This window comes from Mustela putorius, unplaced genomic scaffold (assembly GCF_011764305.1).
Source record: "Mustela putorius furo isolate JIRA1106 unplaced genomic scaffold, ASM1176430v1.1 tig00003923_pilon_pilon_pilon, whole genome shotgun sequence".
Lineage (NCBI taxonomy): Eukaryota > Metazoa > Chordata > Mammalia > Carnivora > Mustelidae > Mustela > Mustela putorius.
Window position 1 is genome coordinate 1,562,002 of NW_025422068.1, and position 72,089 is coordinate 1,634,090.

The window sequence follows — 72,089 nt, forward strand, 5'->3', positions numbered from 1 at the left end:
GCATCTGTTTTTCTTTCAAAATATGTTGCCTGTCCACAATTTTTTGAAGAGACAAGGAAGAAATGAAGACAGAAGAGGAAGAAAAGTGAAGGAAGAGAATGAATGAAAACAAATTCATTCATTCAGCAGGCTTTATAAAGTGCCTGCCTTGGACCTAGCACTGTTCTAGGTGTTAGGACCCAGGACCCAGGAGGCAAGTGATTAAAAATATTAACTATTAAAAATAGACTGTTAGATTTTGATAGTATATTAGAAAATGTAGTTCTATTATCTACTAAGTTCAGTAATAGGAAGTTTCACATACATTTTCTTATTAAAATATACCAAAATGAGATTTATATATAGTTACGTTAAAACAAAAACAAAGCAAAAGAACTTTCAGGACCTCAAAGAAATATACAAATAGCATTCATTTCATGGTTTAGGTAAAAATAGATTTTTTAAAAGGGTGTATGTTGACTTTTTGACTGTCCCATCTCAAGAAAACTCAGATTCTACCTCACTTCCACTTTCTTCCCCATTCTGTAGCAAACACCAGACCTAAGGTAGGAAGTCTGTTTTCTCCCACCTCTCTGAAGTTCATGGGCTTTATCCAGGCTCAGGAGGGGCCCCATTCTTCCCAATCACCTTACATCCACACATGGGAATCCAAAAGGCGGCCCACCACACTGTGGGGAGGTTTGTACTTGAATGGAAAATGCTAGCAATATAATACTTATCCACTCTCCAAAGAAAATTCTTTGGTACAATCACCACTGCTGTGTATTAGTAGGAGGAAATTTCCTCTTCTCATTATAGAACCTACAGAAGCCATATACCCCTTCTGTCCAACCTCCTCCTAGCAGGAGAATGCAGGGACTGATAAATGTTAGAAAGGAGAATGTTCCTTCTGCGGATCTGTGCCTCTCTAAAGAAGAACAGATACACAAAAAGTTTAACATTTTTCAAGAATTCAACAGCAGTGAACTCTATTGTTCTAAGCACTTTCTTGACCAGACTGATCTTGAGACATGACCATGCTTCTTTCAATCTAAACTCTCTTGCCTCTTGTCCTTCTCTCTGACCTGGTTCTCCTCTAATTTTTTGTGAGAAATAACTCACTTCAAGTAATTTATATTTCTTCTTAGGTTGGTTCTTACATAAACCATCCCAACTAAACCATTCTTTCTTATCCAGAGAGGGATGCTGGACAGAGAACCAGGACAGGTGGCTGAAGCAAGAGAGCCAAGTGGTCATGACCACTTTTTAGCAATACACTAAACTATAAATAAAACCTGTTTGAGAAAACAGTTAATACAAAAGTGGAACAAGTAAATAATCTTCAGCTCCATAAGTACTGAATCATACAGTACAAAGTATATATAATTGTACAGAGAAAGACAGCAATTATCATGAAAAGCCTGTCTTTTTTTCATTTCAAGATTCAACACTGTAATAAAAATACCTCTCTCTCTCCCTCTTTCTCTCTTTCTCTGGGCACATATATAATTTTGAAGAGGCATATAAATTAAAGCATAAACCGTAAAGAATAAGCAGCATTCAGTCCTTCGCCCTCACATAAAAGCAGAAGTTAATTTATTGGGTGGACCTTTAAATTGGATTTATGTTAGATAATGAAAGTAATTTATATCCCGATATTACATCCACAACGTTGATTTTTCTCCTCACTCCACCCAGAAACGACACTGTGGTCTCACAAGAATCCTATTCTGGGCACCACATTTTCCCATGAAAATAAGTTTGACATGTGGTTGGAAAGACAGTGTCTGCAGCAAGTCTTTGCCAAGTAAACACTATCCCAGAAACTGTTCTGCAATTCTGTCAGTTGTGCTTCCTAAGGACTCCCAGATGTGGGGGAATGTTCAAACGAGCTCCCCAGGGCAAACAGTGGGATCCAGAGGTCAGAAGCTCAGACTTACCACCCAAGTTAGTTACTCGCCTTCTTAACACTGCCCAGAAGGAAACATCCAAGATTGAAATAGACAACAGACACTGAGTTCCTCAGAACTTGTAACTTAACACAGGAAAGTGTCCATAAATAATAGAAGATTGAATCTGGTGCATTTTAATCAGATGTGGGTACTATGAGCTATAAACAAACTTAATTATGTTACCTGCCCTTTTTGAAGGTTATACTTCAATCCTTTAAGAACACATGAAGAACCACATATTTTTTTCAGCATGGTTGTCTGATATATAAATAAATTAAGGGCCCAGCCTCTAGGGATCCACACACGTATTTTGAGTCATTCTTTGCAGCAAAGCTTAAAGGAACTAATTAATTTATTTACACAACTTCTGAGAAAGATAAAGAAGGATAAAGGAAGTCTTAATTCACACTAATCTAATCCCAGAAGGATGGCATTTTAAATAAGGCAGTGCTTCCTTTTTTCTTTTTAATTTTTTTTATTTTTTATAAGCATATAATGTATTTTTATCCCCAGGGGTACAGGTCTGTGAATTGCCAGGTTTACACACTTCATAGCACTCACCAAAGCACATACCCTCCCCAATGTCCATAATCCCACCCCCTTCTCCCAAACCCTCCTCCCCCCAGCAACCCTCAGTTTGTTTTGTGAGATTAAGAGTCACTTATGGTTTGTCTCCCTCCCAATTCCATCTTGTTTCATTTATTCTTCTCCTACCCCCTTAACCCACCATGTTGCATCACCACTTCCTCATATCAGGGAGATTATATGAGAGCTGTCTTTCTCCGCTTGACTTATTTCGCTAAGTATGATACTCTCTAGTTCCATCCACGTCGTCGCAAATGGCAAGATTTCATTTCTTTTGATGGCTGCATAGTATTCCATTGTGTATATATACCACCTCTTCTTTATCCATTCATCTGTTGATGGACATCTAAGTTCTTTCCATAGTTTGGCTATTGTGGACATTGCTGCTATAAACATTTGGGTGCACGTGCCACTTCGGATCACTACGTTTGTATTTTTAGGGTAAATACCCAGTAGTGCAATTGCTGGGTCATAGGGTAGTTCTATTTTCAACATTTTGAGGAACCTCCATGTTGTTTTCCAGAGTGGCTGCACCAGCTTGCATTCCCACCAACAGTGTAGGAGGGTTCCCCTTTCTCCACATCCTCGCCAGCATCTGTCATTTCCTGACTAGTTAATTTTAGCCATTCTGACTGGTGTGAAGTGGTATCTCATTGTGGTTTTGATTTGTATTTCCCTGATGCCGAGTGATATGGAACACTTTTTCATGTGTCTGTTGGCCATCTGGATGTCTTCTTTGCAGAAATGTCTGTTCATGTCCTCTGCCCATTTCTTGATTGGATTATTTGTTGTTTGGGTGTCAAGTTTGCTAAGTTCTTTATAGATTTTGGACACTAGCCCTTTATCTGATATGTCGATTGCAAATATCTTCTCCCATTCTGTCAGTTGTCTTTTGATTTTGTTAACTGTTTCCTTTGCTGTGCAAAAGCTTTTGATCGTGATAAAATCCCAATAGTTCATTTATGCCCTTGCTTCCCTTGCCTTTGGCGATGTTCCTAGGAAGATGTTGCTGCAGCTAAGGTCAAAGAGGTTGCTGCCTGTGTTCTCCTCAAGGATTTTGATGGATTCCTTTCTCACATTGAGGTCCTTCATCCATTTTGAGTCTATTTTCATATGTAGTGTAAGGAAATTGTCCAATTTCATTTTTCTGCATGTGGCTGTCCAATTTTCCCAACACCATTTATTGAAGAGGCTGTCTTTTTTCCATTGGACATTCTTTCCTGCTTTGTCAAAGATTAGTTGACCATAGAGTTGAGGGTCTATTTCTGGGCTTTCTACTCTGTTCCATTCATCTATGTGTATGTTTTTGTGTCAGTACCATGCTGTCTTGATGATGACAGCTTTGTAATAGAGCTTGAAGTCCGGAATTGTGATGCCACCAACTTTGGCTTTCTTTTTCAATATTCCTTTGGCTATTCGAGGTCTTATCTGGTTCCATATAAATGTTAGGATTATTTGTTCCATTTCTTTGAAAAACATGGATGGTACTTTGATAGGAATTGCATTAAATGTGTAGATTGCTTTAGGTAGCATAGGCATTTTCACAATATTTATTCTTCCAATCCAGGAGCATGGAACATTTTTCCATTTCTTTGTGTCTTCCTCAATTTCTTTCATGAGTACTTTATAGTTTGCTGAGTATAGATTCTGTGCCTCTTTGGTTAGATTTATTCCTAGGTATCTTATGGTTTTGGGTGCAATTGTAAATGGGATTGACTCCTTAATTTCTCTTTCTTCTGTCTTGCTGTTGGTGTAGAGAAATGTAACTGATTTCTGTGCATTGATTTTATATCCTGACAGTTTACTGAATTCCTGTACAAGTTCTAGCAGTTTTGGAGTGGAGTCTTTTGGGTTTTCCACATATAGATCATATCGTCTGCAAAGAGTGATAGTTTGACTTCTTCTTTGCCAATTTGGATGCCTTTAATTTCCTTTTGTTATCTGATTGCTGAGGCTGGGACTTCTAGTACTATGTTGAATAGCAGTGGTGATAATGAAGATCCCTGCCGTGTTCCTGACCTTAGCGGAAAAGCTTTCAGTTTTTCTCTATTGAGAATATTTGCGGTGGGTTTTTTATAGATGGCTTTGATGATATTGAGGTATGTGCCCTCTATCCCTACATTTTGAAGAGTTTTGATCAGGAAGGGATGCTGTACTTTGTCAAATGCTTTTTCAGCATCTATTGAGAGTATCATATGGTTCTTGTTCTTTCTTTTATTGATGTGTTGTATCACATTGATTGATTTGCGGATGTTGAACCAACCTTGCAGCCCTGGAATAAAACCCACTTGGTCGTGGTGAATAATCCTTTTAATGTAATGTTGAATCCGATTGGCTAATATTTTGGTGAGAATTTTCGCATCTGTGTTCATCAAGGATATTGGTCTATAACTCTCTTTTTTGGTGGGATCCTTTTCTGGTTTTGGGGTCAAGGTGATGTTGGCCTCATAAAATGAGTTTGGAAGTTTTCCTTCCCTTTCTATTTTTGGAACAGTTTCAGGAGAATAGGAATTAGTTCTTCTTTAAATGTTTGGTAGAATTCCCCCGGAAAGCCGTCTGGCCCTAGGCTTTTGTTTGTTTGGAGATTTTTGATTACTGTTTCAATCTCCTTACTGGTTATAGGTCTGTTCAGGCTTTCGATTTCTTCCTGGTTCAGTTGTGGTAGTTTATATGTTTCAAGGAATGCATCCATTTCTTCCAGATTGTCAAATTTGTTGGCGTAGAGTTGCTCATAGTATGTTCTTATAATAGTTTGTATTTCTTTGGTGTTAGTTGTGATCTCTCCTCTTTCACTCATGGTTTTATTTATTTGGGTCCTTTCTCTTTTCTTTTTGATAAGTCTGGTGATGGGTTTATCAATTTTATTAATTCTTTCAAAGAACCAGCTCCTAGTTTTGTTGATTTGTTCTATTGTTTTTTTGGTTTCTATTTCATGATTTCAAGCAGTGCTTCTAATTAGTAGTTATTTCAGAGGAAAAAATCATTTCTATCTCACAAAATACTGTATCTACAACAACTCAAGTATATGGGAAAAACCATGGAAAAAAATATTTTGAAGATTAGCTAAATATTTCTTGGAACTTAATAGCATTAATCATGAAAGATAAAAAATGGTTAAGTGGAAAAATTATAAAAACAATAAATGATAAATTGAGTTTCATTAAAATTAAAAACACATGCTTTTTGAAAGAATATATTAACAAAAAGAAAAAAACAAGCCACGGACTGGGAGAAAATATTTCCAAGACCCATGTGACAAAACAATTTAGATCCAGAAAATATGAAAGATGTTGATAATTCAATCATTATAATGTAAATCATGCATTAAAAATCATGAATGGATTTAAAGAGAGATTTTACAAAAAGAATTATGTGAAACATAAACATGTGAAAAAGAGCTCGATGTATTAGTTTATGAAAAATGCAGAGTAAAGTACAATGAGTACTACCACACACTCCCTGGGAATATTACATGACAAAAGTTTGACAATATTAAGTGTTGACAACAACGTGGGGCAGCTAAACTGCCATGAATTATTAATGAGAGAATAACATTTATAGCTATTTTCAAAAAGAACCTGTCAGTTTCTTAAAATGTTTAACATAGGTTTCCTGGGTGGCTCAGTTGGTTAAGCATCTGTCTTCAGCTCAGGTCATGATCCTGCCGCACCCTGGGACTGAGTTCCACGTCGGGTTCCCTGTTCAGAGAGGAGCCTGCTTCCCTCTCTCCCTCTGCCTGCTGCTTCCCCTGCTTGTAGTCTCCTCTATTCTGTCAAATAAATGAAAAAATCTTTAAAAAAAGATTTTATTTATTTATTTGACAGAGAAAGAGATCACAAGTAGGTAGAGAGACAGGCACAGAGAGAGGGGGAAGCAGGCTCTCTGCTGAGCAGAGAACCTGATGAGGGACTTGATCCCAGGACCCTGAGATCATGACCTGAGCCGAAAGCAGAGGCTTAATCCACTGAGCAACCCAGGCACTCCAATAAATAGAATGTTAAACAAACAAACAAAAAAGTTTAACATAAATTTATTATATAACCCAACCACTTAACTCCTATTAATTTATCCAGGAATAACAAAAACATATGACCACAGAAATTCATAAAACATATTTATAGCAGCTTTAGTCATATTGGTCCCAAACTGGTCATAATTCAAAAGTCTGTAAAAAGGTGTGAACAAATGATATACAAAAAAAATGCTTATACTGAGTAAGAAGTTGGATACAAAAATGTTCATATAGATCTAGTTCATCTATGTAAAACTCTAGAATAGGCAAACGAATCCATACTGACTGAAAGCTTATCAGCATCTCCCCCAAAATGGGGGTAGCTGGGAGATGCTGGCTTGTGAATTTAATACCGGGGGTACCAGGGAGGTTCTGGGATGGAACTCTTCTGTTATCTGGATTGACATGATGGTTACACGGATGATCAAAATGCCTGCATTTTACTTTATGTAATCTATACTTCAATAAATTTGATTATTAAAAGTTAATTATTAAAAGTTAAAATAAAAAAATAAAAGCTAAAGGGATCAAGAGCACACTTACTGTGATGTGCACTGAAAAACATATATGATGGTTGAATCTTATTGTTCCCCTGAAACCAATGTAATAATCTATGTTAGTCATACTTCAATAAAATCAAAAAGAAAAAGTTAAAATAAGAGATAGTGATAGTATATTACCCAAGAAATTTTAATATACTGTAATGCAGCTAGGACTGAATATAGTTTGTAAAAAGCAGCATACTCAAGAAAGTCACCCAAGATCAAACACCAAATCGTGAATAAGGAGTAATGGTTCTTCTCCTCAAAAATATTGAATGCAACTTGTTTTTTTAGAATAATAATTTCCACTATTTAATTAAAACTTGCTTCACATTCACTTTTCAAAAAACTGACACTGTAAATATTAAAAGGACACCCTCCTTTGTTGGCCTGAGCTTACACTAATTATATTTAAAATCTGGTAGTAAAGAAAGTCATTGGGTCTTTCTTTTTTAATGTTGGTGGTTTTATTTTGAAATTATTTCAGATTTACAGAAGAGTGGCAAAACTACTACAGAGAGTACTTGGAGAGCATCTTTCATGTCTATACTACACAGATCGACACTAACACTGATTCAGTAGCATTATTAAATTAGATACAGTATTTCAATTCCATGTTTTTCCACTAATGTCCTCCTTCTGGCTCCAGAATCCAATCCAGGATATCATACTGCATTTCATTTTCATGCTCTCAGCTTCCCATAATAAGTGAAGATTCTTGATCTTCCCTTGGGTTTTTTGTTTGTTTGTTTGTTTTGTTTTGTTTTGTTTTACCTTAGACATTTCCTGAAGAGTGCTAGTTAGGCTATCCATCCATCTGTAGAATATCCATCAACTTGGGCTTGTCCGTTTTCTTTTAATCAGATTGAAGTTATAAATTTTTGGAAAGAACACCACAGAAGTAGTGTGCCCTTTTCATTGCACCATGTCTTAGGGTATGTGTTATAAACATGACTTATTATTAGTCATGTAACCTTGATTACTTGGTTGCATTGATATTGGCTGAATTTTTCCTCTGCAAAATTACTACTCAGTTACTATTTTTTTTTCCTTTCCCTACTGTGTTAGGAGTGATTAGCTATGTCCTATCATTTTAAGGAACAGGGAACTAAAATCCCTTGAGAAGGAAGGAGTACCTAAGAAATTGTGGATGTAATTAATATTAATATTAATTAATAAATATCATATTAATAAATACCTCGAGGGAGTTTTTTCTTTTTTTTTTAAACCAAAAATATTGTCTTTCTCCTTAAAGTTTCATGCAATGATTTTCAGCAACAAATTTTGGCAATGTTTACTGTGGTTTTCTAGTAATTTCAGTTTGCCTAACTCCTTTTTTATGGTTTATTTGGAATCTGTTCCCCATTCATTTATTCAAGCATTTGTTTATATTAGTATGGATTCATAAATATTTGTTTTACTCTTTAATTATAACCTATTTTTTCCCCAAATTGTTTGCTCTTTGGCCATGAGGAGCCCTTTCAGACTGCCCCCCTGTACCTTTTTGAAATACCTCATCTATTGTTCGATTCTGCACTTTTTTACTTTGTGGCCCGTAGTGCTCTAGGCTTTATTTCACACTTTCCCTTGCCCAGACTTTGAATCAGACATTTCTCCAAGGGCCCAATTTCCTTTAAAAACCAAGATCTAGATGACATCTTTGCTCCTGGGAGATTCTAGCCTCTGACACAGAAAATACGTGTATGTGTACTAATGTACATATATGTACATGGCTATGTTTATTTCTACCTCTATTTATAAGAACATTAAAACAAATATGAGTTCCTAATTGTATCTGTGACTATAATCCAACACTGTAGTTCCCATGATTCAGCAATTCTTTCTCTGACAAGAAAAACTGGCTTCCATTATCTATAATCTTTTTTAAAGATTTTATTTAATCTTGACGATTCAGCAATTCTTTCTCTGACAAGAAAAACTGGCTTCCATTATCTATAATCTTTTTTAAAGATTTTATTTATTTATTTGACAGACAGAGATCACAAGTAGGCAGAGAGGCAGGCAGAGGGAGAGGAAGGGAAGCAGGCTCCCATGTGGGGCTGGATCCCATGACCCTGGGATCATGACCTGAGCTGAAGGCAGAGGCTTTAACCCACTGAGCCAACCAGGCGCCCCCCATTATCTATAATTCATTTGTTGACTTGTTCATTCCTAGTATGCATGTAAGTTGTTTCCAGATCGTTAAACCACACCCCTGTGAAAAACAAATTTACCAACTGAAGCACAGTGTTTATGTAGAGTTCCTTTTACATTTAGCCTTCCAGTATCTAGACAAGATACTGCTTCCCAAGTTGTTCAGCTCTACTCACTTTTCTTATCCCCTGCTGTGAGAGTCAATCACACACTTGTAATATGGCTAGATTAATTTTCTACACTCTACACTGTATCCTGGATATCACCTAGGTCTTTGTAGATACGTCTTTAAGTGGGCAGACGTTAAAAGTTTATCTTCATGAGGTACCTCTCTATGGGTTTTGATAAATGCAGTCATGTAGCCACCACCAAAGTGTCATACAGAATAGTTTCATTATCTTAAATACTCCCTATACCACAACTTACATTATCATCAAATGCAAGGTCACATCAATTTCTGTCCTAGATGTTTTATAGTCTTGCATTTTACATTTAGGCATCAAGTGTACTTTGAGCTAATTTATGTCTAAGGTATAAAGTTTTTGTCAAGGTTAATGTATCAGCATATGGATGTCCAAGTATTCCAATACCTTGACTTGAAGAGGCTGTCATTTCTCCATAACGGCTTTGAATCATGATGCTGTGCATTTGCGTAGCTCCGTAGAAGTCAGTTAGGTAAAGCTGGCTGACAGGTCATCTACTTTCTTACTCATGCTTATCCTCTCAACGTGATTAAGCGCTGGCAGAAGCATGCTCAGTAACGCGGCTCTCGCTGTCAATTTTTCTATTCCTTCTTCTCTATATATATATTTTGCCTCACATAATTTTGACACTCTGTTAGGTGCATACACACTCGCTATTAATTTTTAAAATTGCTCCTCTATTTATACATCATTTTCCTCTTTATCCCCAATAATGTTACTTGTTCTGGGATCTGCTTTCCTGCAATGAAGGCAGTGACCCCAGCTTTCTTTGGTGATACTTTAGAGTGATAGTTGATACGATTAAATTAGTATTCTCCTTCTGGCTCTCTTTTAGTTTTTAAAAGATTTTATTTATTTATTTATTTATTTATTTATTTATTTATTTATTTGAGAGAAAGAGAGCTTGCGTGCCAGAAAGAGCAAGACCGGGGGTGGGGGGGGGGGAGTAAAGCGACAGGGAGAAGCAGACTCCCTGCTGAGCAGAGAGCCTCATATGGGGCTGGATCCCAGGACCCCAAGATCATGTCCTGAGCCAAAGGCAGATAGATGCTTAAGCAACTGAGCCACGCAGATGCCCCTCCTTTTAGCTCTTTTCTGATGGTTACACTTGATGTGTATTTCTTTATTTTTTTTCTACTCTTTATATCTTCTATGGGCTTAAATTTTTGTGTGTTTTATATCCCATTTCATGTATTATGAACTACTCTATATATCTCTTGAAGAAAAATCCTTTTAGGAGTTTCCAGTATTTACAAGAAACACTTAAACAATTTACTATGCCATCAAATAAAATGACACAACTTCATGTTTTGTAAGAATCTTACAAAAAAATCCCAAGTGTCTCTGACTTATGCTTTGTGCTAACATTATATACATTTACATACACTTTCATTCATGTTTTAAGTACACAATACATGGCAACTACTTTGGTTTAAAAGGTCATTTTTTTAGAGTAATTACAAATGAGAGGAATATGATTTATCTTTTTCAAATTCTATTTCCAGTGTTCTTCTTTTCTTTGAGTAGACCCATTTCTGACTTGTGAGACATTCTTTCTACCAGGATAATTTCCTTTAATGTTTTTGCAAAGCTGGTGTCCTGGCAATACATTTACTCAATCTTCATTTAAGGGAGAAAACATTTCATTCTTAATTTTTATTTGAAACAATTTTTGATTTATAGAAGAGCTGATAAGATAGTAAAGTTGATTTCAATATACTTATTCTCCTTAATATTTGAAGGTTATTTTCACTGGGTGTAGATTCTGGATTGGGAGACCTTTTCCCTTTTTTTCTTGAGCAGTGGTGTCATTCTGTCATTAAAACTTGCGTAATTCCTAACGAGACATCTGTAATCATTCATATGCTGCTACTCTGGAGGGGATATGCTTTTTCCTCTCTGGCTGCTTTGATGCATTTCCAGTTTTCCACATTGGGAATAAAATATACCAACATTTTTTTTTTTAAGATTTCATTTTAGAGAGAGAGAGAGAGAGAGCATGTGCTTGGAAACATTCATGAGAGAAAAGGGGGCAGAAGAAGAGGGAGGGAGAGAAGCAGACCCAGACGGAGCACGGAGCTTGACACCCTGACACGGGGCTCCATCCAGAGACCCTGAGATCATGACCCGAGCCAAAGGCAGATGCTTAACCAAGACCCACCCCTGCGTCCCAAAATGCCTACATTTTCATTTGTTTTACCTTCAGAAATTAATTTTGTAGACACTACAGCTCTAGTATCTTCAAATATTGCTTCATCCTCTCCGTTCTCTTTCTCTTCTCTTTCTGGAATTCCTATTAAGCCTACATGAAACTATCCGATACTGTTCCACAATTTTTGAAGGTCCCATTTCTTTATTTGTCTGTTTGCTTTCTTGTTCATTCTTCGTACTTGGCATCTTTTGCATTTCTACTGGGCTAATTTCTACAGCCCCCTCTTCAAGTTCATTTTTTTTCTTTGTCTGCATCTGGTCTACTGTGGAGGCCATTAAAGGCATCCTTTATCTCTGTTACTATGATATTTACTTATGGCACGTTTGATTATTTCTTATACTTTCCATCTCTCCACTCAAATTACGTATCTGATTTTGTTAAGTTGTTCACCTTTTTCACCAGAACATTTAACACAGAAATCCCACGCAGGTTGAATTTCCTGTCTGATGGTTGCAACACCTGTGCCACACCTGAGTTTGGCTCTGATGATTGCTTCCCCTTCAGACTGTGTTTTCTCTTACCTTATCTGACTCTGGTAATTTATTGAAAGCTGGAAAAACTGTATAGGTTAGCGGATACTGAGGTAAATATTTTTTTATGATCATAAATGACCACCTTTCCTTGTACTGTAAGTGTTTGTGTTTTTCTAATCAGGCTCTGGCAGAGAATTGGAGTTTGCCATGAGGATTACACACAGTACGTGACCGAGATCACATTTCCTTAGTGATACCTTGTTTTTCCGACAGTTCCTCTTCGCATCCATTTCACCCTTTCACCTGTATCTTCTCCCTGCACTGTACACCAGAGAAAATACAACTCCTGTGGGTCTCTCGGGTATGCACTCCTGTTGTTCTTACAAAGTATGGTTGCGTCCTGGTGGGGGGTAGGATAAGGAAGGACATTCTCTGAGGCTCCCACACAATCCAGGCAGTGTGACTCTGGGTCTTAAGACTGGCTTTTACATACGTCTCCGCCTCTAAGCCAGCTACAATGACAGGTCTAGTAAGCTCTTCTCCTGAAGGAGAATTTTTTTTTTTTTCTTGTTCCTCTCCTCTGGCCACAACACTCATTTTCTAGTGTTTCCCCCAGAGAATAAGGCTTTCTTGTTTCCTTCAGGGAAAAAAGGAAGTTACTTTTGGAGGGAATTTTGACAGTGGCTGCTATTCCTCCTCCCAAACAGAATCTCTCTCTCTCTCACACACACACACACAGAGGCTTTCACAATTCCCCCAAACTTCCCTGTGTGTGTCTGGTAGGATCTGTGGAGAAAAAGTCTGCAAGACAGTTTAGACCCCTTTGTATCTGTGGCACCCCAGGCTTCACACTCTCTTGTTAGCCCACAGGCAGCCTTCAGCAGTGTGTTAAGGATTTTCCGCTGAACCTTCTCCACAGCCTCTAGCCATTCAGCAACTTCCGCACCAGTTCCACAAATGCTTGGGTCTTATTTTCTCCTGAAGGCTTTTTTTCTCTGCCCATATTTCCGCTGAATTGTTTCCCTCCACTCTCTCAGGGGTAACAGAAAAGTCATTTATTACCAGTTTTCCCAAGTTTTTACAACATATCTTCTTATAAGGGCAAAAATAACTTTTTCTAGGTCTCTTTCTCTGAGCTGACTCTGGCCATGGCTATTTTTGAAACTACTCAGGTGACGATCCTGCCCAGCCCGGGCTGAGACCAAAAACAGTGCAATATGCATCTCAGTCAGAAAAGGTAAAAATCCCAACTATGACGTGGAGGGTCCTACAGAATCTGGCCCCCAGCCATATTTCCTTCCCTTTATCTCCTACCATGTTTCTCCGTGCTTTGATTTTTCTCATCCCATGAGCACATCTCATTCTTCAAACACATTACTCACCTTCTAGCCTCAGAGCCTGTCCCCACTATTCACTCTGCCTGCAGTGCTGGTCCCCAGCAGTCCCTGGGCTTGCTCCCAGTTCCTCAGGTGACTGCCCACCATGGATTGAAGAAGATTGGATCCACTCCTCTGCGTGGAAGCCAATGCCCTACTGAATCATTCTTGACTCCCTTACAATTTTTTATTCTTTTAGTCAAAATTTAGTGAGAGACAAAGAACTCCAAGGTTTCTGGGTTTTGAGACAGAAGCATAAAAATAGCGTTTTACAAAATGGCTTTTAAAATATGGACATATTAAGTATATGAGTGATTAATTTTCCATGGCTGCTTCATTTGTATTTATTATTGCCCCTGGCCATCTTTTATTTTCATTTATGCAACTATTATCTCTACCTACTGGAAGGAAAACTCTATGAAACCAGTGTTTTTAGTTTATTGATTTGCCACTTTATCCTTCTTTCTTAGAACACCAAGTACATAGTTGGAAGCCAATATTCCATTAAAATATGAATGGTAGACTTCATTATTTTTGGATGTGCCCCCTGTGTGCCAGGTGAGCATTAGTGATTAAAATTCAAGGCACAGTCTGTAATATCAAGAGTTTAATGTCTAATTTATAACGTGAATAAAAGTACAGTTGAATGGACAATCCTAGGCTGGAAGAAATTTGGTTAGAAATTATGAGGGATTCTGTACCAGAGCTGAGCCTTAAGGCATTTGTGGCCATCTGACAGATACTCTTTCTGCAATTTTTGTCCACATGCAAATGAGGTTAAAATGACTATTTTAGCAAGATGATAAAAACTGACACGTAGGGTTTCAGCAGGGGGCAAAGGCCACATTCAAAGCACAGTGGAAATGGGAATTCCTTAATGATCTCCCCACCTTTGCCATTAATTCTTTAGAATAATTACCTTCCTCCCTGGGACCCACTGCCTCGAAACACCTGTGCCACGCGTAACATCCAAAGAGAGCTCCTTTTCCAATCTGACTACTTTGTGGGTGGAATTCTAAGGTCCAAGGTTGTTTTGTTTTCCTTTTCTCTCTTTAAAAATTTCCCCTTTTCCACACGCTCTCTCTCGTCACCTTCCCCCTCTTATTCTGTAGCCCTTAGTCCTCTATTCCTCATTCTGCCTCAAAATGAGTTCAGACAACAGTCTGAGAATCCTCACAGGAAGAAGAACAAAAGGAAAAGTTAATATAGGTTTTTAAATTATCTGATAAGACAGGGCTTAAGAACATGAATTCAATGCGACAAGCCATTAGGGGATCCTGCAGGTTTATGAGAAAGATAAATGCGGTGCAAGGAGCATTTTAAGAGGATTAGTCTGGCATCAGACGCTTGTCTGTATTAGAGAAGGTGAGGCTCTCCTCACAGAAAACCACTCCACAGTTACAGAGGTCCCAGGGCGGGCGAGGCGGGTACTGACGGAATTTAATCAGACGAGAAGAACGAGAAGGTTCCTATGTGGTAAGACCAGAAAGATGAAAATGGGTTTACAAAATCGCTTTTGGAATTAAAAAGGGCAGAAGTACAGGAGTGATATATTTTTCATGTTTCTTTTATTTGCATCTATGTAACCTGTGGTAGCAGGTCTCAGTAATGACTTAATAACCTTTTTACATTACCTCTAAAAAAGCACAATGATGATTATCATTTTAGTGAGTTAATGATAAATTTTTACAGCATGATTTTTTTATAATTTAAGCAATCTGTAAGCATAGAAGGCTTAAATAATTCAACGGTAGCCTTGAGAACAAATAGGAATTCTATTTAATATATTATTTTGCTTTACCCCTGAGATCTACAAGGCCTAATATGAATTTGTTAATCTAGAGAATAAAATCCAACTTGAGGATATTAAATATTAAGAGAAGTTTTATGAGATATCATGCAGTTTCTAGGTACTAGCAATATATTACATGTAATTAAAAGAACTCATAGTAGGTCAGATGGCCTCTAGATATGAATTCTGGGAGTTACAAAGTCATAATTGCCAGCAACATAAATATGTTTGTCGTTCCCTGCTCATCTCACCGAAAGATACTGAGACCTCAAAATAATTTTGAGTCTACTAGCATTATCTAAATAAAATTATAGGTGTCACATTTTAAAAATAAATTCCCAATAGGAACTATGATTTATGACTCCTACTGTTAAGTCAGAAATGTTTTCTAGGGGTGATTGGGTGGCTCAGTCAGTTAGGCAGCTGCCTTCAGCTCAGGTCATGATCCCAGGGTCCTGGACTGAGCCCCGCATCAGGCTCCCTGCTCAGTGGAGAGCCTGCTTCTCCCTCTCCCTCTGCCTGCTGTTCTGCCTACTTGTGTTCTCTATCTCTCTGTCAAATAATAAATAAAATATTTTTAAAAAAAGAAATGTTTTCTAAAAGTCTCTAATAAGGATGCTGGTGTGACTCAGTCAGTTGGGCATCTGCCTTCGGCTCAGGTCATGATCCCAGGGTTTTGGGATCAAGTCCCACATCGGGCTCCCTGCTTATCAGGCAATCTACTTCTCCCTCTCTGCCTGTTGCTCCCCCTGCTTTCTGCTCGCTCTCTCTCTGACAAATAAATAAAATCTTTAAAAATAAATAATCAAATCAAATCAAATAAAAAATAAAAATGTCTAATAGACTTTAGTGTTTAGAATAATGAAACCCTATGATAATTTGTTAATCATCCATATAGCTTAAGATAACAAAAGAAATTAGAATTCAAGGAAACCCATGAATAAATGACATGACCAATAGGCAGTACCATGTATTTTCTATTCATGTATTCTTATTTATGTAGAAATGCATTTTTCTCCACAGTACTCAAATTTAGAGGACAAATTTGATGAACTATAAATGTCGTTTTGTCGTAGGTAAGATAAAAGTAATGATATTATATTATATTTTAAAACCTGGAATTTCAACTTATGAAATAATGCTGTCTTTAAACCTACTGTTTAGTAATACTGTACATATGTATATTTTTAATGTATGAATAAAAATACATATTAACACATGAAAATGTGTCTATCACGAGAGAGAAGAGTACAGCTCCAAAAGAGAAAAATGGTACTGGGTATAAAGTCTGGTCTTAACCTGGAGTAGCAAAATAGTCTTTTCACTTTGTGTATAAGTATTAGAACTTGTTGTGCTCTCTTAACCAAGAGTTCACAATTGCCCATTACCTAACTTGCTTTGTCCTGACTACACACGAGTGAGGCTTCTCTCCCCATACACCCTTGACCTTCAGTTTGAACCCCCTCTTACTACATCCGAGCAATCACTAAACTGCATGGATACCTTCCTGAAACAGCTCACCCCAAGAATGAAGTGAACTCAGCAAAAAAAACACCTGCCTTCAGGAAGAACCCCCAATCACGCTGTCTTCTCATGGACCCTGCTTGCCCTATTTTCCCTTAAAAGTGCCTGCTAACTCTGCTTATCCATTCCTATAAAAGAAAACAGGTCTTTTGTTTTATTTGGAGGGGCTACACATCTTGAGATCAAAGTTTCCCCATATTGCAGTAGTCTTTCTGAAAAAGTATCTTGTATCCAATTCCAGATTTGTTTTTTACTGAACATAACTCAAGCATGTACTCTGATGCTTCAAAATCTGTTCATATTTGTACTCTCATTATGATTTTGGACAATTAATGACTATGAGTAATTACAAACATCTTCCTTATGCTACCATCAGCTCCAACCATTTAAAACATGGTTCCTTTGGCCAATACTGCAGTGAAGGCTTCAGCTATTTCTTATTTTCACGTTTTTTTCTCTTAATACAAGAAAGGAAGTAAGTGGCTGATTTTAAACGTTACCGTCTCCAAGATTAGGGTCCAAAGTAAGAAAAGAAGTGTTGAGGTTGGCAGGGTAAATATTGCACGCAGAGCGTGACCTCCCAGTTGTCAGCTTGGTGGCAGAAAAGTTCTGTCACCTGGATATGACACACAAGGACATTCAGACAATCCTTGGTGAAGTTTCTTCAGACTGGGTTGCTATTCATGTCTCCAATATAATAATGAGAGCTCCCCTAGTTTTCCAGTACTACAGGGAGTGGATAGCCATTCTTTCCCTTGTGACTTATTTGCATTAATTTTAGTCCAATGTCAAGGTAGGCCTATAATCATTTGAATATGGGTTCATAACGGCATATATCTCAGACTGGATTAAAATATACTTGAATTTAGGGGCACCTGGGTGGTTCAGTGAGTTAAGCCTCTGCCTTTGGCTCAGGTCATGATCTCGGTCCTGGAATCGAGTCCCACATTGGGCTGTCTGCTTGGCAGGGAGCCTGCTTCCTCTCTCTCTCTGCCTGTCTCTCTGCCTGCTTGTGATCTCTCTCTCTCTCTCTCTCTATCTATCTCTGTCAAATAAATAAAAATCTTAATATATATATATATATACTTGAATGTATGAATGGCAGTGGACAACAATTCCTAAAGATTATACCTAGTTTGTTAGGTTCATGCTTATTAACCACAAGAGGCTCAAATGCATTCTAGAGACATTGCAAAGTGAGTGTGTAAATCCTTATTAACAAGGGCGCACCATTCCTAACGTCATTGGACACTGGAGGTCAAAAATCTGTGTATTGTTCGAAATGTGCACTTGAGATCTAAAGCAAAAAGAGGCTGTGACTCATCCCTGATAGAATAGTAGCAGAATTTTTTATAAGACTTCTGCTTCTTGGGGCGCCTGGGTGGCTCAGTGGGTTAAGCCTCTGCCTTCGGCTCAGGTCATGATCTCAGAGTCCTGGGATCGAGCCCCAGGTTGGGCTTTCTACTCAGAGCAGACCCTGCTTCCCTTCCTCTTTCTCTGCCTGTGTCTCTGCCTACTTGTGATCTCTCTCTCCATCAAATAAATGAATAAAATCTTAAAAAAAAAAAATAAAGACTTCTGTTTCTTTTCCCAATAGTTATTCCATGGAGAACATCCAATCCACTAGCTAAGGTTGTGCTGAACTGTTACTCAGGATTCTTGATGCTGTGTGTCAGATCATCTAGGCACCACTGTGAAAAGCCTATATGGTCGACCCCATTGCACACTATCTCTTAAGAGTTGTGCTTCCTCAAGTAATATTTTAAAAATGAGCTATCATTTATTTCTTAGAAGTAGAAATTACATTAGACAAAACCATTTTGCAGATTTATACCAAAACAAATTTCGCATGACTGTATTTCAAATAGGCTCAAATTGAGCATCTCATTTAATCAAACTGAACACAAAATAATGTAAAAAAAATCAAAATTTAATCACAATAATTAGGAACATAGAGTTACCTTTATATGATAAAGGATTATATTTTCTGTTGACTTATTTTCTAGATGCCCATATGAGGCAGTAATTCCTGTGACATTGTATTCCTCAAATAGTTATCAGTACATTTTAATTTAGAGGAGCTACTTTTTCTACTTGTAATCCATTTTGACAGAATTAAACATATCCCTTAAGCCAGAGAATCAATCCCAAATGTAACCATCTATTCATGTGGAAAATTTATTAAAATACGTCACTGAGAATCATATTGTATTTTAGGAAAAAAAACCCTAAATCCTTAATTTCCTAAATATCAATGACTGAATAAAGCATTCACTGTCTTATTTTTAAAAGTTTATATTTAAATTCTAGTTAATTAACATACAGTGTAGTATTAGTGTCAGTTGTCCAATGTAGTGATTCAACCCTTGGGTACATCGCCCAGTACTCATTTCAAGTGCCATCCTTCATCTCCATCACTTACTTACCTATCCCCCTACCCATTTCTCCTCTGGTGACCACTGGTGTGTTCTCTAGAGTTAAGAGTCTGTTTCTTTGTTTGCTTCTTTCTTCTTTTACCCTTTGCTCCTCTGTCTCGTTCCTTACATTCCACACACAAGTGAAATTATCTGGTATTTGTTTGTCGTTGACAGAATTATTTCGCTTAGCATTACACTCTCTGGATCCAATCTTACTGCTTCAAATGGCAAGATTTCATCCTTTTTATGGTTGGGTAATATTCTATCATTCATATAAATATCATTCTATCACACTGTAGGCACATTATATACTTTGATGTTTAATTCCTAACTCATTTAGCTTGTTATATTGTCCCTTAATGTATCATGCCCGATTAGTATATAAAATCTATCAAAGTAATCATGTGCAGAACACATTACACATTCATTATAAAATAAAGCATGTCAATTTAAAGTACATCTTTTCAAAGTATCTCTGGTTTGATTACTAGTATATATAATTCTATTTTAAGTGTTTATCTAAAATTCTTATTGTTAAGAGTTCATCTAGAACCATACAAGAAATCACCTAGAATTTCTCTAAGTGCATTTAAAATATATGTTGATTATATTTTAATTAAAATTAAAATATTTTATAAAGATTTAAAAAAACCCTACCAAAATAGGAAAATAAACACTGAATTTGGTTTGGGTAACATGTTGCGCTTTTTTGGTCTTTATTCATGTTATATATTCTTTCCTTTGCTGAAAATTTTGAAAATAACTTGCGTGCCTTATGACACTAAACTTCGAAGATTTTAGCATTAATCTACAAAAAATAAGAACATTATCTTGCTTAACTTATTTAATTATCGCATACATTAACACAACTTTTCTAATCATCTAATGTACACATTCAAGTATCCAGAACTGTCCCCAAATTGTCTCTTAAACTTTCATTAGGTGAACCAGAATTCAAATAATACTCACAAACTGAGTTGGACTAGTGTGTCATCTTAGACCCTCCAGATACCAAGATAGCTAGATTTTTAGTCACTATAGTATAGGCAAGAGAAAAAACAGACTGATAGTCCAAAACAAAAAGTACAAAAAAAAAAAAAAAAGTTGATACAAACATTTATGACCAAAGTAGAAAATATGGAAATATTTTTTTCAGTAAGTGATTCTGGGTCAACTGCCTGGTCATATGTACAAAATGAATCTTGACCTCTAGCTCACACCACACACTAAAATCAATTCCAGATGAATTATAGATATAAATGGAACAGTGAATAGGAAAGTTTCTGGAACAAAGCACAGGAAAATTATTCACAGTGTTACAGTGTACAGGGTTTTATAAGTGAAATCCCTAACGATCATGCTATCACAAAGTCAAAGATTGATAAAACCAACCACATTAAAATTAAGAATTCCTACTTATCAAAAGATACCAAGAAGAAAGGGTAATGCAGACCACAGAGTAAAAATAAATATTTGCAATACCTATTTTTAAAAATATTTTATTTATTTATTTGACAGAGAGAGAGATCATAAGTAGGCAGAATGAGAGGGGGAAGCAGGCTCCCCGCTGAGCAGAGAGGCTGACACGGGGCTGGATCCCAAAACCTGGGATCCTGACCTAAGCTGAAGGGAGAGGCTTTAATCCACTGAGGCACCCAGGCGCCCCATGCAATACATATTTCTGAATGTACTAGATTCTACCATGTGCTGGCCACCAGCATTCATTTCACCAACTCCTGGAAAAGTTAGCATTGTTGACCTGTCTTCTCCCATGGCAACTGCCCTCAGTGAAGACTGCAAACTCGTCTTTGGTCAGACCTCTTCCTGGAGGTACCATACATCTAATGACTTGATACAGAGATGTCCAGTCTTTGCCCTCGTATTTCAATGTGTTAATATTCTGAAGAGTCTTTGCTGTGATTTCACCATAGCACACCTTCCTCTTCTCCCAGTGCTGCCTCCTTCCTTCCCCAAAGTGTTTTGATCCTGCGATTACCATAAACTTCCTGTGTGCCTGTCTCTATCTTCCTGTGTGTTCCTGTTTCCCAAGGGAATCGGACCAGTGGCCATGACAAAGGAGTTGTGAAATATACAAAGACTTCTGAATCAATAAAAAAAGACTACACTTTAGCAGAAAAAGCAGCAAGAGACTAGAAATAGTACTTCATAAAAGGAGATATCCAAATAGCTAAAGAAAACATCAGGATTTTCAGTCATCAGAGAAATGCAGACTCAACTTTGAGAAGATACCCCCTTCAAACACATCAACATGGTTCTCATGAGAAAAGGCGGGTGATACATGCAATGTTGGAGAGTCTGTGGAACAAGTGGGGATCTCATACACTGCCGGAGAGGGTGTGTATTGGTACAACTCTTTTTTCAAAAAATATTTTATTTATTTATTTGAGAGAAAGAGAGCATGATAAAAAGGGGGAGCGGCAGGCAGAGGGAGAAAGAAGCAGGCTTCCCTCTGAGCAAGGAGCCTGATGCAGGGCTCGATCCCAGGACCCTGAGATCATGACCTGAGCAAAAGACAGATGCTTAACCGGTGGAGCCACCCAGGTGCCCCCTCTAAGGGTACAACTCTTTTAAAAAAAACTTTGACGGTATTTACTACAGTTATAGCCCAGCAATGTTCTTCTGGAGTTAACAACAAAACTATGTATACTGAAAGAAATGCTCAGTGAAAGAATGTTCAACAGCAAATATCAGTAATACTTACTGAGAGAATGGATAAATAATATGGGGTGTCTCCATACAACACAATATTCTACAAGAAGGAGAAATAATGAAACATTGTCACATGTAACAAAATGAATGAATTCAGATACAAAATATTCCATGTTTCTGTTTACATAAGTTCAAGTGCAGACAGAATTAATCTATAATATCAGATGTCAACAGGCAAAAACCTGTTTGTATGCTCTCGGAAACCACTAATATAAGAGAAAAATCAGTAGCATTACTACCAGCGGAGAAAAAAATTCATTTCAAGTGGAAGGCAAAATCCATGGCTTCATGTTAATATAAACAGCAAACTCACTAGGGAAAAAAAGGGGGGGGGGGGGCATCCTGCATCTCTGCCATGGAGTCACTATCCGAAGTGAGGCAAGTAACGTGATCCACCAGTTTAAGGCCAAGTAACTCCCTCTCACCAGTGTTGCTGGGAAACTCTGCATGTGTCCAAGGAAGATCAGGGAGAGCTCAGCAGAAACTAAAAGCCAAGAAAGATTTAAGTATAGGCTGAACTCTGCTGAGTATACTGTCTAAACCACTCAGATCCAAAGGTAGAAGAGAGAAGCACTCTGGGCCCAAGGGCCTAAGACATAACTACTACCCACATAATTGGCTGAACCCAATAACATGCAGACACAGGGACAATTCTTGAGAAGCCAAGCAAAAAAAAAAAAAAAAAGAAAGAAAAAAGAAAAGAAAACTAAGAATTTAAGGAATAAAGCATCAGCAACCATCAAGAGGAAGAAAGATTATATCAATTAAGTACAGAAAATATACTAAAGACTCCAGAATCACCATAGTATATTATCTATCACATACAGTTTTTAACAAAATTAAAAGGCCTTCAGAAAAAATGGGATCCATACACAAGAAGTCTCAAGAGAAAAATAAAAACTCTCCAACATTAGCAATGAGAACAAGATGAATTATCTACATCATGCTTGCTTTAAGCCCATCCAAGAGCTGATGTTGCAAAGTAACCTAATAAACTAAAAACCAATAGGTCTCCATCACAAGCTGCTTTCTTTTCTGGCAGAGAGTGAAAGAAGGAAGGAACCACCACTGATGTGGGAAATATGACCAGATTCCCCATGAATCTGCAAAGGTTGGGTGTGAGTCCCCAAATCCTTGGGTGCCCCAGATACAAAGAGAATTTGGCAACTTCCAACCCTTTTTCATAGGCACTGTTGAAGGTCCAAGGAAAGAAAGAAAGAAATTGGTGAGAAGACAAAAATGAGAAAGACTCCTTTCAAGGCAAAGACACACCAGACATGATATGGTCCGAGGGAAGAAGAAGAGAGCGAAGCCAATTTCCGTGGCAAGGGTATAACAAGTGAGAAAAACCTCCTCTGAGAATTAAACAAACAACTTTTTCTGAGGACAGAGCAGTAGTTCCAAAATACTCCAGACTCCATACTCCACTAGGAGTAAGAGCCTATGAGTTTGTGATGTTTGAATGACTACTGTTTGCATAAGTCCCTTTGGAACCAGGGATGCTCCAACAAGGGCCATCCCTCACCTGTCCCCAGTCGCTCCCATCTCCAACTGATGCCTCAAATACCCCATATATGCTGAATCAAGAAGCAGTCTTTATGGCATGTTGTGATCAACTTAGAGAAGTTCCCGTTTTTTGACAAGCATCAGTTAGGGTTCAAACCCAACTAAGTGGTTGAACACTTGTATGAAATACAATCGTCTCCTGATTCTTGCATAAATAATTTCACTGCTGTACTCCAGCCTTTCCTCCAAGCACCTGTCCCCACCAACTTTAGGCTGGTGAAGCCCCTCCTTCTTTAAGAATCTCTGCTGGTGTGAAGACTAATACACATTTATTTCTTCTGTTTGGTGTTTGTCATGTCATTAGCACAGCCACTTAGGAAGTTCCCAGATTACAAGGGAGAGGCAGGTTTGGGAGCTCACTTTAGAGTCAACCAAAACACCATCTACCACTAAAGAAGGAACAGAACTGGAATGGACATCTTTAAGGTATAGGCTTAGGGGGCCCATCAGAGTAAGAAGAAAGGCCAGAAAACTTGAGACCAAATTTCCAGCCCTCAGGTTCTCCTCAGTGGGCTAAGGGCTGGCATTGAGACTGAACAAAGGCAGCTTATGGTCCCACCTTCCAAAATAAACTGATTGTGTTAACTATATATAACTGAAGCAAAAACAATATCTAGACTCAGCTAAATTACAGCATAAATTGACTCAAATACCCACTCTAGTGGCCTACAAGAATAAGAAGAGGATTCGGAGAATAAGTATCATTTACCTCCCCTATACTATTTTTGTTTTTTTACACATTATGTCCAACACACAAGCAAAATATCCCAAACATGAAAAAAAAGCAAGACCATGTAATTTACTGTTGAATAGGTTTTCAACACAAGCAAATTCAGAGATGGCCCATTTTCAGAACAATTAGATCAGAACTTTCAAATAACTAGTGGAAAAACTGGATGACATATGTGAATGGCTGGGAGGTTTACTCAGGATTGAAATAATAGAAATTAAAAAAAAAAAAGAAAACCTAGATATGCAATTATCATCAATGATGAAGAATTCACTCAGTGGGCATATAATTCTGTTAGAAAAGAGAAAAGAAATGAACTTCAAGGATATATCAACAGACATTATCTGAACTGAAACATAATGGGGTATAAAAGAGTACTAAAAATGAAAAAGAATGTCCAAGCTCTGCAAGGTGTCAGTCTAACATGGGGTAATGAAGTGTCAAAAAAAAAAAAAAAGGCAGAAGAGAGAACCTGAAGAGATGAAAAATTAATACAAGATGTCAATCCACATAGAGCCAAGCAGCTCACATCTTTCCAAGCAGGAAAAAATGCAAAAAAACAAAAAAAGAAACACACATACATACACACAGACAAAAAATTTTACCTACACAGTATAATCAAATTCTAAAAATAAGTGAACACCTTAAGAATAGCCATAAAGAGAGAGAAAAAGATATCAGATTCAATGGAAAAAAAAATACATGAGACACAGTGAAACAATCTTAAACATTGTGTCTGAGGAAAAAAAGAAGGTAGAATTAAACCTCCAAAGTGCTGAAAGAAGCAAAATGCCTGTCCATCAGGAAGGCAATTCTAGCAAAAACTGTCATTGAAAATGAACACATTAGAAAGGAAACAAATGTATTAAATAAAGACATGTGAAAACTGAAAAATAACCTGTGGTACAAGAGTGAAGACTTTTTTATTATTCCAGAGGAAAAGAACACCGGTTTGAAATCAAGTTTTATGGCAATAAATGAAGAACACTAGAATGAATAAAACACTGATAACTATGAAAGACTTTAAAGAAAATCTCTTTAAACACTACTGACTTTTTAAAACAAACCTAACACTAGAAAACAGCATGGAGTTTCCTCAAAAAGTTGAAAATAGAGCTACCCACAAACCAGCAATTGCACTACTAGGTATTTACCCCAAAGATACAAATGAAGCGATCTGAAGGGGCACATGTACCTGAATGTTTACAGCAGCAACATCCATGATAGCCAAACCATTCCCTCAACAGACAAATGGACAAAGAAGATGTGGAATATATATATATAATGGAATATTATGCAGCCACCAAAAAACCCTGAGATCTTGCCATTTGCAATGATGTGGATAGAACCAGAGTATTATGCTGAGTGAAATAAGTAGATCAGAGAAAGACAATTATCATGTAATCTCACTGATTTGAGGAATTTGAGAAACAAGACGGGATCATAGGGGAAGGGAGGGAAAAATGAAACAAGATGAAACCAGAGAGGGAGACAAACCTTAAGAGACTCTTGGTCTCAGGAAACAAACTGAAGGTTGCTGGAGGAGAGGGGGTGGGAGGGATGGGTGGCTGGGTGAGGACACTGGGGAGGGTAGGTGCTATGGGGAGTGCTGTGAATTGTATAAGACTGAAAAATCACAGACCTGTATCCCTCAAAAAGTAATACGCTATATGTTAATCAAAAAATAAATAAATAAAAATAAAACAAAACAAAACCTTGAAATCAGAAAAAAAAATAAAGTAAATTAAAATTAACCTAACAACTACGTAATACTAGGCTTAGGGGGTATGTAGAAATGAATCATATGACCACGATAGCACAAAGGACAAGGTGATAATTTATGTATTAACGTCAACCCACTAGAGCCATTTGCCATTTACAGAACATTAGACTCAACATCAGAACATATATTCTTTTCAAGTACGCACGGAACAGTTGGGGACTTTTAGGTTTTAATTTTCTAACCAGATGTTCTCAGTTCTTCTCTTTAAAGCAGTCTTAGTTTAAAAACCGCCAAGTGTATTCACCGTTGAGCTAGCAACAAAGAATATTTTCTTTAGTAGTTCTCCGTATTCTTATGCGCAGATGCACTAATGTAATACGACATGGTTTGGATCTTCTATAGTCTTCCTTGGAAGTAGTTACAAAGGATCCCAGGAACACCTTAAGACACGCAATCACAGAAACATACCCATTGCCTTCAATGAACTGGAAAAGAAATCCACTCTACCAGAAATATAAGTAGCTGAGGACATGCCCTGCAAAACCGTCAGACATTTCTTCTCCAGAGCTCTCATTCTCCTCCCCAACCCCTAGGCATCCCCATCAACAGCTTGGAAGGAAGAGATTAATTATATTTCAAAGTGATTATTTCTCCCCTCCTGTTTTTCCCTGTGGCTAATCCCATGGTTCTTTTTCCAGACTCTGCTGAAATCATGAACGTTCGTCTGAACTTGAGCCTGAAGTTTCATCACACCCTGGTTTGAGAATCAGAAAGTTATTTTTCAAGCATCCAGCACTTTCAATGTTTACAAACAAAATTTCTAGAATCCTGTGCTATAGAATACCTTCAAGCAGATCTGGGGTTTTTGAATAATTTACACCTTTTTTGTTCTGCAAATACAAGTCCAGGTTATTTTCACTTCAAACTGTTGGAATATAAGGGAGATGCTTCCCAGATACAGCAATTTTCAATTGCACAAAAGTCACCTGCTTTGTGCTTTATGGCCTGCATTTACATTTCCTTGCTTAGGTGAAGAATTGTGCAAATCAATGCCAGAGCACTGCAGATAATGTGGAGAGTTGTGCTATCAGTGAGAATAAAAAATGGAAACTAATATGAACTAGGGCACCCTGGTTATTGTGCATAGTGCAGTGAAGGTGCCAGGCTGGGTCTTAGGTATCATTAGACCCTTTAGTGTTCTTCAGTAATGATGCATTTATTCTTCTGGGTACTTATAATAATTGGCAAAAAGCACATACCCTTTTCAAGAACAGCAGTAATTAATCTCAAGATTGCTGTAAAAAAAAAAATGACTGTCATCATTTTACTTTGGATCAGACAGACTGGAGTTCTACTCTAAAGCACTGAGCAACTCACAGAACAATGACCTCATTATTTCCTTTAGGGAAAAGCTGACTCACTGCTTATCTTTGTTGGGGAGGATCAGCCTAGGTCCTCCACTAATGTTCAGGATAATACTAAGAGGTGAATAAGGAATTAGTACCAGTTAGTGTAGCAATGCTAATTGGATAGCATGGCCCGTCCTTAAATATCACAGTTAAAGACTTTTTTCTCTTAGAAGAGAGTAAAGGTATGTCATAATATATCATTTTTTTTGAGATTTTATTTATTTATTTGACAGACAGAGATCACAAGTAGGCCGAGAGGCAGGCAGAGAGCGGGGGAAGGGGAAGCAGGCTCCTCACTGAGCAGAGAGCCCAATGCAAGGCTCCATGGATCCCAGGACCCGGAGACCATGACCTGAGCCAAAGGCAGAGGCTTTAAGCCACTGAGCCACCCAGGCACCCCTGTCATAACATATCTTAAGCCATAATCATGTTTGTTGATCAACTAAGCATCTATTTGTAATTATTGATAATATGATTTATTTTTAACTGTCACAAAAAATATAAAATGTAATATAGAGCATAAATAAGAAGTGCGGTCAAGACAGACAGCTGTTATTAAAGAAGTTTCCAGAAGTGCAAAAAATAACTTTTGATTTCATAAGAATTACAGAGATTTTAGATTGAAAAAAAAAAAAAAAGTTACAGAATCTATACTATGAGGAGACACAAAATATGCAACTATTATGTATTGTGTCATTCACTGTGTTATGTAAAACAACCTCCAAATACCAGAAAGTCTTTTGGTGAAAACTGAACATCTGGCTAACAGAATATGAATCAGCTTCTCCCGACCGCCTGCAGTTTTAAACAATGAAACAAAATAAAATAAAAATGTGTTTCTATTCCATTTCCCTTAACATTTTTAAATAAACACAGTAGTAAACTAATCCTTCAAAACTGAAGAACACCAATAGAAATTAATTTATACTGCTGGTCCAGGTCCCAAAGTAGAGGGTTTAGGTACAGAGACAAGAAGAACTGTATTGTACTATGTTCTGGAAATTTCTAGTACATGAAGGGATCAGAGAACCAGAAAATGGAAACAAAAAATCCTAGGTACATAGTCATTACAGCTAGAATAGAGCTTATTAGACAAAGAGAAACATGCTGGAGTTAAGGCCGTCAGATGTGTTGTAGGTCTCAGGGAACTACCAAGGAGAAGGTCGGAAAACACCACGGGCAACTTGGGGATACTTGTACTATATATATTAACAATTACCATACTGTGATATCCTTTACTTCAACCAAAGATGCATGTATCATAAAAACACCTGAAAAAGCAGGACACAGCAGCCAAATTACAGCAAGCCAAGCCACAAGAAACATTTTGGTGAAGAATCAAAGATTTAACTTCTAAAAATGAGTACTACTTCAACCCAAAACAAACACAAAAGTTATACGCAAATACTACTAGGAATCCTAAAGAGAATGCAAGAAAGATATTCTACATGGTTTTCATATTCTGTTCTGCACTTGACTGTGAATATACTAGTATTGGGAATATAAAAATTCAAGTGGGTTTTATGTGTTTAATTAAATAATAATTTAATTACAAGTCCTACAAAAGTGTTCAGGGGGATAAATGATAATGGAATATGAGTGGGACACAGCTCATCCATGGCACTGGAACTGCCCACAGAGGCTGGACAGCAGGCTAGAAGCTAGGAGTTATCAGTGTGTTTGTGGCCATTAGGCAGTATGTTTTGAAGAGAAAACAGAATGTTATTGAGTCTCCTTGGCTCTTTAGAAAGAAGCTAGTTAGGGGCACCTAAGTTGGTTGAGTGTTGGTTAAGCGTCTGCCTTCAGCTCAGGTCATAATTCCAGGGTCCTGGGATGGAGCCCCATGTGGGAGTCCCCGCCCCGTGGGGAGTCTGCTTCTCTCTCTGCCTCTGCCTCTTCCCCCCACCAGTCATGCTTGTTCTCTTTCTCAAATAAATGAAACCTTAAAGGAAAGAAATAAAGAAGCTAGTTAAAAGGGCCCCTCCCTCCCTTCTTCCTTCCTGCTTCCCCCTTAGACATATATACCCACATTTGTTTTAGATATGCATGTATGCTTTTTATTTCTGTTGTATTTGTGACTTATATTTTGGGATAAGAAGTGAAGATGAGAGGAAAGGGCTGAAGAGGGGTCTTCTTTGACCAGGACTGTGGTGCAGTCTCACCACCATCGCTTCTCCCCTATAGTTCCCTCACACAACAAATACACTAAGTATTGGGCCACTTACAACTTCTCCCTTAATCCCTGAGCTGTTATTTTCACTAGTACCTTTCTTCTACCATCTCTCTACACACACACCCACCCCACCCCCCAAGCCCTCTTGCAGTAGAAAGGACGTAAGGAAACCTGCAGCATCTCCTCCGGCATCTATCCCACACGTGGTTCACTACAGGCAGTACGTACCAGTCCAGTAATACCCATCCATGGCTTGTAAATGGTGTGTGGCCCCAGAGATGTTCCACATAGCTCCACAAAAATAACATAACATAACATAACATAACATAACATAACATACATAACATAACATAAAATAATTACATGACATATGTACCCTGGGAATCACTGGGTTACTTAGGCATTTCTTTTCAAAACATACATCGTATTGAATCACTTCAGACTATTTTTCCCATTCAGAATGATGCCAGGTACTGGTGTATATCAAAAGACATTTGTCGGGGTGCCTGGGTGGCTCAGTGGGTTAAAGCTTCTGCCTTCGGCTCAGGTCATGGTCTCAGGGTCCTGGGATCGGGGGAGCCTGCCCCCCCACCCCGCCTGCCTCTCTGCCTACTTGTGATCTTTGTTAAATAAATAAATAAAATCTTTTTTTAAAATGATGTAAGGCACCACTAAGATGTTCCAAGTTGCAGTGTATCTTAGTAGCTAGGACAAATGGAAAACTGCAGGATCCTCGAACTGGATAAAATTTCTCCCAGCTTGACACTGGTATATAGGAATGAAAGGTAGACCCAAGTTCCTTAACTGAGGGCAAGAAATAAAGCAAATTAACCTAACTGGAATCAACACAGTCTTCAATAGTTACATGCAGAATGCCAAGTGTTTATGGGAAACCAGTGCTTAAAGAAAAAGACTCTGATATAAGGATAATGTTGGGTTATAGTTTCTTCTGTTTAATAGTTAAGGGGAGACTGTATCAATGAAAAGAATCAAACGGATATATTTGTTCTAGAGACTGAAAGTGGGATCTTACCTTTCAGCCCTGGATCTCCAGCAAACCTTAATTTGTTGAAACATTTTTTATTCTCTATCAGGTTTTGCAGATACTGTTTGTTACACAAGGGGCTCTTATCTTGCATTACAAACTCCCGAAAACCATGTAATCCCATTATCTAAACAGGATTTTTCTTTTTTCTTTTTTTTTTAACCATTCCCTCATTCTGTCACCCATCTGCCCTCCCATCTAGCTTTTGAATGTTGGCAGACCTTTTCTATCTACCATGTTCATAAAATATGAATCTGCTGCTGTAAGAGTTTTATGGTAAATTTATCTAAATTAAGTCTATCTGCCTTGGTACATTATCAATCTCAGTTATTTATTAAGTCCTGCTTTAAAAATCTATTGCAGCTTTTGCTTTCATACTTAGCACTGGAAGTTATCACATGACAAATCATGGTAATAGATGGGAAGCCCAATTCCCTCACCTGTGTGAAGGAAGAGAGGGCATTATAGTCTGGAGGCGTGCATTTCATGCCCACTGCACCTGCCACGCTTTGACCTTGGCGGCTGAGCTGTGCTCTGAGAGTCAATGCAGTGAGGGCGCAGCGCCTCTCCTTACAGCCCCCCGCGCCTGCGCAAGTCCACACACATCTGTCCGCTAAATTCCCTCAATCCAGATTCCTGACACTCTGCTTCAGGCTTTGGTTGCTTCTGTTGCCTTCCCTGGGGACAAATCTTTCCAGGGTCTAGCTGACCTGTCATAGCTCAATTTTTTACTCAACTCTGGACTCTGCTTTCCCTGACTTTGGACTCTCCTCTTTACCGGTTTTATGTCCAATCTCATCCTCAAATTCTGTTAGGTAGAAGTTCCCCATACAGGACAAAGGGGCGAAAGGATTCAGAAACACAGCGAAATTCCTCGGAATATGTTTTTTATTTTTCTTTTAAAAAGTTCTCCTAGATGGCCCCTCTACCCCCACACACAGACATACGTATGCAGTATTTGGTTAACATTGCATTACTCCCGCCTAAACCCTATCTCTCTGGATTATTTTTTATTTGTATGAGTTTGCAGTTGAAGGTGGGAGGGATGCCACATGAGACTATGGATTCCTCTTGATCAACATTTCTCCACTTCTCCTACCCCTACAATACCATGAGCCCAAGTGTTCCTATGTATGTGTGGAATTAATTAGAATGAAAGGTCTGCCTTTTTAGGGAAACAACAGGATTGTGTTTTCATAGGCTTTATCTCCCCACCCAGGTAATGCACACAGTGCCTCAAACACAGCTGAGTGAAGGATTCCAATATAAAAACATACGCCCTTGTGGACTCAAACATCCTTTCCTGGTATGCAACCTGGTATTAGATACCATGATGTAAAATCCACTCTTGCATATTTCTGATAATTCTGCCCAAGGAACAGTCTCTGCCTCACTAAGAATTTGGAATGGTCATGGGTGCTACCATTCTGTAAAGAACAAAAGAATATATTTCAGAGACTGTTGCCTTTCCTGATCACCCTTCTTCAGCCTGGTATGGAATGATGCCACATGTATACCTTTCAGAGATCCAGGAGGGAATTAAATCATGGTAGTGTGTGTGTGTGTGTGTGTGTGTGTGTGTGTGTGCATCCTGATGCTCATACTTGCAAGGCTCGGGATAGTTTCTTAACATCCTGCCTTCTTGTGAGAGCACTGCACAGCCCTTGGAAAACCTACCCCTTTTATTGGTATTCCTGGAACATCAGCGCTGCCTCGCAAACCCCTGCTGCAGTGGCACACATGACACCCAGGCCATCTCACATGGAGTCCTTCCCATAATTTCTGTACTGAAAATGGAAGGGAGGGATGCCTGGGTGGCTCAGGTGGGTGGACAACTTTGGCTCAGGTCATAATCCCGGAGTCCCAGGATCCAGTCCTGCATCGGGCTCTGCTTCCCCCTCTGCCCCTCCCCACTCTCCTGCATGTCTCTCTCTCTCTCTCTCTCAAATAAATAGATAAAATATTTTAGATAAAATCTTTTAAAATATGGAAGGGAGGGATCTTATATTCTCAGATCTTAAGTGTAAGATTACAGGGCTCTCATTAGACTTTCTCACAATGCAGAGGCACTTTATGTGAAAAATGAAATCCAGTAAAGACTAGCAGAGGTAAGAGAGTCCTGCTAGCATCAAATCCCAATATCGTGTCTAAAGCCTTGATGTGAAGTGTTTCTCCTTTGGTTTTGTAAGCTGCTCAGCCACTAAGAAGCATTACTTTTTTGTTTTTGTTTTTCCTTCAGCTGACTTAAATTGTGATTCTTACCACTTTCATCTAAAGACAGATTACTATTACTGTGAGAGTTGGCTAGTAATCTCAGAGGTCACACTGTTTGCGGTCTGCTTTAATCTCTGAAAAGTTCAGAAAATGGACCTTGCAAACATGGAAGGTTTAGATCATTTCACAAAGCACTGGAGTCTTTCTGAGATATTATACGTATTTTTATGAGACTGTAAGCTATTTTTCTAAGCAAAAATATGCTTCAAGCCAAAGTCACTGCTTTTTCCAGCTCTTTGTAAATGGTTTTGCTCCAAAGCATGGGTTAGCAATGGACTTTATGTCTTATTTTTCATACCAGATTACAAAGAAGTGTCTCATTGTGATCCTTATTGGCCTTAGACGTAAAACTTGGTGCTGCGTAAAGTTCTACCTGCAGCTCTTACCACGTCTCCTGTCCTAACAGTCTTGACCTCCAGGTAAGGGCTGACCCTTGGGTTCAGGTGGGCGGTTAGGAAGAGAATACAAAAAAGAGATGGTACAGGCTGAGAACACAAGTAGGTGGTACATTACTATATATGCATTAACAACTAGCATAATGGGAGCCAAATCTACCTTAAGCATGAAATGATTGAGAGGGATCTTTTCCTTATAGAAGAAGCAAACACATTGAGATGGAGAATGCCCAACTCTGGGCAGGAGCAAGTAATGCCTGTTTAATCCCATCTGGGATGAACATACCAGGGCGGACATTCAGTGGTTTGCAGGTGGTAGTTGTTCAGATGGACTGATGCCCGTGAAAAAGCAGATATTAGATTGTTAAATGTCTTGAACCTCATTCCAGATTTTCAGGGCTGAAGGGGGAGGAACCAAGAGATATAGGGAGAGTACTGCTAGTAAGAAATTTATAAAATAAATGTATCCACTGAGAAAAAATTACAATGAGGACTCTCAAAGACCACTAGAAGTTTTCTAACATTTTCCTATCTAATTTGTTACTCATTACTTCTCTACAAGAGTAAGGGCATCATTAAAAGTGAAAAAGGTTTTCTCTTTTTCTCTTTCCTCCCTCCCTTTCTTCCTTTAGACGTTTCCTCCTTTCTTTCTTTCTCTTTCTTCCTTTCTCTCCTTTTTTTCTTCCCTTTTTTCACTCTCTCTCTCTCTTGCTTCCTTTCCTTTCCTTTTCATTCCTTTCCTTTCTTTTCCTTCCTCTCTTCCATCCATCCATCCATCCATCCTTCCTTCCTTCATTCCCTCCCCTGGGGGAGAGGTCAAGGATGAGCTACGCAAAAATCTGCTGTTACTCAACATATAATTATAGGGTAAGAGGAATTCCAAAAGGTAGGAGAGACGTGCACCTATAGATTGAATAGAAGATAAAATCTGAATTTTAAAGACCAGGGAATAGGGTCCAGCCTGGTACATGTGTTGGTCTTGTCTGGAATGGGCAGTATGGTTTTACCCTGTTTGCTTTTCTCTTATGTGCAAGATAGGCATTCCCTCATTTACTCTACTTTTTAAAATCTCTACCAAGTGATTTTGAAAAATTACTTGATAATGTCTCCCCCCCCCCATTTTCTGAGCTGTCACTGGAGACTGACATCCCCAAATAGCTAAACTGTCTAGAGGAAAAGGTGATCCTTTTCTTTGGGGGAGGGTGATATATCCAGAACCAAGGCCAGAAATGTAATAAAACATTAAATAAATATGCATTCAGATTACCTGGCAGACTTTAAGACTTACTTTCCCTTTAAAAGAAAACCTCATGGTATATGTAGATAGTACATCTATAACTTGCTTTCCTTTGGGTAACCATTTAAATTTCTGGAAAAAAACAAGACTCTAAAAACAATATGTATTTTTCTGCATGAAGACTGTACTCAGGAGAAAAATACCAGGTAAAATTCATTTTCAAAAGCAGACCAAGATGTAGGCAAAGATTGAATTTGAAGAAGGGAACTGAAATATGGGACTTCCTTTAAACAGAAGGAATTCTTTTAAACTAACATCCAGATCTAGGTAAGTGAATCACTAGACTACTCTCCACTTGCCAATGGATACAGGTCAACAATTCAACATACGACATTACAAGTGTCACTGTTCTATTTCCTATTTAGAGTCAAGCTGCTCAATTCATTCTACTGTAGCTCCAACCCTTATAAGAACAGAGAGCCAGAAAATACAGAACCTGATCCCATTCCATTAGTTAAAGGAAATGGCTCATTCCACTTGATTTCTCTAATTTATTTTAAAATCAGAAATACTGAACCCCCACCAACATTCATACTTCATTTGGGAATATGTTTGATTCTACATTTTGATCTGAAAATAAAGCCCTTCATTTAAAGAGATATGGCTGTTTGAAAAATGCAACAACATATTAAGAACAACAGCAAAAGTACACCTAAAAAATGCCCATCTTCTCATTTACTGTGTTTTGGTTTCAATGTTATTTATCATACTGTGCACTAGACTTAGCATTTTCTATTATTACATGATCAAATACTTATTCAATATTATTATAAAGCAAATGAAATCTAAAAAAACAAAACAGATAAGCAAACAAGACAAAGAGACTTCCATCTGTATCTTTGCAGTAAATAACCAGTCGTGCAATTGCAGGGTCATAGGGAAGCTCTGTTTTTAATTTGTTAAGGAATCCCTGGTGGTCGGTATTAAGGAAGGCATGTATTGCAAGGAGCACTGGGTGTGGTGCATAAACAATGAATCTTGGAACACTGAAAAATAAAATAACATTATTTAAAAAATAAAAAGGGAAAAAAAGACAAATACAGAGAACAAATTAATTTGCTTCATAACGGTACAGAGAACCACCTCTAGTGGGTGCCTGAGTGAATGTGGTAGGGAGAAGGGGTAAATAGATGAATGGGATTTAGAGGTACACACTTCCAGTTATGAAATAGTTAAGTCATAGAGATGAAATGTACGGCAGAGGGGAGCCTTTGTGGCTGTTAGTTAAGCATCTGCCTTTGGCTCAGATCATAATCCCAGGTGTCCTGGGATCGAGTACCACATTGGGCTCCTTGCTTAGTGGGAGCCTGCTTCGTCCCAATCATGTGCTCTCTCTCTCTTTCACAAATAAGTAAATAAATAAACAAATAAATAAAACCTTTAAAAAGAGAGAGAGAAACAAAGGTACAGCAGAAAGAATACAATAATATTGGAATAATGCATGGCGACATGTGTCACAGTGAGCACTGTGTCATGTACAGAACAGTCAAATCACTTCGTTGTACACCTGAAACTGACATAACATTGCATATCAATTATACGTCAATTTTTTAAAAAGTCTCTAAACTAGAAAAATGCTGAGTTGAAAATTAATTTAGTAATAATACATTAAAAATTTTAAAGATTTTTTAAATTAAAATAATTTTAAAAATAAGTTATTAAACTATAATGACAGCTCTGTCTATAGATTATGACAAGCATAGATTGGTGTTGAAGCTTTAGAAGACTTCTGTGATTAAATGCAATGAGAGGGGGTGCCTGGGTGGCTCAGTGGGTTAAAGCCTCTGCCTTCAGTTCAGATCATGATCTCAGGGTCCTGGGGTCTCAGGATCCTGGGAGAGAGCCCCGCATTGGGCTCTCTGTTCAGCAGGGAGCCTGCATCCCCTCACCCCCGGCCTTCCTCTCGGCCTACTTGTGATCTCTGTCTAATAAATAAATAAAATCTTTAAAAAAATTTTTTTAAAAATGCAATAGGAGAAGAATAGTGGTCTCTGTACGTGTGTGGAAGCTTAATTTACTATATTAATTCAACATATATCTGTAACTACTTTTTGTGTAATTTTTGCAATATGCTTTCTAAAGTAAAGAAGCTTGGAGCACCTGGGTGGTTCAGTGGGTTAAAGCCTCTGCCTTCAGCTCAGGTCATGATCCCAGGGTCCTGGGATCGAGCCCCGCATTGGGCTCTCTGCTCAGCAGAGCCTGCTTCCTCCTCTCTCTCTGCCTGCCTCTCTGCCTACTTGTGATCTCTGTCTGTCAAATACATAAATAAAATCTTTAAAATAAATAAATAAATAAATAGATAAATAAATAAATAAAGCCTCTGCCTTTGGCTCAGGTCATGATCTCAGGGTCCTGGGATCAAGTCCTGCATCAGGCTCTCTGCTCGTCAGGGAGCCTGCTTCCCCCTTCTCTCTGCCTGCCTCTCTGACTACTTGTGATCTGTCTGTCAAATAAATAAATAAAATCTTTAAAGTAAAGGAGGTTAGAGCTTAGGAAGAGAAGACATTTAATCTGAAAACTATAATTCCAGCTGGAATGTGAGGACTGAGGAATTGCAGATTCAGCGACAGCATGGTAAAGGGGAAAGAGTTCCCCCTCTGAGCTCAGATCTCACTTCCAAACTGACTTCGTTCCACGTGGTCGGGAGGTGGTGAGTATGTTTGAATATGTTACTCTCAACTTACATTTCTGTGAAATAGGGATTGGGGCACATGGGTGGCTCAGCTGGTGCTGTGTCTGCCTTTGGGTCACATCATGTTCTCAGGGTCCTGGATGGAGCCCTGTGTCAGGCTCCCTGCTCAGGAGGAATTGGCTTCTCCCTTTCCTGTCCAGAGACACCCCTACCCGAATCTCTAGGACTCTAGCTTAATGTTGCCTATTTTTGAATTCTGTGTAAGTAGAATCACACAGATACATTCTTTGGCATCTAGTTTATCTTAAGAAACACTGTATTTGAGTGACTTATCTATACTATTGTTTATAACAATAGTTGGTTCATTTTCCTTGCCATATAGTATAAAGTATTATGATTAGTGCCATTGTACTTACTCATCTTTCTTCGATGGACATTTGTATTGCTTCTGCTTTGGAGCTGTTATAAATAGTGTTGCTATATGCATTACCGGGCATGTATTCGGGTGAATACATATACACACTTTACTTGAACATATATCTTGAGTTGAATTTCTATATTCTATATTCATTTATGAAGCTTAAATACTTATTGCCAACACATTTTCCAAAGAGAGTATATGGAAACAACCCAGGTGTCTGTCCACAGGTGGATAAAGAAGATGAGATCTTGTCACTTGTGACGACATGGATGGACTCAAAATGGATTATGCTAAGTGAAATAAGTCAGACAAGGACAAATAGTAAATGACTTCACTTATATGTGGACTCTAAAAAAAATAAAAATAAACAATCAAATAAAAACAGAAATAGACTCGTAAACACAAAGGAAAAAAACAGTGGTTGCCAGAGAGGAGGTTACAAGACTCATGTCCCAAATCAACAGTACAAATTATTCATGGTCTTCCTTTCTGCCTCTTAGCCTTGTTATTTGCTACAGAATCAAAGTTTGTCATTTAGAATGGAGACCCAAAATTCCAAAGGAAAATTCTCTCTGCAAAAAATTAACTAATTTTCTCTCTTCATCTGATTTGAAGGGATATGTATGAGTCTTTCGAACATGTCAAATATCACATCATTTTCTTTATCTTAAAATAAAAGAGATCATTTCAACAAGTCTATGCACATAAAAAAAAAGAGAAAAAAGAAAAAAAAGGATAAACTGATAACTGATATTTGGCGCTTCTTTCTATGAACGATGGGAAGATACAGAATTTCTTCAGGTAGGTGTGATGAGGGCACTGAACCACCACTGCTCTGGGAGGCCAAAAAAATCACCTATCGAGCCCTTACAATCCTGAAATTGCACATAGTGAGACCACAGATTACTAATATAACTTTATATTTTTTTATTACTATAATTTCCAATGTACCCATTGAAAGAAACTCTAAATGGGTATGTGGAATTGCCTTCTTTTGAGGCATGCATGGAGCCCTCTCCATAGATAGAATTTAATGAAGCCTCCAGCAGATCAAGTTCTCTCAATACCAAATGTATTCTATGTGGACTATTTGCTCATGAGACAAATACAGTAATTTCTATACTTGTTTCCACTCTGCAAGGTGATCTTTTCAATGTTGAGAAGCAAAGAAAAGTCCTCCGTCAGAGAACTTGAATGACCAAAGAAATCTATAAATTTGTTTTTATGAGCCTTTAACAAGCTAGTTAGTTATAAGCTTAATGATAAAAATATCAGTTGAATTTTATGCAACAATAAACAGAAGAGTAAAGAAATTAAAGCAAAAATGCTAACAGTAGAAAATAAAAGTATCTAAGAATGAATCAAAGTACAACTTCTACAGGTAAAATCTAAATCCTGATTACATCTTAGAGGAGACCTAAATAAAGTGATATGCTATATTCACAGATAAAAACACATATTATCACAAATAAATCAATTACCCCCAAACTAATCTACATAGTCAATACAATCCCAATTAAAGTCTCAACAGAGAGTTAAATGAAATGTTTTAGTTTCTACATTTAAGTGGAAGATTCACTAGTCAGAATCTACAAGATTAACTGAATACAAGGACTTACGAAGAAATAGAAATTCAGACAGTGTGGTATTAGCATGGAATAGACCAATTTTTCAGTGTAGTAGAGCCATGTGTTTATGTAACATATGTGGCACTAGATAATTGAAAGAATGAGGGGGGTGCCTGGGTGGCTCAGTGGGTTAAAGCTTCTGCCTTCAGCTCAGGTCATGATCCTGGGGTTTTGGGATCGAGCTCTGCATCGGGCTCTCTGCTCAGCAGGGAGCCTGCTTCCTCTTCTCTCTCTCTCTGCCTGCCTCTCTGTCTACTTGTGATCTCTCTCTGTCAAATAAATAAATAAAATTAAAAAAAAAAAAAAAGAATGAGGGACTACTGACAAAGCCATGCTCTAAAAAAAAAAAAAAGAAAGAAAGAAAGAAAGAAAATGGTTATGCAAATCTCCTATGCCTAAACATCGCATATCTTACAAAGTATGTACTTCTAAAAGTATACACAGAACAATCTGTTTTCTGGGTATGACAGAAGACATGTGCAAGAATTTCCATAGCAATACAGTTCCTAAAAGAAAACAAATGATCAAATGGAAAGAGTCCAAATGAGGACACACACAAGCTATGGTGTATTTAACAATGGATTATCACAGAGTGGTCAGAATGAAGAAACAATGGTAATAGACACAGCAGGGGTCAATTTCAGTGGTATAATATTACAAGAAAAAAAAAACTTATCTCCAAGACTATGTAAAGTATGAGCACTTTTCCTTTTTTTTTATTTTTAAAAGATTTTATTTTTATTTATGAGAGAGAGGGGGAGGGCGGGGATCAGAGGGAGAAGAACAAGCAAATGCCATGTGAGTGCAGAGCCCGTTGTGGGGCTCGATCTCATGATCTTGAGACAATGACCTGAGCCAAAATCAAGTCAGATGCTTGACTGACTGAGCCACCCAGGAGCCCTGAGGCCTTTTGATAAAGTGAGCAGAGAAGTAAGTTGAAAAGATACTTCTTGGGGGATATTTAGGTGCACAAAACTCTATCAAGAGGAACATGTGTGAAAGGTAAGCAGACTTTAGACAGATAAACCAACATCATGTAAGGAAAGCAGGGTTAGACATGGGTTAAATTGTCTGGTGAATTGGCTTGTTTTTACTATACACATGAATTTTCCCAACTACATATACACAGTAAATAAAAGCACAGTATATTGGACTAACAACAAGAGTGAACCAACTTTTATGATTAACCCAATTCTATACTCGTAAGGGAATTCTAAAGAATTATAATTCACCATCATAGATGGAGGAATATGAAACATACCTACACATGACCTCACACAGAAAGTGATTGGATCAACTGATGAAAGAGGCAAAATCCAGCTTTATCCATCTTTTCCGTTTTTCTTAAAAGGTGAATATTAACATGGTGGGACTTTGGAAAGCATTCTGATCATGCTGTGCTTTACCTGTCTTACATGTCTATTTCTATACACTCTGATTTTATTTTTACTTCCTGGTAGAAACACTGAGTTAGCATTTCGAGCATGATCGGTGGTCTCCATTGGCTCACAAAAGGTTCCATCCAATGGGACAGGTTCTAGTCTCTCCAGTAATGGTTTCTTCTTGACAGAAGATCTCCAACCAACATTATTGATTCATCCAGACACCCTTCCACTATTCAGGTGAGTCAAGCACGAATATGTGGAAACTGAACAGAGGGCATAATGTACTATAAGAAAAGGGAATGCAAAACATTATGCAAAATATTATCAGGGCACCCAATAGGCTATATTATGATAACCTGTTCACATGCTTTTCTTCTTCAGTGAACTTTCCTTAAAAGTTCCCCTTCCTTTCCATTTCAAGAATGATCCATAATTCCTGGTGAGTGCTTGATACTGTAGAGCTTTATGCAAGGAATACCTAAATGAATACTTATTATCATAAGTTATATGGTGCCATATATTTTCTTATATATAATAGATTGATTTAAAAGTCATGAACAGGGTGCCTGGGTGGCTCAGTGGGTTAAGCCTCTGCCTTCGGCTCAGGTCATGGTCTTAGATTCCTGGGATCGAGCTCTACGTCGGACTCTCTGCTCAGTGGGGAGCCTGATTCCCCCTCTCTCTGCCTAGTTGTGATCTCTCTCTCTCTCTGTGTCAAATAAATAAATAAAATCTTTTAAAAATTAAAAAAAAAAAGTCATGAATAGTCAGGGCACCTGGGTGGCTTAGTCGGTTGGGCATCCAACTCTTTGTTTCAGGTCAGGTCATGCACGGATGCGAGATCCAGCCCCATGTGGGGCTCCCTGCTTAGCATGTAGTCTACTTTTGCTCTCCCTCTACTTCTCCTTTTGCTCCTCCCCTATGCTCACTCCTGCTCTCTTTCTAAAATAGAGACAATCTTTAGCAACAACAACAAAAAAGCCATGGATAGACATTCTGGTGAAGGAACAAAATACAATTCTTCCTGGTTTCCTAAAAACCATGTTTCTGGAATGGGGGTGTATCTTTATACACTACGAAAGCACGATGCTCACAAATATTTGAGAATGTTAATAGGTTGTTACTCCCGAAGAGCAGCCCAGAGAATCATTTCTTTCTTCAGATTCTCCGTTAACTAGCGTTCCCCTTCATTAACCTGCTTCTTGTTTACATTCCCTTTCAGGATGCATTCTCTGTTACTCAAACTCAGTAACTGTCACATTGCCCTGAAGAGTTCCCAGCTTGGCCCCTCTGCTTATAGGCAACCCTTTCTCTAAATGTCAGGAAGAGGGGCGCCTGAGTGGCTCAGTAGGTTAAACCTCTGTCTTCAGCTCAGGTCATGATTTCAGGGTCCTGGGATCGAGCCCCACATCGGGCTCTCTGCTCAGCAGGGAGCCTGCTTCCTCCTCTCTCTCTGCCTGCCTCTCTGCCTACTTGTGATATTTCTGTCCACGAAATAAATAAATAAAAATCTTTAAATGTTGGGAAGAAACAGGGCTTTAGGTAGAGATAATTAAATGGAAGAATACAGCAGTGAATGGTCCCATACACACTCCAGAGGAAGAAAGAGGGCTAGAAAAGGTTGGTAAAATGGTAGCACGGAGCCCTTGGCTGTGACCATTGGAAGGAAGAGCCCAAAATGATAAATTAAAGATCATCACCAATTTCATGACAATAATATGATAATTAAAGGGAATGGAAACCATATATCTCAGGTAATTACAGTCCCTTTGTCTCATTTATTTTTTCTCAAGGGCTTAAACCTCTGGTTTCCAAAAACTATATAGTATGACCATCTCACCCCATCTAAGTCCTGTGTTCCCCTTAATGAAACATAGCAACGGATGTCTTAAATTAAGATATCCATCTTACACATATGGATAGTAATGTGAGGTGACCCAAAGGTTTTTCTCAGGTTATATATAGGGATGACAACATAAATTAAGTTATTAAGGAAATCTCAGATATCTTGGGGAAAGACACAACACTATAACCATAAACTACATCACAAGAGCTTACATACTTGTTCATAAAATACATTCTAGGATCATAAACTCTACATCTATTATTTAAGCAAAGAAGCTTTGTAAGGAAAAGACAAATGGGAGGCAAAAGGCAAAGAATAAAAGAGTTCAGGTGATGTGAAGAAATGTAGTACACAGAACAGCAGGGCTGAGGTGAAAATTGAAAGCACACTGGAAAGAGGCCAGTGCTAAATAATAAATGAATAACGCATTGAGAGAAGAGGAGCTTGGAAATAACAAAATACCCTGTAAACAGAATTTTTTTTAAGACATCTATTTCAAACCTAAAACCTGGATGTTTGGGGGAACCAAGGTGTCTGGTAGGAAAAGGTGATTTCCCTGCCAGCCACCTGGATTGAGATATGCACCCACACATACAAAAATTACAGTGGCAGGCAGGAATTTTAATAAAAATGTAAATCATGACCTTCAAAATAAACAAAAAACAGACTATGTTTCTTGCAAACAGGTGTGAGAACCTTACTGAATAGACATCAGCTACCCGAGGAAAAGCCAGAGCCAAGTCTGAAGTAAAATAAACCAGAATCACTAGTAGAAAGGAATCTCAACAAAGTTTCGAAGAGTGGGTGAGTGTTAATTACAAAATGTCAACCTAGTATCAGAAGTGTAAGGAATGAGTTCTCAAGTAAGGTTTGGGAGAAGTATTTCATAAGGAAGGAAAATGAATTAAAAGAAATAATGTCCAATAAATAAAACATTATCAAAAAGTATCAAATAAATAAATTCATCAAGTTAAATAAGATAGGAAAGTCCACCTATAATAAAATGACCAGAAATCAGATAATACCTTCATAGAAACAGCAGTCTTCATGTTACTATTTTTGTCTCCTCTTTGAAAAGGGAACCCCTGAGTGTTTCTGTATGTAATTCAACTCGACAACCAGTTCTATGACTCAATGCTGGATGATAGGAATTTATGGAGAAGAAGTGTGTAATGGAAACAAAGAGGAAAAAAAATGTGTGAAAGGTAAGCAGACTTTAGAAAAATAAGACCATATGATACGTTCCAAAGTGAGTATTTTTTTTAAATAACTTGAGTAACGATACCCCAAATATCTCCACTGCTCATGAAGAATGAATACTGGCAATTAATACAAATAGACTTTTATAATGTGTCACATCTATTTCATTGTAAATTTTTTTTAAATAAAGAAGACGCATCAGGTCCCAAAGTAACACTTTCTGAGAGAATTAACCATTTCAGAAAATAGTGGCATAGGTGCATTCACTCAGGCACAGGAATCTAAAGCTTAGCATTTATTTACTTGTTTAAAACTCATCTGTAATGGGGCGCCTGGGTGGCTCAGTGGGTTAAGCCGCTGCCTTCGGCTCAGGTCATGATCTCAGGGTCCTGGGATTGAGTCCCGCATTGGGCTCTCTGCTCAGCAGGGAGCCTGCTTCCCTCTCTCTCTCTGCCTGCCTCTCTGCCTACTTATGATCTCTCTCTGTCAAATAAATAAATAAAATCTTTAAAAACAAAAACAAAAAAACTCATCTGTAAAATTCAAAACAACTTTTCGAGGACAATAAAGAGGCCACATCTATGTGAACACCAAAAACAAAGTAGACCCACTGAGTTTCCCTGAGAACCAGTATTAACAACGGGAGGTCACAATTTGATTTGTACTTTGGTTTGTGCACCGAGATTCTCTAAGTGGCTGGAACAGTTCAACACAAACCTTTAATTAATTACTTCGATGTGTTTCATTATCGTTGTGGCCGGGTAGAAGGAGGAAGGTGCGATGAAAGCAAATCCCATTCCCCACTGCCCACCTGACAAGCTCATTTTCATCGTAAAAGATAAGGCAGACACGACTTCCTCTGTGAAGGCTTCTGGGATCTTGTTATCTTTCTTACATTCTTCATCTGTGCTTGAAGGTCACGCTGTACCTACATCTGTTGCCACTTGTCACAGTGCTGTGGTGGTTTGTGCGCCTGTTCCTCTGGGCTCCTTGAGAAACTCTGGGAGAAGCTTGCTCAGTGAAGGGAGAGAAAAGTGAATGATGCATGTTGGCGGGTCAGAAACTGACAAGAGTGAAGAGTCCACAAGCATCAACCACCTTTCCGGTTTCCTGATTAAAAAGATTCTTAACTTCATGAATGAACAGGAACGGAAAGCAACTTCTTCTTCTCTATCCATCAATTATGATAGACTGCCCCTATTTATATCCTTCAGATTCTTCCATATCGATTTAAATGCCTTGTCCATTATAAAACAGTTTTTATTTGCTCCATTGCTTTAGGATATCACACATTATTCTCAAAAGTCCTTTGTCCTCCGTGAAACAGTTTGTAACTTTTTATTGTCACTTCTTTTCTAAATTAACTTTGATAGCGAGGCATGGGTGGCTCAGCCGGTGAAGCATCTGCCTTGGGCTCAGGTCATGATCCCAGGGTCCTGGGATGGAGTCCTGCATTGGGCTCCCTGTTCAGCGGGGAGCCTGCTTCTCCCCCTGCCTGCAGCTCCCCTTGCTTGTGCTCTCTCTCTCTGTTCTTTTGACAAATAAAATCTTTAAAATTTTTAATTTGATATCCTAGAAAGCACTGATTATTTCCATAACATAAAGTCCCATTTGCCCACAAGTTCTGGCCCATGCTTTACCAGAACTCAATCACTGCCACTTTGTTAGTGATCCTGAATCAAGTGACTACAGGTCTAGAAAAATCAAGAGCGCCCTTTGAAAGGAACACATTGGTGCACAAACTCCTAGCTCTCTGACTGATGAAAATAAAGGTTAGAGAGTGCCTCCTCTCTCGGTTACTTTAAGAATTGTGGAAATGCTTTCCTCTGAAGAACTTGGGTAGGAGACAAGGCTTACAGGGAGAGATGTTGTTTCTGGTGGAAATTATTTCCCCCAATTATCTCTGTGGTATAAAGCAGCCTGGGTATTAAATCTCCATTGGAATATGGGGATCAAAATCCATGGTGCCTGGAAAGAGGTCACGAAGTCCTGGGATTATAGTTTGACCTCGCAACCATTAAGAATTTACTGTGAAGCAGGAAAAGCATGATACTCTCTAAGAGGCTTGCTCTGTTTCATGTTGTGAGATTAAAAAACAATGACACCTTGTGGGATCCAAATGCATAGTGACCCTTAAATTTCAAAACCCAAATGGTAGAGGACAAATGCCATGGGTGAGCTACGTTGATCTTCTACACAACACAGTACTTCTGCCAACGACTTTATTTTCAGTGGCACAAAACTGAGGTGGAGGGGATGGTGTGCCAGTGTAGAAACAAAACCTGACTACAAAGGTGGTCACTTACAGAGGCTTACAAAAACCATGAGGAGTCAGACTCAAGGAGTCCTAGAAAAAAGAAACACTGTTTCATTTGATCATGAGGCAGAGAAACAGAAGATGAGAACTGGAAGGATTCTCAGAAACACTCCTGAACTAACAGAGAATGCTGAAGGCAATGTAATTCAGAATTTCCCTAGGAGCCTACAGGTAAAAATGAAAGAGTTTCAGGTGTTGGGATCAGTTTGTTTGTTTTGTTTTGTTTTGTTTTGTTTTAAGCAGACTTTATTTATTTATTTAGAGAGTGAGCGATGGGGAAAAGGGGAGAGGGAGAGAGGATCTTGTTGAGCGCAAAGCCAATGTGGGACTTGAACTCACGACCCTGAGACGATGACCTGTGCTGAAATCAAGTCAGACACTCAACTGACCGAGCCACCCAGGCGTGCCTGGCCTTGGGATCAGTATTCCATGTAAATACAGTTCCATGCCTGGCCCAGGTGTTGGCCCAGGGTAAACCTCCAAAACAATTCCTTTCTCTTCTTTTCTTCCCTCTACCCTCTACTACTATAAACAAATATTATAAGCTACGGATTAAGAACCTGATTTCACAAGCCCAACTTCCTGGATGCATAATCAGTATTGTCACTTTGTAGCTGGGTAGCCCCTGGGCAAAACTGCAGAAACTCCCCATGCCTCGGATTCCTCCCATGTTAATAAGAACTGGAATGTACCTTCCATCATGTCATTCCTGGGAAAAAGAAACAAGTGAGTGTGCACAGAAATGCTGGGAAGACTACTCAGCATATAGGACGTGCTAATAGAAGCAAACCACTATTATAATAATAATTATGACAACGACGAGGTATCACCTCTAGGCATTTGGAAGACATCCAGGACCCTTTTCTGCCTTCTTGTTTCTCACACCAAGATAAATATGAAGGATATTTATCTGTCTTCTCTTATTAAAATATACCAGAGATACAATCTAAGCCATCACACTGCAATAAAACCTGAAGACATTTCAATAAATTAATTCAATTAATATTTGTAGCTGCTAATGGCTTGATGTATTTCACCTGCCAGAGGTTTCAGTGTAGAGTCCTTTCCTATTGGGGCACCTGCGTGGCACAGTTGGTTGACTGTCAGACTCCTGATTTTGGCTTAGGTCATGATCTCGTGGTCCTGGGATCAAGCCTGCATCAGGCTCCATGCTGTGGGCTGTGGAGTCTGCTTGTCCCTCTTCTTCTCCTGCTTGTGTTCTCTCTCTCTCAAATAAATAAATACAATCTTAAATAAAAGAATGCTTCTATTAATTTAAGTAGGAAGATGAATGTTTAAAGAAATACAGGTGACTAGGCAAGAGCAACAGGGTCTATGGGTCTATGTTAGAGTGTATCCCAGGGGGCAGGGGGCTTTTCTCCATCTGCAAGGAAAACCAGCCGTAATACATAGTCAATAAGCAATTGAAGATTCTGACATGAGCATTCTTTCCTGATAGGGTAAAATTTGACCAGTCTCAAAGCCTCAGAAATCCTCTTCATTATGATCAACATGTTTATAAAATAAACAATTTTTAATTGAAAGCATGAAAGGAACCCCCAAAATCTTTTTGTGTATTTTGTATACTTTCACACCTGTGAGTGTGTGGGGGCTGTGTATTTGCTGTGACACATGCACCTATTTTCATACAGAGATAAAGAGAAAACAAACTTTTCATCTAACATGTGAAAGCAAATATGTGAGAGCTCACTCATTCACTTTACTCCATTTTAATACATATTTTCCTAGGTACAACATTATGGAAGTTCATAATGTTTACATTTTAATAGAGCTTTCCCTGAAATTGCTTTTTCAGGAATATTTTCTTATTTTCTCTGAAGGCAGTAGGGAAAACAAGCATGCTAGAAAATAATGAAAATCTAGGCTGCATTGCTAGTCATTTCAGGGAGTCATTTGACTTTTTCTTATATATTGTAAAAACATTTTCTTTATCTCCAAATTGGAAAAGCAAACTAAATGGAAGTCCTTACTGGTTTTTACCTCTATGTACTTCCCATCTATGACGAAAGTTGTTTCAGAGGAGGACTCGCTCTGAAATATTATTAAGCCTTAAAAATCACACCAAATAAATTGATAAATCCCAAGACATACGAAAGGCACAGGACTGACGAAGAGCTTCTATTTATAACCCAACTGTGCACTCATGAGTATAAAAAGGGCTGTGTTCTTCAGGATGGGAAGTAGGAAGAAACATGTTTAGCTAAGCAGGACTAGAAAGAGCAGAGTGATTGGAGCAAATAAAGACAGTGCCCATTCAGTCACAATCTAGAAGAAAGTAAACTTCAAACAAGGGACACTGACTATTTCTTAATTCATTGGTAAAATGATGACTCTCTTAAACTAGGAGCTATTTAAATTTGTAGTCTTAAAATTTGCATATTTTGAATATGGTTTTTACTGAGCATGGAACTTAATTCCACCTGACTCCCTCAGATGGGATCTGCTGGTCAGGCAAGACTGGAATTCAAGCCTGTTTGAGAGTTACACTTTCCATTGTATATGCTGAAGTTGTCATGCACTTTTATTTATGATTCTTGAGGTTAATGTGACCGGACCTCAGGGGAAATGTGCTTTTACACATATGTGGGTTTTGAGCCAGAACCAGAATAATGGTGCCTTTACCAAAGTGATATCACAGTGTAGGTTTTATGGGGTGATCTGATGTTTTTCCCCAGGTGAACCAAGTACCCCCATTAATTGAATGCTTGGTTGATCATTGTTTACTTTTGAAATTCTACATGGCATGATCATTTTGTGTGATGAACACCACCCACCAGTATGGAAGGCTGTCTGCAAAATTTCATTAATAACAAAGCAATAATTAATAATCCATAGTGGAACACTGACTAAGGGCTTTGCAAGGATTACCTCATTTCATTCTCACGTCACTCTTAGGACACGAGTAGTACTCTTCTCATTGTTTGATAAGAATGTTGAAACTAAAGAGACATAGACTAACTTGCCAAAGTCAAACAGCTCAGTGGAAGAGGTCATCTGTGAAACTGGGTGGTCTGACGACAGGGCTTATGCTCGGAGCCACCATGCTGTCCAGACTTCCTCTGATTGCTGAGAAAGAAGGGTCATTTAAGAGAATAACTGACTCATCTTATTTAGCACCTGATAATGATGCCTTGAATCTGGAAACTTCATAAAGATTGGCGGGACTGAGACATTAAGCATTCCTGATCACTGGGACGATGAACCATGAAGTGAGCCAACAAGCTAAACAGCATTTCAAGTAAAAAAAAAAAAAATTAATTCCAGTAAGATCTGTATGCCTTTCAAAATAACCACAAAGTGAAGATACTACATCCTGGATGTCTAATCAGCCCTTTCTAATAGTACAATACTTTCACTCATCCTCTTAGAGAAAGTCAGTATGAGCTTCACTTTCACATTGGAAAAGTTTTATTTTTGTATTTTTGTTAAAGATTTTATTTATTTGACAGAGATCACAAGTAGGCAGAAAGGCAGACAGAGAGAGAGGGGGAGGAAGCAGGCTCCCTGCTGAGCAGAGAGCCTGATGCGGGGCTTGATCCCAGGACCCTGAGATCATGACCTGAATCGAAGGTAGAGGCTTAACCCACTGAGCCACCCAGGTGCCCCAACATTAGAAAAATTTTAAAAAGGATCTTGAACAGCCTTCCAGAGCCAATCTCATTAATGTTTCTCTATACTTTTCATTTCATTCTCTCCATAACTCAATAGACCGTTTGAGATAATCTGGGTATCTGCTGGCTCCATTATCAGATGAAAAGAACAAAAACATTCATTTATTAGCAGATGATATGGTATGCTTTCCTTCGATGAGAAATGACTGAGACTGACACCCCCAGGTAATTACTTCAAAAAGGACATAAAATCTAATTCTAATAGATGCTTCCGGATAGTAAATAGTAATTTTAATATTAATTTTGTTGTTGGTATTTTAACCATGGTGTGTACCTTGCATACTGTTTATCTGCTGGTCCAACGAAGATCAGCTGTTTTGACGGGCATCCGACGGGAGCCTAGGAGAAACAGATGTACATCTATAACTACTTTAATATTTTTCTCCTGCATTCAAATACTCTCAGTTATGCTCTATGACATAGAGTTTCACAACTGTTATCATAAATTCATCTGTGGATTTAGGCAAATTCTAAACAATTGCTTAAGGGGGATGCAAACCCTATTTTTTCCACTTCTGTGTTGAGCTGACATGGTCTTAATTTAGCATGAGCCCTCACTGAACTTCAGTTTTCACAAGGGATCATTCTTCTCAACCTTAGTCTATAGACTATGGAGGGGTGTTGGGGTTCATTCATCAGAAGAGCTGCTCTCCTCCATTGTTCACAGGGCTCAGTTGAGAGAAACCACATTGAAGTAGACGGCTTGAAGTGGTTTCCCTCAGACTTCCTCAGATCAGCCCAGGGCAAAGCTGGCATTCTCTCAGCCACACTTAGGTTATGCCACTACTTCCTGCTAAAGGTCAAGATAAAAAATGATCCAATTGAATTACTACTTAAATATGCTGCATGACTTTTTTTTTTTTTTGGTGGGGTTCCAGGGTGGGGATCCTAATCTCTTTACTGTCAAGGTCCCCTCCCTGTGTCTTCCCTCTATAAACCTACAGAAGAACCCCAAGCCTGGGAGTGTCCTAGAGAAGAGGAGGCAGAATGTGGGAAAACTCTATGCTCTTCCTTCTGCCCTGGGGACAGGAAGAGGGAGTGGGGCAGGCAGACTGATAACCCACCCTAGAGGAGGTGGCACTGGCTGGGATGAGTGGGGTGGCATTGCCCACTGCCTGCTGTGGAACCCAATGACGGGTGGCCTCTAGGTGTGGGTGCCCAGCTGGAGGCCTGGGATAGTGCACACCCTTCTGTTGTTGGTGGCCATCGCTCCTGTCTCAGTGCTTATTACACAAGACTCCACCCTCTGGGTCATTCATTTCACATCCTTATTTTGATATCAACATGTTTTGTTTATGTAGAACAATAGGATAAACTCTCCCTATTATTAGAACACCACCTAAGAACTTTTTTGAGTGATCGCTTTACTTATATCTTTAAGACATTCTGGATTATATCCCGAAATGGCTTTCCCCTTGTTTGACTGCCTATGAGAATGTGGGAGCCTAATTTGCGGCACACTCATCAAAGCATATGAGTCATGATGGTGTGACTTTGAACCATTGCTGTGGACTTCAACTCAAACAGACATCATTTTTTTTTAGATTATTGGGTTTTGCAATGTTCCATGTTATATATTCTTTTAAAGTGAAGTTTCCCTTGAATAGATAGATAGGACATGAATAAAATCAAGTGATCTTACTTACCATCTGCCAAAAAATTTGACCACAAAGTTCTCATCAATCTAAACTCCCTATCCTCATCTTCTTCAACAGCTGGGCCTTCTTCTCTGAGGCATCTAGAGAGATTGTCCAGAATGCTTTAGGAAATTAATACCAAAAGGTAAAAAGATTCATGATCAGAGGCCATCTATCAACTCTGGAGCTCATTTACTAGATCTTAACTCTCAGAGAGAACCTTGGGGAGAGAAGGAGAATGTATCATTTATAGTCAGAAAGATATTTTTGAGACATCTTAGGGAACTAAACACACTGTGCCCAGGCTGATAATGATGTGTACTGCAGGAAAAAAAAAAAAAAATCAGAAATAGAATCACAGCTCCCCACGGCTAGGCTGCCAGCACTCCACAAGACTCACACACACAGGCCTGGAGAAATCATGACCCAGGATTCCATATTCAAAATGGATCTGCCATTTTAAAATTGCAGATCGTGGGGGTGGGGAGTGAGTCACAAGAAGAGATATCTTCAGGGGCCAGCAAGGCAATGAAATAAGTGAACTTGGCAGGATTTGCCTGTGGTTAAATGGAAAGAGGGCAGGTATGATTAATTTTAGGATGATTGATGCCATCTGGAAATAGGAGCCCTCACATATCTGGTTATCCTGCCAGAAATATGTCAATTTTTAAAAGATAGCAAATAATTTAAAAAAATTAAAGTGCTCTGCAGGCCAAAGAAAAACAGCCTGCCAGTTTGTGAATTTTACTTTAAAATGTATATAAATACCTCAAAAGACAGATTGTGTTTTTTAAATAAAAACCTAGAACATTTTGGAAATAGCCCCTGGATTTAAATTAAACAGCAAATCATGAAGAGCTTAAAATATTTGTATTTGTAGAGCTGTACACATATTCCATAATTCATCAGGTTATTCAAGTCCATGGAATCTTGGAGAGGAGACTAAAACATCAACTACACCAGAGAAGTTTGAAAAGCATCTGGTAATTAAGACGATGTAAGAGTATATGTTAAAAAAAAAAAAAAAACAGAGTATATGTTAAAATCAAGTCATTTAACTTAATTAGGTGCATTCTAAGGAGCAGCTGATGAATCTCAGATGACAAAGTAAATATTGACCCTGATTGAAACTTAGATATTTTACTCAGTAAAAGCAGTGAAATAATTGATTGGGGGCAGGGGGCATTGTTTGTGGAGTCACTTGGGGGTATATGTTACTAAATTCTACATGATTAGGAAATGTATCCCCAACCAACCAGATGTTTTTCTGGATCCCACTTTACTACTTTGACTCTGTCCAAATCCAAATCATATGTTGATTATATCCAATTTTTCTCATTTCCTCATTCTACTGTATACTAGGGAATATTAGACAAGTCAACTTACATTATCTATTATTCACTGAGAAATGCAAATGCTGTAAGAGTGGGGATCCTTTGTTCCTATTTTTTAGTTAATTCGTCTATTTTTTAAATGCTTTAAGAATGATTCTCAGGGGGGTGCCTGGGTAGTTCAGTGGGTTAAAACCTCTGCCTTTGGGTCAGGTCATGATCCCAGAGTCTTGGGATTGAGCCCCACATCTGGCTCTCTGCTCAGTGGGGAGCCTGCTTTCCCCTCTCTCTCTCTGCCTGCCTTTCTGCCTACTTGTGATCTCTGTCAAATAAATAAATAAAATCTAAAAAATAATTTAAAAAAAGAATGATTCTCAGGGGGCTTGGGTGGTTCAGTCGTTAAGCATCTGCCTTTGGCTCAGGTGGTGATCCCAATGTCCTAGGATCAAGCCCCGCAGGGGGGATTCCTGGTTGGCAGGAAACCTGCTTCTCCCTTCCCATTCCCCTTGTTTGTGTTCCCTCTTTCGCTGTCTCTCTCTATCAAATAAATAAGTAAAATATTTTAAAAAAACAAAATAAAAAGGGAAATTTTAAAAAAAGAAATGATCTCAAGTGCTGTAAATTATCTAAGACTGATGAATCACAGACCTGTATCCCTGAAACATATAATACAGTGTACATTAATTTAAAAAAAATAAAAAAGTATATAAAAAATATGGCCTGATAAAATACACTTAAAAATTGGGGCCCCTAGAGGGTGCCCTCTATTAAGAATCCAACTCTTGGTTTTGCTCAGATCATGATGTCAGGGTCATGGCATTGAGCCCCATGTTGGGCTCCACACAGTGCAGAGCCTACTTAGAATTCCCTCTCTCCCTCTCCCTCTGCTCCTTCCCCTCAACCTGCACACTCTCTCTCAATGATAAATAAATAAATCTTCTTTTTTTTTTTTTTAAACGAGTAAGAAAATTGATTTAAAGTGACAAAAACATTTAGAAGCTAAGATAAATCCAGGTATGTAGTAAGTACATGGAGAGAGAGAGAAAGAGAGAGATTGAGGGGGTTGGAAAAAGAGCAAGTGATTAAACTTATATACTCATATACCATAACTCCTTTCCCTATTCAAACATTGGTCACGTATTTGACTCTCAATTGTCTATAGCCTAGGAAAATGATGGGATATGATTTATCATAGAAGTATCTATAAAGTAAGAAAAAACCAATATTCCTGATTTTACTTTTGACACTCATAAGAGAGAGATCTTTTCTACAATGCTTCAAAGAATTAACACCATGTAATAATAAATAATAGTAATATAATAATTTTTATAATAAATGTGGGAATGAACTGCACAGTTTTTTTGTGCATCAATATAGTCTAAATAAATCCATCAATATAGTCTAAAGGTATCTCATCAGAGTATAAACCACTGAGTAATCAATATAATACACTGTACCCAATATTATCAATATAACATAATAAAATCCAATGAGTTTTTCAACTTCCTGTTATTATTTTGAGCCTGCTCTTTATTTGTTGCAGGGAGCTGCCCTGTGCATTCGAGGATATTTATCAGCACCTCTGGCCTCCACTCACTAGATGTCAGTAACCCCATTCTTCCACCATGACAACCTAAAATGCACCTAAACATTGTGACATGTCCTCTGTGGGGAAGGCCAAATCAGCCCTGATTAAAAAGCACCACCCTAGAGGAATGTTTTCACAGAATCCTCCAAAAATAGTTCTCCTTTCAGCAGAGGCTTTGAAAGCTATTAGGTGGCTGTCAACTCAAGCTTCATCTGTTTCAGAAGTACAGAGAGTGGAGGCATTCATCAGAGAGAATGGCATCATAACTGCAGAGATTTAGATTTGAAAAATGAGCTGACTTGATATTGACTGAGGAAGAAACTCCTGCCTATTTACCACAAGGTCACTTTGTCTTCTTCCCGGGCATCAGCTGAAAGGTGTCTTCAGCATGGCTTGTTCGTACATAAATTTGGTTGTGTGGCAGAGTCCTGGCCAACAGAATGTGAGCAGAAGTGATGAGTACCATTTCTGGGCAAGACTTAGAAGAAGCAGGTCAGAGCCCTCCTTGGTCTTTTCCTATTCTTGTTATTAGGTGTAGAAAAGGACGATCACATTGGAGATGAGGAATCCACAAGATGGCAGGAGCCATCTTGAAAGACAAGTGGAGAGCAGCTAATAGTCAATGAGTAACAATCGTGCTGGGCTCTCTTTGCAAATGAGAAATAAATAGTTTGAGTCTATGTATCACTATGGTTTAGCTTATGCTAATAACGCAAGAGGGCTAATAGCTTCTTCAAAACTAATAATGCCAAATATAAACCTTTCTAGGCCATTTTGCTGTTTTCACAAATGAGTTAATCAGGTGGATATTTGTTTGCAGTGTCATGTGAAAATAAGTTTCACAAATAAGGTTTTTATCCTCAAGGACATTATGGGGGAATACTCATGACAAAGATAGACAGCACAGGATATGACCAAAGCAGAACATGATAATAAATAAATGCATAGAGGATTATCCAACTCGAGACTTCTAAAGAGGAAAGGGGGCAATACTAAATTCCATCATTATTACTAGCTCTAGCCAAGAAATGTTGAAGTCAAAGCAACTGGCTTTTAATACTCAGGTCTCATCTTGTCTATGAAGCTGCTATAAGTTGTTCCTTCTGCCCACAGTAGTTATTGACCAATATTTCTCTTTGACCACGTATCATTTGTTAAACTGTCTTGTTAGTTATCTCACACCCCCTAAAATCACCAATGATACTATGAACCTTTTGGGGAGAGAACTAGGGTGGGTGGGGTCATAGAGACTTTAGGTTTCTCTAATAGCATTTACCATATGGCTTCCAATTTAGACATAAGGTTGGGGGAAAGACTGAATTCAGAGAAGCTGGCCCAGGTGGGGGTTTGGTTTGAAGAGAATTTGAAGAGAATGACCTTAGGTAGGAAAAAAAAAAAAAAAGGCTGAAATAAAGAGTTCTACAGGTTCTTCCAGATATGCCCAGAGGAAAGGTAAGACCAAAATTTCCCAGTCTTCTAAATGTGAAGTTCCAAGGTCCTTTCTAAAAATGACTAAGATGGAGCGCCAGCATGGCTCAATGGATTAATCCCCTGCCTTCAGCTCCAGTCATGATCTCAGGGTCCTGGGACCAATCCCTGCATTGGGCTCTCTGCTCAGCAGGAGCCTGCTTCCTCCTCTCTTTCTGCCTGCCTCCCTGCCTATTTGTGACCTCTCTCTCTCTGTGCCAAATTAAAAAAAAAAAAAAAAAACCTTTAAAAATGACTGAGAAATGGGCAATGGTGACAAGAAACTGGAAAAAAAAACCTCTCTTTTGGAATGCAGGTGCTAAATGGATATGTACACTGGCATCCTCTACTAGCCCAAAAAGAGAATTTATATTAAATTCTTGAAAATGATGATAGAATCTCATTCCCCAATACTGCCTCCTAAATAATAATAATAATAACAACAACAACAACAACAATCCAGGATTTTTAAAATAAATTCCTAGAAAAGAACCACTGTGTTTCAATGATGGTAAGACCAGATTCCTCTCATACACGCCTTACTACAATGAAGAGACCAAGTAACTTAGAGAAAAAATGGCTTTCTATTAGGAAGACACATGTTTAACCTATAAAAAACTGGATAATTGTATTGAAAATAGCTATACTTTTTTAGACAGGTGTTATATAAAAACTGAAATCTCTGTAGAGGAAAAATACTCCCCAATTCCTTGTAAAGCTTTAAATGGACTACCAATGACCCATTTATACAATGGAAATAAGACAGAAATCACAACTCAGCCATAAAATAAATACATTGAAATATTCTAATGTCTCTTATTTGGTTCTGTAGCTTCTACATCAGGAGTCATCGAAGCTTTCTGTAAACAGCTACAGAGTAAAGGTCTTAGGCTCTACAGGCCATTCATTCTCTGTCACCACTACTCAACTGTGCCATTCTTGTGAAAAAGTAGCCAGAGCTAATGGGGTGTCTGGGTGGCTCAGTGGGTTAAGCCTCTGCCTTTGGCTCGGGTCATGGTCTCAGGGTCCTGGGGTCCTGGGATCAAGCCCCGCATTGGGCTCTCTGCTCAGCGGGGAGCCTGCTTCCTCCTCTCTCTGCCTGCCTCTCTGCCTACTTGTGATCTCTGTCTGTCAAATAAATAAATAAAAATCTTTTAAAAAGAAAAGTAGGCATAGATAATATATAACAAATGTATGTGGTTTTCTTTCAATAAAATTTTGTTTACAAAAACCACTGGTGGGCCAGATTTGGCCTATGGGCCATGTTCGCCAACACTAATCCAAATCATTACAAAAATAAGGATGCATTAAAAATCTTCTATATGGTGGATGGTTTTCAAAAGCCTAAAACTTTTTCTGAATGTTGTTACATCCATTGACATCTTTAATCTGCTTTCGAATTTTGGGGTAAAACAGTGCTGAGATAATTACTGTAATTATTTAAATGCTGTGAAAATTGGAATTCAACTCTAAAGCTACTTGTCTTAAGTGGTAAATAGCACTTTTACCCATGAACATAACTAAGATAGACGGCAGTTCTAGGGAGCACTTCAGATGCTGGCATTTATGAATTGGGAAGTGATTCTCCATATGTCTCTCAAATTTCTGCACATTCTGAAATCAGGGGCACTGGCAGTGTCTGACCTTTATGTTCAAGAATGTTAGACCGTGAACAGCCTCGGAAGACAGAAATAGTGTTTGCATCTAGATCAGATTACATGTTTGCTTTCCGTCCAGTCTAACAAACATGTTATCTTTGCACAAGTTTGCTAGAAGCCATTGTGAGAGCTTCTGGCTCCTTGTTTTAAAATAAAAAAGAGGTATTGAGAAATGAGCATTAAAAACAACTTCATGGTACAAAAATGTATGCAAATTTCTCTGGACTTATCTCCTGCATAGCTCTCTGTTAGGTTCTGAAGGTAGGTGAGGAGTTCCTAAAAAGCCAATTGTGTGTGAGACCAGGTTTCTACTGGCTTTCAAAGTGCCACCGTTCAATTTTCAGGAATTTTGTAAGACGGTTGTTAAACCACCAGTCGTTTGAAATCAGTATGGTGAAATATTTATACCATATACAGCACTAAATGCTACAAACTACAAGTTAGGGCCCTTCCTTCTTTCCTCCCTCTGTCCCTCCCTCCATCCGTCCGTCCCTTCCTTTCATACTTTTTTCCTTCATTCCTTCCTTTTTCCCTGACAGCTGATTTTCTAGCACACAACTTAGGACATTATTAATGACAGTCTTTGGTGCCTTCTCTAAGTTGACAAACGGATTTCATATAATATCCCAAGGTAAACCGATACGAACATTGTACTTCAAAACTGTGTATATTGTATGAGTTTATTAAAGGTTACTCTTACAGAGGACTTTATTAAATCACAGTTATCAATAACCCAAACAAAAAATTGATTGACTTCATTCTTATTTAAATGACCCACTTCTATTTCCAACAGTGGCAGCTGACTCATGGGTTAGGGAGTAAATAAAGTGAGAAAAACATTATATCACAAATTCCTACACTATCAAAATTTAGGGGGAAATGAGAACAATAAGATCTTAAAGACGAAAGTGATGAGTTAAAAATTAATTTAAAATCTTCTGAAAAGGAACTTTTGCCCCCGAAAAGTGTGGGAACCACACAAAACAGAGAGACTTAGCAAGTGATCATGAACAACTGAAGAAATTGTCTACCTTGCCCCAACACCTTGGCCACCTTGCAAGTACAGGCACCAACAATAACACAACTGTAGACTGTCATGTTGTATGCATTGCCTTCAGTAAGTTTATAGGTCAAGGTCATTTTCCCTGAAGAGCCCACACAACAATGTCCTCTGTACAAACTGACCCACTGTTGTGGGGTGGGGGGAGTCCTGACCAAGAAGCATGTGTTAAAACTTCTTGACGCTTGCTAAATCAGGCTAAATCAGACTTTCTTCAAAAAGCACTCTGGTGGGCGCCTGGGTGGCTCAGTGGGTTAAACCACTGCCTTCGGCTCAGGTCATGATCTCAGGGTCCTGGGATCGAGTCCCGCATCGGGCTCTCTGCTCAGCAGGGAGCCTGCTTCCTCCTCTCTCTCTGCCTGCCTCTCTGCCTGCTTGTGATCTCTCTCTGTCAAATAAATAAATAAAATCTTAAAAAAAAAAAAAGCACTCTGGTAATTGAGATGAGGATACTAGATAGACACAGCAACTGCAGATTATTTTCCAAATGTAGCAATAAGCTGGTAAAGCACTTCATTTTCTGAACACCAGGAAGAAAAAAAGAAGACTGTCACAAATCAAAGTGCACTCATCTCCAAACCCAGTATCATCACCAGTTGAAATGGGAGAAGGAAAGCAACAGATTCATCTGAAGACCCTAACTATAGGTTTTAGGGAAAAAAATAGGCTCTCGGTGATGGAGTCTGTGCTTACTGTTAATGGATGCCATCTCTGAAGCCTGACTTGGTCTTAGAGATTTAATTATTTGTTGACAAATGAATGAAGAATGAACAGCAAAAGCTCCAAAATGGCTTTGGCGGTAGGGGCCAAATGTTTGCTGCATATCAGACTGGGAGGACTACTTTTCCCATACTTTGAAACACTGCACATCTCCTGTGCAGGGGATATTAAACAAGTTTTAATATTTCAGATTCTGATTGGGTAGGTCTGGGATTGGACCCGGGATCCCGCATTTGCAGTAAGTTCCCAGATGATGACCACGCTGATGGTCTACAGAATAGAAAGCGTTTACCTTGTTGACAGACTCACTTGAATAATCCTTCATTGTATTTTTCCTCATGTAAGATTTTGATAACTAAAGCCTATGACACCTGCCCTAGAAATAGCTTCAGATGTTTCATCTGGAAATACTGCCATGACCCTGAGCAGCCCTGAGTCTTCCATAACTTGTGCGGGCCGCTGGCCCAGAGGGATCCAGAACAAACTTGGTCACACTCATATCGGGACTCTGAACTGGCTATGTTAATGCTCTCATCACAGGATAAATCTTGTTCAGCCTCTTATTAGAAGCTTTCTTCTGTCTTAGAGTACTGACAGAATAAGCTGCTTCAGACCTTCAGAAGTACACCAAGAATAAAGAAATCACTGGGACACCTGGGGAATCTTGTCTCAGCAATAAACATAAATAAATAAATAAATAAAAAGAATAGGCAATCTAAGTTAATTGGGTATAACAGTACTTTACAGGCCATCATAAAAACAAAACACAATAAAACTCAGCCACATAGGTAATTCGAACAGAGCCATGGAGCTACCACAAATATTTCCCTTGTGCTTTACTTTGCTCAACCTGTGCTGGTCAATGGACAACCTGGGAAATGAGATTCCAGTTGTCGTACCCAGGCCAACAGCTGAGCTAAGCCCAGATGGATCTAGTTGTTAGTGTCCTCAGTGCTGGAGTCAAGCTATTTGTCTCAGATCTGACCATCTGGGCGACATGAAGATGGCGTTCAGCTTCAGACTAACTCTTGGCGTCCAAGCTTCCTCAGTCAACCATCCCACAACGCAAGGACTGAGAGAAGTGTGTGTGGATTGAATAACGGTATTCGTTACAAATGGATCAAAAGGAGAGAAACTGTCCAGAAAATTTTTCTTCTCCCGCACAGTGAACCTGCATATAATTCAGAATTTGTTGAGATTTGTGTGGTGTCAATTATCAGGATTATCTTAATTGTCATGAATTAAAATGCGTACGGTTTTCCTGTGCCTCACAATTAAAACATTATCAGGTGCTAATTATGTGGCTCTGAAATTTCAACTTTTTTTTTCCTTTTTCAAAGATTTTATTTATCTAATTGACAGAGAGAGATAGAGAGATCACAAGTAGGCAGAGATGCAGACCTGGGGGGCGGGGCTGGGGGCGGAAGCAGGCTCCTCCTCAAGCAAAGCCTGATGTGGGGCTTGATCCCAGGACCCTGAGGTCACGACCCAAGCCAAAAGCAGAAACTTAACCTGCAGGCTTAACCCACTGAGCCACCCAGGCATCCCTGAAATTTCAACTTCTTAAAGGAGTGATTTCCTGCATTATGGACTTTTCATTATTTTATATGTGGGCCAGGGAGTAAATAAAGTGGGCTCTATTTCTTAGGAATATTTTCAATAAAAAAGATCATTCCATGATCCTTTTAAATAAACACAAATTTATAAGATGAGTACAGTGTGTTAGCTACTACAAAACAGTATTTGTTCATTTATTTTAATATTTTTTCTGTCATAAGAGCATCATGTTCAACTTTTTTAATATATATATATATATATTTCTCACCCATTTACTGGTGTTTTCAAACAAAAAGCTTGGATTAACTTTTCATTTTCACTGCTTTTATGATGCATTATTTGGATTTTACTTTTGTTATTTTCTTCATTTGCTTTATTTTTTAACAATTCTTCAGTTAAATGACCTGATTGTATTAAGTTGTTTAAATACTTATTATTATAAAGATAATGTGATCCTATTGTAAAAATTTGAGAGTCCAGCAAAATATAGTGACTCCCCCAAATATCTCTCCTTCCTCCAACTACTTGCTCCAACATTCACAGGGCTCATACACTTAAGTATTGTATTACACACAATTTGTGGTGATAGTTTCAAAAGTAAAGCTCAGAATGAATATATAGGTAAAGAGACAGATATACAGGGGCGCCTGGGTGACTCAGTGGGTTAAGCCTCTGTCTTCGGCTCAGGTCATGATGCCAGGGTCCTGGGATTGAGCCCCCAATAGGGCTCTCTGCTCAGCGGGGAGCCTGCCTCCCCTTCTCTCTCTCTGTCTGCCTCTCTGCCTACTTGTGATCTCTGTCTGTCAAATAAATAAATAATAAAATCTTTAAAAAAAAGAGAGAGACAGATATACAGACAAAGTAGAGATGTTGATAGATGAATCGACACAGGTGTAAGGACAGATATTTGTATGCTTGCATTATAATAAATACTGACAATTCTGAAAACATACCTGTTTTTATTAAGCCAAGAAAATGAAATTAGTTTTTCTTTAACAAAAATTAACCCAGGGGTGCCTGGGTGGCTCAGTGGGTTAAAGCCTCTACTTTGGGCTCAGGTCATGATCCCAGAGTCCCGGGATGGAGCCCTGCATCAGGTTCTCTGCTCAGCAGGGAGCCTGCTTCCTTCTCTCTCTGCCTGCCTCTCTGCCTACTTGTGATCTCTCTGTAAATAAATACAAACCCTTTAAAAAAGTAAAATAAAAAGAAAACTAACCCAGATCACATGAACTTGAAAAATGTTTGATTAGTTTTTTTTTATATTTCTGAGAGGTTTAGGAATATTTATGTAAGTGCCTATTTTTTCCTTTAGGCCAATTAAATAGAACTCAAAAATATCACACATGCATAATATACATATACTCATATACATAAACATATAGACAGACACAGAGATCATATAGCTTTTGTTTTAAAATTTTAATCATATCTCAAGTGTGAGAATATAAAACTCAATAAGAGCTGAATCCAGATTGTGTTTCTGGCAGATGGATTAACTTAAGGTCACCTGCACATGGTCAGGTTTCTTTTAGAGAAGCTATTTTTGGAGTCATTCTGTCTTAGAAACTTTGCAATCCAATCAAAGAATGTATTCCATTGTCTCATAGAGGTTTGAGATGCTCTCTTCTCAAGGGTTTCTCTTAAGGTGGATTGTCTCGTCTTAAGGTAAAGATTTTTAAAAGTAATTATGACAATTCCAAAAATTGTCCAAAAGCTCATATGTTTCCCAAAAAGGCACATAGGTAGGCACAAGTATGGGAAGCAGGAAGAGTTTTTGAGGGAAATGGAGGGGCACTTTTAGACCATCTTCTTCTTTAGGTTCCCTAAGACACTATCATTATGGGGGTGGGGGGCTTTTCTCAACAGCTGTTCCAAAACACAGAAAATCATGCGTTTCCCTTCCATTTGAACAGAATAAGATAATTTACCAACCCTCTTCAATAAAGAACATACAGGTTTGCACCATAACATCAGGGAGCTCCAAATACAAAAAGAGAAGGGTTCCAATCCAAGAGAGACCTACCCCTGAAATCTGTAGTTCAGAAAATAGCATTTAATAAGAGTTTACTGCACATGAAAGAACACTTTACAGACTGGAAGCCTTCACATTTAAAGAATACTATCAAATTCAGGGGCATGAAGTGACAAGATGGCTTATACAGCAAAAAATGAGGGGGCTCCTGCATGGCTCTGTCAGTTAAGCGGCTAGCTCTTGATTTTGGCTCAGATCATGATCTCAGGGTCCTGGGATGGAGCCGCAGAACAGGCTTCTGCTCAATAGTGAGTCTGCTTCAGGGTGTTAACTCTCCCCAGCCCCCTACCTTTCCCATGTGTGTGTGCACGTGTGCATACACACTCCACACACTCTTCCTCAAATAAATCTTTTTTTTAAAAAGTGAAAATGAGAAAGCTGTCTACACTTCAGAATGATCAGTTATTATAGTGGGGGTTTCCATATGTCAAGGGATCGGTCAAAATGGAATATTCTCACACCAGTTTTCAGGAAGACCATTTAAGTTTCTTTTGTGATTGTTGGAGACTTTTGCCAGAAATAACCTAAGTTTTGATTATATTCATGGAATAGGATAGATTTAATTTCACTTTTGTGTGTTTAGGAAGTGCTCAAGTCAGTCTTCATTTTGTTTTTAATTTTATCAGTAATCCATGGTGAAAGAAAGAAAGAAAGAAAAAAGAATTGACTTTGACTCAATGATTCTTTGATTATCTTTGTTATTCTAAATATTTCTAAAACTTTTCTTCAGACATTTTCTTTAAATAATCTTTCCTGTTTTCCTTGAAGATATTAAAGTCTATGATTCAATTATAAAGTGAATAAAGCTAGCCTCTGCCTTCGGCTCAGGTCATGATCCCAGGGTCCTGGGATCAAGCCCCACATCGGGCTCTCTGCTCAGCAGAGAGTCTGCTTCCTCCTCTCTCTCTGCCTTCCTCTCTGCCTACTTGTGATCTCTCTCTGTCCAATAAATAAATAAAATCTTTTTTAAAAAGTTGGGGGGGCACCTGGGTGGCTCAGTGGGTTAAAGTAAATAAAGCTAATGCTAAACAAGTAATACCTTATTTTAATTACTAATTATTTCTAAGTAATCACAGGAAATAGGGGTCTTTAAGGATTCCCTATTTGTAGAAAAATTTATCTTACATGTTTCCTTAAAATTTATTAAATTATTTATTAACTTTGGGCATTCACAACTTTATTTTTTAAATTAAATTAATTTATTTATTTTCAGAAAAACAGTATTCATTATTTTTCACCACACCCAGTGCTACATGCAATCTGTGCCCTCTATAATACCCACCACCTGGTACCCCAACCTCCCACCCCACCCCCACCACTTCAAACCCCTCAGATTGTTTTTCAGAGTCCATAGTCTCTCATGGTTCACCTCCCCTTCCAATTTACCCCAACTCCCTTCTCCTCTCTAACACCCCTTGTCCTCCATGATATTTGCTATGCTCCACAAACAAGTGAAACCATGTGATAATTGACTCTCTCTGCTTGACTTATTTCACTCAGCATAATCTCTTCCAGTCCCGTCCATGTTGCTGCAAAAGTTGGGTATTCATCCTTTCTGATGGAGGCATAATACTCCATAGTGTATATGGACCACATCTTCCTTATCCATTCATCCGTTGAAGGGCATCTGGGTTCTTTCCACAGTTTAGCAACCATGGCCATGGATGCTATAAACATTAGGGTACAGATGGCCCTTCTTTTCACTACATCTGTATCTTTGGGGTAAATACCCAGTAGTGCAATGGCAGGGTCATAGGGAAATTCTATTTTTAATTTCTTGAGGAATCTCCACAGTGTTCTCCAAAGTGGCTGCACCAACTTGCATTCCCACCAACAGTGTAAGAGGGTTCCCCTTTCTCCACATCCTCTCCAACACATGTTGTTTCCTGTTTTGTTAATTTTGGCCATTCCAACTTGTGTAAGGTGATATCTCAATGTGGTTTTAATTTGAATCTTCCTGAGGGCTAGTGATGATGAACATTTTTTCATGTGTCTGATAGCCATTTGTATGTCTTGATTGGAGAAGTGTCTGTTCATATCTTCAGCCCATTTTTTGATATGTTTGCCTATTTCTTGTGTGTTGAGTTTGAGGAGTTCATTATAGATCCTGGATATCAGCCTTTTGTCTGTACTGTCATTTGCAAATATCTTCTCCCATTCCGTGGGTTGCCTCTTTGTTTTTTGACTGTTTCCTTTGCTGTGCAGAAGCTTTTGATTCTACCAAACTTTCAAAGAAGGAATAACACCTATTCTCCTGAAGCTGTTTCAAAAAATTGGAGCAGAAGGAAAACTTCCAGACTCTTTCTATGAAGCCAGCATTACCCTGATCCCCAAACCAGGCAAAGACCCAACCAAAAAGGAGAATTTCAGACCAATATCACTGATGAATATGGATTCTAAGATTCTCAACAAGATCCTAGCCAACAGGATCCAACAGCACATTAAAAAGATTATCCACTATGACCAGGTGGGATTCATTCCTGGGCTACAAGGATGGTTCAACATTCGCAAATCAATCAATGTGATACAACAAATTAATATGAGAAGAGAGAAGAACCACATGGTCCTCTCAATTGATGCAGAAAAAGCATTTGACAAAATCCAGCATCCATTCCTGATTAAAACGCTTCAAAGTATAGGGATGGAGGGAACATTCCTGAACCTCATCAAATCTATCTATGAAAGACCCACAGCAAATATCATCCTCAATGGGAAAAAGCTTGCAGCCTTCCCGTTGAGATCAGGAACAAGACAAGGATGCCCACTTTCACCACTCTTGTTCAACATAGTATCAGAAGTCCTAGCAACAGCAATCAGACAACAAAGAGAAATAAAATGTATCCAAATTGGTAATGAAGAAGTCAAACTCTCTCTCTTCACAGATGACATGATTCTTTATAAGGAAAACCTAAAAGACTCCACCTCAAAACTACTAGAACTCATACAGCAATTCAGCAATGTGGCAGGATACAAAGTCAATGTACAGAAATCAGTGGCTTTCTTATACACTAGCAATGAAAATACAGAAATGGAAATTAGAGAATCGATTCCATTTACTATAGCACCAAGAACCATAAGATACCTGGGAATAAACCTAACCAAAGAGTTAAAGGATCTGTACTCAAGGAACTACAGAACACTCATGAAAGAAATTGAAGAAGATACAAAAAGGTGGAAGACCATTCCATGCTCTTGGGTCAGAAGAATAAACATTGTTAAAATGTCTATACTGCCTAGAGCGATATATACTTTTAATGCCATTCCGATCAAAATTCCACTGGTATTCTTCAAAGAGCTGGAGCAAATAATCAAAAAATCTGTATGGAATCAGAAGAGACCCCGAATCGCTAAGGAAATGTTGAAAAACAAAAATAAAGCTTGGGGCATCACGTTACCTGATTTCAAGCTTTATTACAAAGCTGTGATCACCCAGACAGCATGGTACTGGCATAAAAACAGACACATAGACCAGTGGAACAGAGTAGAGAGCCCAGATATGGACTCTCAACTCTATGGTCAATTAATCTTCGACAAAACAGGAAAAAATATACAGTGGAAAATAAACAGTCTCTTCAATAAATGGTGCTGGGAAAATTGGACAGTTATAAGTAAAAGAATGAAACCCGACCATTCTCTTACACCGTACACAAAGATAAACTCAAAATGGATAAAGGACCTCAACGTGAGACAGTAATCCATCAGAATCCTAGAGGAGAACATAGGCAGTAATCTCTTCGATATCAGCCACAGCAACTTCTTTCAAGATAGGTCTCCAAAGGCAAAGGAAACAAAAGTGAAAATAAACTTTTGGGACTTCATCACAACTTTATGTTTAACCCTTGAGAAAAACAAAAATTATTACATACTTTATATGTTGCAGACACTTTTCAGTATTAAAACAGAGAATGCCATTCACACTTGATACACAGAAACATTGTTGCGGATACATTCCAATAAAATTATGTTAAAATCATTAACTTGCTTTTGAAATATATGTGTGAATTCCTCAGGAGATTTGCAAGAGACTCATACCATTACCATATTTGTGTATGAACTTTTGTGCTTGCCTCTGAGAGAACAAGCTGGTGAAATAATTTCACGCTTTAAATTGCATTTCACAGATAACAACATTGTTTCATTTCAGATTTGTCCATATTATATCTATGCTTTCCAGTTGAAAACTAGTTCCCTGGTTGCCAATAAAAAAGACAAAAAAATGGGACACCTGGGTGGCTCAGTGGGTTAAGCCTCTGCCTTCAGCTCAGGTCATGATCTCAGGGTCCTGGGATAGAGCCCCACATCGGGCTCTCTGCTCAGCAGGGAGCCTGCTTCCTCCCCCTCTGTCTGTCTGCCTCTCTGCCTACTTGCGATTTCTCTCTCTGTGTTAAATAAATAAATAAAATCTTAAAAAAGAAAAAAAGAAAAGAAACCTTATCTGTTATCATTCTTCTTATTATGCTTATTATTGGTTTTATTAATAAATCTAGCTTAAATATAAAAGTGCTTCTCTAAAAAATCATAATTAATTTTAGGGAGATAAGAGCTTATAATAAAACTTAAATAGTTTTTATATTTGACTAAAATTGCTCTGTAAATCACATCAAGTCAAGGAAGCTTACTTGAGAGGAAAAATAAAAGTAACACAAAAATATTAACTTTCCCTTTTTTCCTTGTTCCCAGACATCCAAATGTGTGTGAATGAAAACACTGTATTAAATACATAAAATATATACAGTTGGCCCTTGAACAATACAGGTTTGAATGTCACTGGTCCATAAATATATGGAATTTTTTCAATAAATGTAGTACAGCACTGTACATGTACTTTGTCTTTCTTATGATTTAATAACATTTCTCTAATTTTCTTCATTGTAAAAATAGAATATAGAATACATGCATCATAAAATATACATATTAGTTGACTATGTCATGGTATATCTTTAAGGCTTCTGGACAACAATAGGTTATTCATAATTAACTTTTTGAGGAGTCAGAATGTACATGTAGATTTTGACTGTAAGAGTCTGTGCCTCTACACTCCATGTTGTCTGAGGGTCAATTACATTCTTCCTTCTGATAATAACTACATGAAAAACAGAAGAGAGCCATTTCCTCCCCAAAGAAACCTTATTTTCCAGTCACTCTTCCTTTTTGCTCCAATAAGCTTCACTGCTCATGTAATTAAATAAAACAAAAGGGAAATCAAGAGTTGGAGATGATTTGAAGGTTTTAGGCCAAGTAACTAGTAGAGTGGTTATGTTCTGGTTGAAAATATGGAAAATGAGTGACAAGCTATTTAAAAGAAAATAAGAGTTAAATTCTGGAAGGAAGACTTTTGGACGGGGAGGGTGGAGGAGAAGGGGCAGAGATAGAGAAAGAATCACAGGTACATTGGAGAGGGTATGTGCTATGGTGAGTGCTGTGAAGTACGTAAACCTTGTGATTCACAGACCTGTACCCCTGGAGATAAAAATACATTATATGTTTATGAAAGATAAAAAAAAAAATTTTTTAAACCCTTATTTTCTGGTAGCATGGAGAATGTATACTTATTCTCACTCACAATGCAGAAGCAAGATTTATATAATGATGGTCCAGATTAGAAGTGAAGGCAAGGTCCAAGGTAAACCATCTGGCTTTATTATCCCCAAATAGATCTGGTTCTATAACAGTTGACTAAATATTCAATTCAAAGAACCATGCAGAACAAAGAAGCAGCAGACCCAATGACAAGTCTCCAAGATGTTACAAGCTCAACACAATACGGAGACACAATGTCATATTGGTTCTATAATGAGACAAGATAGTACATGACAAGGGTTCAAAATAGGGGCATGGAACTTAATTTGGTATCTGAGTAGACAGATGATTGTGTCTTACACTGTGTGAAGATTTCTTTTAAGAAGAACGATCATGGAACATAAAGGATGCGTGGACAAGGAGTTCATTAGTCATCACCTACTCATGCTGTTAATAAAGAATACTTACACTTGGGTTATGGAATGAACCAACTCACAACAAGCAATACTGAACACATGATATGCATGCAGATTATTAATCATATATACTCACAGCCAAGAAAGAAGGACAGAGAATACCATGGAAGGCCACACAGGGATTACACTTGGGAACAGAGAAACAGGCAGGGAACATGAGAGGCAGCCTTGGAGGGGGGAAGACATGATTTTCCTGTTTGAATCATTCTTTGGGTTGATGGAACACTGAACCCCACTACTTGGAAGTAAGCAGAAACTGTGTCTGATCTCTTTAATAAGACTGTTTGATGTTGGGTTTTATTGGTGAGAACATGATGGAGAGGTAAACATGTAGTTGAGCCATTTAAGGCCTTCCTGGTTTCACTAGATGTCAAGGTAGTATATAGTATATAGTATCAGGCCTTGTTTGTAGGTCTCAAATCACTATGGGGAAATGAAACATGGCTGCTATGTGAAGATGGGAACATGTATGCCATATGGTAGACTGAGGCAATAACTTCTGACCCTTACTTTTGGAAAACCTAAAGAACAATGGAGTAATAGAGTTACATCAGGGTATAGTATTCCTAACAAATTTTCCATGAGTGATATAACACCTTGTTCATCTTTATGATAGAATAAAATCCCTTCAAACACTTTAAAACAATTTTGTACCAATATTCAAGTAAATATATGACATACTATAGTCAATTGAATTTTGAAGTGTATAAAATGATACTAAATTGGGTCTGTGTTAGTATTTTTTAAATATTTATTTATTAGAAAGGGTGTGTGTGTGTGTGTGTGTGTGTGTGCACATGGGGGAAGACTCCCTGCTGAGTGCAGAGCCTGATACAGGGCTGGATCCCAGACACTGAGATCATGATCTGAGCTGAAATCAAGAGTCAGATGCTGAACTGACTGAACCACCCAGGAACCCCTGTGTTAGAATTCTTTCAGTTAGCATGTCTTCTTTGCATAACTTTCAAAATATTAATATAAAGATTATCTGAGTGCCTGGGTGACTCAGTGGGTTAAGCCTCTGCCTTCAGCTCAGGTCATGATCTCAGGGTCCTGGGATTGAACTCCACATTGGGCTCTCTGCTCAGTGGGGAGCCTGCTTCCCCCACTCTCTCTGCCTGCCTCTCTGCCTACTTGTGACCTTTCTCTCTGTATCAAATAAATAAATAAAATACTTTTAAAAATTAGATTATCTATTCATTCCATTGATCTGAATTTACGAGCTTATTGTACTATAGCATCCATAAAGCTCAAAACAATTTTGTAATATAAAATTAGCCTTACAGGTATTCTGATTTAGAGAACATTGTCACATTATCTAGAATGATTATAATGCAATTTAACCAAAAATGTAATTAGATGAGCTGTAATTTTTTTTTATTATCTTTCATCTGAAATTGTGAAACAGGAAGCAATTTCTTTTATAAAATGACTACAAGGGGTCACCATCAATTTTTTAGGAGTGGACTTTACTATGAAGAAGTAAAGATGAAGAAAATCATCATGGCTTCCCTACACTGGGCTATGCCTTTTCCTGAATGATTCCCAGGTGAGATGATATTGCTGTCCAAAAGAAAGCCCAGAAGATACTTCTGAGCATTTGAGGAGAATGTCCTTCTGTTCAGGCCCACTCCCCTAGCTGGGGAACTAGGAAGAAGGACTGACACCACCACAGGTGAGGAAGGAGAATGGATAAGGATCCTCAGTGAGCAGGAGGAGAGTAGGCTCACTTGCCTGGCCATTGAGCAAAAATGCTAAGCCCTCATGGTCCAGAAAGGGGGGTTGGAGGCCATAGAAGCCAAGGTGTAACTCCCTGCCACTCCCAGAAAGAGCAGAAGTAAACGACTGAGAGGCTCCCACTTCATCTGTCAGACATGAGCCTCTATTACTTACCTAATGCCAAAGAAACTCTCTAGTCCCTGTATTTAAAAGGCTTCAAAGGGCTGGTTTACAGTGACAGGACTCCCCAGTTTACATTGTCAATAAATGACTCTGGACACCTGAAAAGTATCTTTGGAGAAGTATTAAGGACTTCTGCAAGCTAGCATTTTCATTGGAAAGGCAGAATTAGGGCAACTTCAAATACACACACACACACACACATATATATATAATATAATTATAATACATTAATAATTATAATAATATAATTATTAATTATATAATATATCATATAATATATTATATATAATAATATATTATTAGTAATATACTAAGTATAATATAATAATATAATTGTATTAATGATATATTAATAATTATAATTATGATTATATGATTTAGACCTAACTCCAGACACCACGTCAGTGCTCACAACTGAAGCCCTCAGATGCTCAGGCTTTTATTCTTGGTTATTAAAGACTTCCTTTTGTCCTTGAATAAATAAGAAACAGAAGTTATTTTTAGAAAAGGCATATGTCGGTAAGCAATTCATTTCACATCGTCCCATCATCACCTCCTGACCTCATCTTTGTCCAAAGTCAGTTAATCTACCCACAAACTCAGCTTAAATCAGCAACACTTTTTTAAAAACTTGATTTTAACTCACTTGTCACAGAGAATAAGGGCAAAGCGTAATACCTTCAACAACTCCAGTTAGAAGATACCACTTCTTTATACAGCCAAGACCATTGGTGTAACAACAAAATTCTGTATTTACTATAGTGAAAGTCAGTTCACACTGGTGAGAGATCATGTGCCTGGACTCTTGCATGTCACAAAATCTTGCATGTTTACAATCTCCTTGAAATTCATGCTGTCATATATAGAACTGGTAAGAAACTTCTGTCCTCTAGGGCTGGAGAGAATGCATTGTTAATGGCACTGTATCCTGACTGCAAAGGGCAGGGATGGGCCTGATCGGTGTTACTCCTTACTTTCCTGTCGGCCCTCACTCTGATCTGCCCGTCGTCGGCTCTCTGCTCAGCACGGAACCTGCTTCTCTGTCTCCCTCTGCCTGCTGCTCTGCTTACTTATGCTCTCCTAATTCTCTGTCAAATGAATAAATAAAATTTTCAAAAAACAACAACAAAAACCCACAAAAAATCTTTAAAATATGAATAATCAGAGTAAGAAAAAAAAATGTGCTAAAAACTTCTTAAAGAATCTGAATAACATGAATTCTTTTGGTATAATATTGTTTTTCTCTGCAGAGATATGCACTCTTAATAAAACTGGGTCTTATTTTACATCTACCTTATATTTTCATCAACAATAGGTTGTCACAAAGAAGTATTTCTAGATTATAATTATTAAGCAGAGCTATAGTAGGTTCATGTAGATGCATTATGGTAACATTCTTTGTTGAATATTTGAAATGCTTTCAGTTTAAATGTTATTAAGCAATGTTGAAAATAAAT